The sequence below is a fragment of the Dipteris shenzhenensis genome, chromosome 13 (assembly GCF_047967505.1).
Source record: "Dipteris shenzhenensis isolate YYH24624 ecotype China chromosome 13, Dip_SZ_1.0, whole genome shotgun sequence".
NCBI lineage: Eukaryota > Viridiplantae > Streptophyta > Polypodiopsida > Gleicheniales > Dipteridaceae > Dipteris > Dipteris shenzhenensis.
In genome coordinates this window covers 29,600,342-29,672,430 of record NC_141608.1, presented here as the reverse complement: position 1 = coordinate 29,672,430, position 72,089 = coordinate 29,600,342, and the positions used below count along the sequence as shown (strand labels likewise).

The 72,089-nt window shown below is 42.1% G+C and overlaps 1 protein-coding gene and 1 long non-coding RNA gene across 2 annotated transcripts; one reads left to right on the top strand and one right to left on the bottom strand.

Moving 5' to 3' along the window:
* Positions 1-24,094: 24,094 nt before the first annotated feature.
* On the bottom strand, positions 24,095-43,128 carry PRH75 (DEAD box RNA helicase (PRH75)). Its single transcript, XM_087383487.1, has 15 exons — positions 42,437-43,128; positions 42,002-42,136; positions 41,781-41,921; positions 41,591-41,702; positions 36,326-36,396; positions 36,012-36,166; positions 35,774-35,888; positions 35,521-35,622; positions 35,379-35,439; positions 28,785-28,956; positions 27,908-28,004; positions 24,968-25,062; positions 24,723-24,856; positions 24,511-24,616; positions 24,095-24,428 (listed from the first exon to the last, which is right to left on the bottom strand). Exons 1-15 carry the CDS (start codon positions 42,893-42,895, stop codon positions 24,281-24,283), a joined length of 2,103 nt encoding a protein of 700 aa, XP_087239613.1. The 5' UTR covers positions 42,896-43,128; the 3' UTR covers positions 24,095-24,280.
* Positions 43,129-44,067: 939 nt separating this feature from the next.
* Positions 44,068-44,603, top strand: LOC147895268 (uncharacterized). The gene is made up of 3 exons (XR_015541959.1): positions 44,068-44,217; positions 44,300-44,334; positions 44,473-44,603. It is a non-coding gene; the product is annotated as an uncharacterized LOC147895268 (long non-coding RNA).
* Positions 44,604-72,089: the final 27,486 nt, after the last annotated feature.

Sequence of the window (72,089 nt, the reverse complement as noted above, 5' to 3'; positions counted from 1 at the left end):
TTAATTAGAGACAATGTTTGAGTCATAAACTCAAGTATTTTAATGAATGATCTAGGGACAATGTTGAGTCATAAACACAAGCATTTTCAGGAATGATTTTCAGAGTATTTATACTCCAAGATTATGAAGTAGTAAAAGGCTATTAGTGTTTCTTATCCATACAACCTAATTCATAAACATCTCTTTGAAGTTATATCTATGTAAGACCTTCAACCCATATTGACCTTTTTATCAAATCAACTTATAAAATTGAGGTGTCAAAACCTATTGTACCATAATTTGATCAAATATGCATCTTGATCCTAGTGATGAGCAGTCATTGCTCTATATATTAGAATGTCAAAAGCCAATTCGAAGATCCTATCAATATTTGCTTCTTTTTGGAATGATAATGCTTGAATTATCAAAAATTTCTTGGCTATCATCTAAGCAGTTGAATAAAGATTTGCTGCCATAGTTGAAATGTACGATGTATTTTCAATATGATCTACAAGATTTGTGTCACTGTCACCCTTGTCTATATTACCCATGGTTTTAATTTTATCGATGTATTGTCAACCATAATGGCATTTATCTTTGCTTTTCTGTTACTCTGCAATATGAAAAACAAATCCCTTGATGTGTTACATGAGCACCTGAATTGGAACACAAAAACTTTTCAATGTTGTTTTTTGAAAGTGAACTTTGGTTATTTCATATTAAGAAATAAGAACTTTGTGTTGAAATTTATTCTTTCACATTGGTTCTAATTTGTATTTTCTTATTACACATAATTGGCTAACTGTATAACAGTAACAAGAATGACCCACTAGCATTGGAGCCAGCTTCAAGATCTCTACATAGAATCACATGTCCAAGTGAATTCTACGAGACGTTTGGCTTTCTCCTCATTGGACCTACAAGAAAATTCCCAATGCAATGCTTCTTCCATCAATTCAGCCTTGAAATGTACAATTTTGCAGCATTAGTACCCGTGATTAACATATCATCAAGATAACCCCCTTCGATTACATACATATTTGACCCCTACCTTAAAACTCCCATATGCTCCATTTAAAAAAGTTGAGGAGATTTAGTTTATGATTTTCTTTCACCCTCTCCTTCACAAGTAAAGCAATTTAAGAGAATAGGTATTCCCTGTGTGTAGAAACCCACATGCGGGCACTTGAACGGGGAACAAGCATTTTCCGAGCGAAATCTTCCGAGCGAAGGAAAAAAAAAGCTTCCAACTATGCAAAAATATGACAAAAATGGATCAGAAGAAAACATAGTTTCACTTAGAAATATGAAAAGTATTATAGGAATGCCTATTTTATACACGAATATTTATGTGAATCTTTGGGAATGGTGAGAACATAATGGGATGGCTTTTGAAGAAACCCACATGTAGAGTAGACTTCTCTATGAAAATTCCCTTATGATCCTTCTTATAACTTTTTACTTAATAGGGGGTGACATTGAAAAACCTCTCTCACCCTATCTTCATGAAAGGGTTTCTCCAAAGAAAACTCATTGAAGCAAGCCATCAAGGTAGTTTCGCCAGCGAAACCCCTTTGAACAAGGTCTTTCAAGGTAGTTTCGCTGGCGAAACTACCTTGGACAGCACTTTTAAAAGTGACATAACTTTCACATCCAATGTCCAAATATAGTCATTCAGCCACTCAAATTGATTGGAAAACCCCATTTGAGCACATCTATGAGGTTATATTTTGGAAAACCTTGCATATATAGTATTAAATATTACATGTATTTTATGAGAGTGATATATAAGCCCAAGTTAATACTTATTTACAGTAATTTAAACTTCTGTAGAAACATGTCCATAAATATATTGTTATTAATACTATAAAAACACTTGAAAGATATTGCCATATGATATAAATGTGTTTAATAAGTAATTATTTATGTATAATATTATTATGTTGAGAGTGATTATGAGGGACGTTTCTTAAATAAATTATTTTTCAATACTTTTTTAAGGTAATAACAAGGGTACAAAGGGATGTCTATGCATAAGAAGATTTATGTTATGTAAAAATGAATGAGTGACTAGTTTGTATATTTTTATGATAAAGGGATCTAGTTCTAATGAAAATAAAAGTGTAAAAACCATGTTTCCTAAAGAAATACTATTTTTAAAATCTCTTGAAAAACACGCTCGTATAAACTTGCTCATAGGTTTTTGCTCGTAAAATTGACGCATCCCACTTGAACGTCATCATTGGTCTCAATTTACCTCTCAGCTTAGCCTTGTAGATCTTCTTCCTGGTCAAACCTTATAGATCTTCTACCTGGTCAAACCTTGGGCCCTAGTAGGCAAATCATCTCCAAAGTTTCTCCTCGAAATTTCTCGAATGGAATCATGTTGAAAGAAATGGTAAAAACAAAATGAACTATATCCTACTTTGTATGTATGTATGTATGTATGTATGTATGTATGTATATATGTATATGTATATGTATGTGTATATGTATATGTATATGTATATGTATATGTATGCGTATATGTATATGTATATGTACATGTATATGTATATGTATGTGTATGTGTATATGTATATGTATATGTATGTGTATATGTATATGTGTATATGTGTATGTACACATACACTTGCAAGATCACTTGTTTCTTTATATGTGTATGTGTATGTACACATACACTTGTATGTATGTGTATGTGTATATGTATATGTATATGTGTATATGTGTATGTATATGTATGTGTATGTGTATGTGTATATGTATATGTATATGTGTATGTGTATGTGTATGCATATGCATATGTATATGTATATGTATATGTATATGTATATGTATATGTATATGTATATGTATATGTATATGTATATGTATATGTATATGTATATGTATATGTATATGTGTATGTACACATACACTTGCAAGATCACTTGTTTCTTCTTGTATTATCTTCCCAGTGACTGTAAATAGCATAATAATTGCAATTTCTTATTCTTCTTTGAGTAGTATTTTCATAAATTCTTGTGCCAAAGTTATTGCTATCACTGTTTGTGTGTTGAAGTTACTATTGTAAGGAATATTATAAATTATACTATTCTAGACTATTCAGGAGAGGACTATAAAGGGCATAGGGACAACAAACCCTAACCCTAACCCTAAAGAGTGAAGCTATATATTCATTTTCTCTTGAATCATTATAATGTGTGTGCAACAGTGCTCCCTTCCATCTTCTCCAACATGGTATAAGAGCCCATAACTTAGCCATAGTTTTCCCACTTTGTAGCTTGAGAGGAGAGCTACACTTATAACTTTAATAAGATCTTGATCTAGCTAAAGCTATCGTCCTTGAATCATGCAACTTCTTGTGTTCACAAATTTGTATGTGTTCAATGTTTAATATTTGGTGCTTTCTCTTGATGACCATCCAAAGGTCACATCACTACCTTTAGGCTTGATATGATAAATTCCATTGGTACAACCACCTCCTAACTAAATGTTCTAGTTGGAAAGGTGTGTGCCTCAAGATAACATTGAATGCTATCCAATAAGCCCATAGCAATATTTGTAGCTTGTGATCCTAAACGTTGCAATTCTTGTTCTCAACCTTGTGAAGGATGTTCTTGAGCACCTTGGTTGTGGCCTCCTCTTAGCCATTTGTTTTTGGATAGTAAGTTCTATCCAAGGGATTCTTTAGTCAAGAACCCCTTGATTTGATAAGGTATATAAACTTATCCAATATTTTCATACAAAACTATTGATGCACTTCAAGGAGTGTTCTCCCTTATAGCCTTTTGTTCAATCTTCCCACTTGCTAGCATATACCACATCTTTTGCAATGCTTCCTTACACCTGTGACCAATATACTCCACCATAATCTAGCAGTTAGTATCTTCCTAATTGTGACTTTGATTGAGAAAGGACCTCTCACAACTCCTTGATGAGCTCCAACAACACTTTTGTTCTTTCATCTTCTCAAAGTTGTCTATTTGCCTGGTTACTAGCCATATTAACATCATCCACCTATTAGAAGCTTTGAAAATGACTATCTACTAGGAGCTTATTAAAGAGTGTTCTTTGCCATGTAGCATGCAGTGGAATTGATCCTTCAAAACTATTGGCAATAAGGTGCTACATTTAGCAAGTCCCCTATGCCAATCATGATGTTGATCTCTTCAATGTTGTTTGGGCCATCATGTTCTTTTGAGAGTCTTCTTCCAATCTACCTTTTCCACACCAATGCTATGCAATAACCATATGTGATCTCTACAACCGATCCTATTTGCTTCCACAATTGGCACTAGCCGCTCTCCAAGCCTAAGTATGTAGTTTCGCTACTGTTGCTAGGGCCTGCCTCAAAGCCTCCTCAACGCTGCCTTATGATTGATGTGGATATTTTTGCCAATGATTTCATTTATTACCTCTTGGCTCATGGCATTTAACTATGCTCAATATCTCAGTCAGCATGAGACCACAATGTAGGTTAAGATCCACTTCTCTGCATTCACTATTACTATGTGCTTTATCCATAGATTACATTCAATATATATGCACATGTCCCTCTTTGTCATAGAAAAAGAAGTTGACTTTAATTCCTTCTTTGTCCTTAGTTTTGGTGCTAATCACAATTCTAAGTATTTCTATGCCCATCTAGTCTATCATTCCTCAGTGGGTCTCTGTCATTGTCTATTGCATCCCTTGCGATCCTTTGGGAAACCTTTATCCTCTTACTTTTGTACCAGTATTCTTCATTTATTTGGCCCTATTTGACACAAGCATTGTAGTATTTAGCTGCTCAATAGATCTCAACCTGTCCAAACTTGGTACATTTTTAGAACCATTTCTTGTTGGGGCCTAACTCTTCTATAATGTTGAGTTTTGCAAGAACCTTTTAGTTACAATTATTGCCAAACCCAATCTATCTTGTTCAATGCATTCAATGCAATTGAAATATTTTTGCACTCTGCCAAGCTTTATCCATTTCTTGAGCTACAAAAAAGAGACCCACCTAATGCTATTGAATTTCATCCACAAAATAACATAACTTCTAAAAGCAAGGATTCTCCCTACATAGGTGGCCTTGTGCATGTTTTCTTACTAGATTATGTTAGGTAATCATCCTCATTGGGAGACATGTGGGTTATTAAGGTTTAGAAGGGGTCCCTTTACTCCAGTCCTATTGGTCATGATGAACAACATTGAGTGTTGTGATCGGTCCATCATGGTACCTGTGTGCTAATTAGTGATCTTATGCATGGATGGGCACGTGGCATTCATGCATGTGATTGTCTATGTGGAATATGATGGTGAAGAGCCACTTCTCTCCAATAGGATCTAGAGGCGATGATGAGGGTTGACTCCCGGGGTGGTTCAGATAGAAAGCCCTTCTCTCCTCATAATTAGAGACATGATCAAAGCATGCTAGCGACCATGAGAGGTGGTGTGTTGATGCTTTATCTCAGCTGAGTAGGTTGACTTTTGTTGTCATTTGTAGTCATGTGTTGTGTGTGCCTTTGTGGCTATCTATGATGGTTGTAATGAGCAACATGCCCAATAGGGATGTGCTCTTGTTGATAATAGATTGATGTGTCTCTTGTGAGAGTTATTGAGTCATTTATCATCTCGGTTCTTCTCAATTTATATGCTTTTGCTTTCATTCTAGTTATGATTAATTAGATAAGCATATTGAATGCAACAATGATTTGACGCATAAAGCCATTAGTGATATCAGAGCCAAGGGTGTCATCGTTCTTTTTTCCTGTGTGATAACACCTATTGTGGTAGATGCATGTCTAGGGTTAGTTCACTACAGTGGTCAAGCATTCTAGTCGCAAAGAAGCATCGAAAAGCAAACGAGGTCATAGAAGGAGTTCTCTAGACATGCTTGCAGAGGTGTGTTTTAGAATTCTTCTCAATCCACAAAGATTATGAATATGGACTCCTCCAAGAAAGATAAGCATGGGGCTATCTTAATAACTTTCAATGGGAAGAATTTCACTTCATGGTAGTTGGCAACATGACTTCTCTTCATGCAAATAGGACTGTGGATCATAGTCTCTGGTGCAAAGAAGAAACCAAAGGAGAGATCACATGATCCTGAGATAAGATACCAATATGGGAGCAAAAGGGCGAGAAGGCATTAGGATATCTGAGAAGAGCTCTAGGTCCAGAATATTTCCATCACCTGGATGGCAAGGCAATTGCAACTAAGAACTGGTAGACATTGGAAACGCTCTTTGGAGTATGAATGAAACATTCAAAGTCTAATCTCAACCACTACCTCTTCGACCTTCAGATGAATGAGTCAAAAACATTAGGACTCTGTCTAAATTGCATGCAAGCTCTTCTGAGACAATTGAGCAACCTAGGAGCACGTGTAGAAGACAAAGATAAGAAGGTTATCACGAGGTTATCTTGCTCAGGAGTCTACTAGTGGAGCAATATGGTGAGATAGTTTGCATTCTAAGACTTGACGATGATATGGATTTCTTGGACTATGTGGGGATGCTCCTGAGTAAAGAGAAGCACAGTAATTTCTTGTGGCTTTACAATAGGGTGTATGTAGCTAGTGATTAGAAGAAGAAACCAGCACAAGATTCAAGAAAATTAATTATTGTGGCAAGGAAGGCCATATTGAGAAGTACTGCTACACTAAACAACGTGATGAGATATTGAAGCAAGATAAGGGTAAGGATAAATCATTTGAAGTAGATAACAAGGAGGAAACTACAATGATGGTTGAAGTTGATCATCTCAATGATCAAGACTAGGCCTTCTAACATCTCTATAAATTCGGGAGGGTAGTGTTGACTACCAAGATTTGGGATCTTTGTGAGCAATTGTTGGTTGTGAGTTCTTCATGAACACAAGTAGTTGTAGATGTGTGCTCTTTGTGAGCTTCATTTGTTGTGAGTTGCTCTTTGTGAGCATGTTGTTGCAATTTCAAGGTTCTTTGTGAATGTGAGTATCAGTGGTTGAGATGTTTTTTGTTGGCATGATCTTTTAGTTTGATCTCCCCATTTCAATTGAGGGAGGGATTGTTAGGTAATCAACCTCATGGGGAGACCTGTGGGTTATTAAGGTTTAGAAGGGGTCCTTTTACTCCTCCAGTCATGTTGGTTGTGATGAACAACATTGACTGTTGTGATTGGTCCATCATGGTAACCGTGTGTTGATTAGTGAGCTTATGCATGGGTGGTCCAGTGGCATTCATGCATGTGATTCTCTACATAGAAGAGGATGGTGAAGAGCTGCCTTCTCTCTAGTAGCCTCCAGAGGCGGTGATAAGGGTCGACTCTAGTAGGTTCAGAGAGAGCACTTAACCTTTGGCCTCTCCTCATAGTTAGAGATAGGATCATAGCATGCTAGCAACCACCACGAGAGGCAGTATATTGATGCTTTATCTCGATTGAGCAGGTCAACCTTTGTTGTCAGTTGTAGTCATGTGTTGTATGTGCCTTTGTGGTGGCAAGCCTTTATGGCTATCTGTGTTGGTTGTAATGAGCAACAAGCCCAGTAAGGATGCGCTCTTGTTGATAATAGATTGATGCATCTCTTGTGAGAGTTATTGAGTCATTTATCATCTTAGTTCTTCTCAGTTTATATGCTTTTGCTTCCATTCCAGTTATGATTAATTCGATAAGTATATTGCATGCATCAGTGATTTGAGGCACAAAGCCATCAGAGTCCCCTCAAACTCTGAGCAAGGTTTTTTGAGTGAAGAATAAGCCTACAAAAATTAAATGTGTGCTTTGTGTGCACTTAGAAACAACATTGCTCAATTGCACACCGCTCTAGCATTACTATCCACATCCAAAACCACACATGCTTGCAACCCCAGAAGGATCCATACATGCAATGGACACAATTTTTGAGAATCAAAGAGGGTAACAAGAGTGTGCACTATGGTATACTATAGAAACAAATTCCATTTTGTAGCTTCACAACATGTAAGCTAAAATGCCACTCAAGGCCTGAAGCATGGCAAACAAGTTATCTCCTTACATAATCCTAACATAATGTTACAATAAGGAGGTACCTAGAGTGTACAATATTCTATACTATAGTATTATATAGAAGTTTGTGGTTTCACAATACATTCACCGAGAGCATGCCAAAAAAGTTCTCTCCTTACATAATCTTACAATAAGGAGGTGGTACCAAGAGTGTACACTACGCTATACTATAGTAATAGATGTAAGCCTATGGTTTCACAATACATATGCCAAAATGCCACTCCCTATAGCACGAAAAGAAGTTATCTCAAGAACATATTGCCACGCTCTCTATGTTGGCACATCGGCCCAAAATAATTAATTAGTTGTCCCAAGAAAAACATTAGCAGTTGTCTACTAATATTGTACCATTCTTAGATAGGTAAAGAAGACAAATCAATGCACAAAATTAACTTAAAAGATATTGCAATAATTGCAAGATGCTTTTCTTGAATTATTATTTGAGATGCCATCATGTGTAAATGGTCTATTGGCAATTGCATGAAATCCAACACTTTAATTGGTTGTTCTCTACGAACATCGTCTTGCTACTTTGACTTGAAATTTTGGCCTTCAACACATTCAAAGATTTTGATGACTGGTATCTTCAACTCACGTAAATGTTTGATAAATAGCTGTCATACAATAGTACCAATTATCTCTCCTTGTAAGTCGTCTTCTCATTTCACTCCTTTGATGATTTTTCATATATGTAAACCTATCCATCTGCTCTCATATAAACTATTAACAAAATCCAAACTCACTTGAATAAAGTATTTCAAGCCTAGCTTCTATTACATTGCCACCCATAAGAACTCAGCTCTAAGTGCATGGGTAACAACATCTCTTAGCCATATCCCATCATGAATGGGGTTTCCTTCATGGTTCCCTTTATTAGGAAATATGATGATGAAGAAGAAATTTACAAGAAAGTAGGATGAGGAGAAGAGAGAGTGTAACACAAGGATAAGAGCCAACACATAAGAACTCATACTATTCAATAGCCTTGTAAGGATAAGGCTCCCTAGAAACTCCACACATTACACCAAAGGTTGCACCTATTGAATAGGCACGGCAATGAGTTCAATACTCACTACAAGTACTTGGTGACTATTGATTCAATACAATATAGGTAGGTTTCGAAACATAGGAATCAACTCAATATTCACCAAAATCTATAGTACTTGGTGACTATCGATCCTATGCAATATAGGTAGGTTTCAAAAACAAGAACTTTTGAGCACAAGGGGTCAAAAAATCCTCTTCCTATCAATTGATATCACATTTGGCTAAGTGTATACAAGGCACTCATTTGGAGAACAAGAGGTAGCTCTCAAGAAAGAGAAAGTGAACATGAAGCTCTTGAGCATCGAGAGTTTAGACACTCTACAATGAGTCTAGTTGGTAATGCAAGAGAGGTCCTGGTGAAGCTACTCTTTGGCTAGCCTTAGGATACTGGCTCTTTAATTGGCACTCGATAGCTATTGGATGTTAGAGGTAGCTCTCAAGAACAAGAAAGTGAACACGAAACTCTTGAGCATCAAGAGTTTAGCCACTCCACAATGAGGCCAGTTGGTAATGCAAGTGAGATCCTAGTGAAGCTTTGCTCTTCGGTCAGCCTTAGGGTACTAGCTCTTTAATTGGCATCCCATAACTATCAAATGTTAGAATAATCATTTAGTTTTATGGTGACCATATCTGGCAATCACAACATTCATATACCCTTTACTGACCCATCTGGTGCACAAGTCACAAAGTGTTATATCCCCTACTCGGCTTAGTCCATTTTCCTACTCCTTCCCCCTGTCTCTCCTAATTGTTACTCTCTCTCCACTCATTCGAGTCCCCTTTAGCCAAAAGAATTCGCCTTATGTAAGTAGATTTTTATATGAATGTCTTTAGTCTAGCCCTTAGTATTTGCAAACAAAGGCGGCAATTACAACAATCATATACCCTTTACTGACCCATCTGGTGCACAAGTCACTGAGTATTATATCCCCTACTTGGCTCAGTCCATTTTCCTACTCCTTCCCCCTATCTCTCCTAATTGTTACTCTCTCTTAGCCAAAAGAATTCGCCTTATGTAAGTAGATTTTTCTATGAATGTCTTTAGTCTAGCCCTTAGTATTTGCAAATAAAGGAAAGTTTTTAGTGCAACAATGGCTAATGCATGAGATAGAGGGCTCATGCATGAGGGAGAGCTCTTAGAATACACAAAAATGATCCTTCAAGTAAGGTACAACTCTCTATTATTAGCATTCATTATGATGTATATCACCGTGGGTCATGTGTCATTTTATCGTACGTTCAAACTCACCCCAATGTAAAATTATTCCTTGTTATCATCTAAACAAAAGGTAATTGGACACCAATATCAATAATATATAGCAATGAGAACCCTTCCTAAAGATTCCACCATAAGGGAAGAGCCTTGCATATGAATCTTTGTGAAGATTAGCACACAACCTAGGAATATGATGACAAGGACAAATTCATATCTCCAACCTCAAGATCCATAAGTTGAGGTGCATTCTAACACCCTGTTTCAATAAAAGTAATGCCCCTCATGACCACCAGTTTTCTTGCATGGTCCCTTACCTTATTCAACTCAACTCCGACCCTTATTAGGTGCACACAACCTGAAAGCAAATTGTTCACTGCCTTTGTGTTGATCCCATCACAGTTTTGGACGTTGATACTCTCTAACATTGATGAACTCAATAGCCCTATCTGTCAATTTGTAGGACCTCCATAACTTCAATTTCTCACAACATGGAAGCATGGAGATGAGTTCCTTGTCAATAGGTTTTCATTATTTGAAGGATCAATATTCTTAAGTCTTTGAAAGATCAATATTCTTAAAGGCTTTGAAATTTTTGACCCAAATACAGACAGTGTTCCTGAATGCCGCATGACTGCTCTGGAGCTCACAAGAACTAAGTCTTTCGATTTTGTATTTAAGAGGGAAGCCATTGATTGCAAGCCCGTTCGTGTAGCCAATCAACATGCGAGCCTTTCAAAGAATGGCAGCTAGGAGTAATTTCCACCAAATCTTCATTACTCAAATAAGTCAAATCAAGAGCTTCTGGCATCTATGCAGGACATCATCTGTGTCTCCCGATCTGTCGATTTGTAGCATCTCCATAACTTCAATTGAAAGAGATTCTCACAAGATGCAAGCATGGAAATGAGCTCCTTGTCAAACAGATTTTCATTATTCTGAAATATCAATATTCTTAAGGCCTTGAAAATTTCAACCAATAGAGATAACATTCATGAATACGTTTGCACAAGAGTTAACTCCTCCAATTTTGCATTTATGAAGGAAGCCAATGATTGCAAGCCCATTCCTATAGCCAACCAGTAGCTGTGCAAATGCAAGCTTCTCAAACAATGCAGTTCTGAGTAATTTCCACCAAATCTTCATTGCTCAAATCAAGTGGAGGCCTCAAAATCAAGAGCTTCTAATGCTTGGCATCTATGCAGGACATGCCAAAGCCTATCATGTACTATTAGAGATTTTAAATCAGGACAATGCTCCGAAATTAAGAGTAAAGCACCTCCAGAAATACTTTGTCTCCTACGTATATGAGTTTCTCTCGTTGGTCAATGCTTTGAAATTAAGAGTAAAATCCCTACATAAATACTTTCTGCTCCTACGTATACGAATTTCTCAAATGCAAGCAAAACAATTTACAAAGGAGGACGTATCTATATCTCCCATACCTTCACAACTCAATAGCTCAAGTTTCCTAAGCTGACGGCAGCTGTACCAAAGCCACAGATAGAAGACCTTTATTCTGACTAAGAAAAGACTTTCTAATTGCAAAAAACCGTATACTATGCCCTATAAATCCGCTCCAAAAAAGTCCATCACCAGTCTTTAGCGATTCAACATATCCAATCAAGTACACTAGGATTAGCGAATGGGTTAGGGCTGAGCGTAACTATATTGAGATGACACTATGTGCAGCACACGATGAAGTAAGTGATTGTGGGTAGCTGAGCATATCATTGCCATGCTCCACAGCTCACCTACTTTGCATCCAAAGCACAACGCCTTGACTCCATCTAAAGGACTTCCAAGCAACACATCTCCTTGTCTTCTTAACATTTTAAGCCGCTTTTGCGAGACTTGAGACATCTACCTTGTCGTGGTTGAGAGTCTTGGTCTCTAGACATCTATAAAACCAATCAAACATTTCGAGTAGTGCATTGCTTCGCGTGATAGCACCCCCATGCCTTGTATTCTTGAAGTAGGTTGCCTTCACTCTAGAGTGCAATTTCTCCATGCCTTGAGTATTCCAAATGGATAGAGGCCCCCGTTGCTCCACAAACCACAAAGCATGTGAATAAAGAATATGTTGTAAAGAAAAACATCATAATAGTAACATAAACTAACTCAAGGTTATTGCACAAAATTGCAACCTAAGGAGGATTACCATGTAATGTGTAATATGTGACTCCCCCATGCTTCTACCATCAATTATATGAATTCTCCCAATGTTGTGTTGAATCTTTCAAACTAAATCTCATCCATTTGACCGTGTCTAAGCAAATTTATAAATGCATTAAGCTTTGTGCACACTTTTGCTCTCAAAATAGCAATTCGTGGATATGAATCTTGATCCGTAGTGCACTCGCACAAAGCTTTCTAGTACTCCCAACCTAGGGTGTTGTGAGCCAATGTATGTTTTTCTTTATTAGCATTGTGGTTGGACAAGGACCTCCTTGACTTTCCTCCACCCATGGACACTTTAGCAGGAAGATTTTGTGTCTTTTCTGACTATTTCTTGTCCTACATAAGCTTCATATTGCCTCCATGAAGACCCATCAGTGAGAGTAGTTCTTCAACTTTTGCAATGCATTGTGCAAAGAGTTGCTATGGCCTCAAATTCCAAGCATAAGCTAGATGGAGATAGAGTACCTTGTCAGTATGCATAGTTTAGCATGCAAAGTACACATGTGTACCTTCTCCAATGGAGTCAACAAAATGGGTCCCACTTAGGATCCTTTTTGTGACGATCAGAGGCTGCACTTTGGTTGCAAGAAAGGATACCATTTTCCCATTGTAGGCTTCCCTTTTGCATCCTCTGAGAGTGGGTGCAATACAAGAATGTCCATTTTACATTTGCATGTGTATCACAACCATACAAGAACTTGAGGGTCTTCAAATCTCCAACTAGATGCCATTCAACTTAAAACATTACATGCCTATCCACTGTCAATAGTTGCCCTGCCTCTGGTCTTTGAATGATCGATGGGATGCCAGTTCTCTCCAAAACCCACTTCAATGTCTCGTGGCACTCCTTTGGGCCTCAAATGCCGCAAGCCACCATATGTCTTTCTCAAATTGGACTAAGAAACCATGCTCATCTTCCTCGTCCCCTAGAGCAAAACACAAGGCGTCATTCATAACACAAATGCTCACCCTCTCTAGCTTGCACTCTTTCACAACTAAGCTTCATCCATTTTTATAACAAATACTAGCTTGCCATCTATACAATGAAAGAGAAATATAATATGGATATAGAAAATGAGAAGAAGTAAAGTTGAATGCGAACAGGGGATTTTTCTTACCTTCTTCCCTCATCCCATCCCATAGAATTTGACCATGGCCCTCTGTGGATTCTCTACATCCACATAATATTATTAAAAGCATTCATCTCGAACCTTTGGATGCCATATTTCTTTTTACTTTTCCAAGTCATTGTATCAATTACACGATGGTATCCTCCAAGCTTTTCTCTAGCACATTGGTTTGTTTCTTAACTTGCAAGTCTTATAGACCAGGGTGTTGGTGGCAATGGCATTGTAGATGTCTTATACTTTTCTTCCATAGCAGACTTGAAATTTTTTTAATTGGAGTTGTAAGATTCAAAACTTACACCCATAGCATCACAAGCTCCAAGCACCTCCTTTGCTTGCACAAGGCCCTTGAAGTCCTTCATCACCTCTCTAGCAACTTGTTCACATAGCCCTTTTTTTCTAGGGTCCTTCAGCACTTCAATGATGTCACTTGGCTTTATTAAGCTTCTCAAAACATATGAAGGGTCAATATCATCCATTTTCATTGTTCCCATCACATCCTCCATGAAATTCCTAGAGTAGAGTTACAAGTGAGTCTTAGTGGAAACAATGCAACACCATGAATATTTCGGAGTAAGAAATTTCATTGAACATTGGGAAACTAACCTTGCAGCCCATACTCTCCTCTTTCAAGCACCACTATTGGCCGCCAATGCATCCATAGATTGCAATTGTATTTTCCTCTCCTTCAATCCCAAAGGTGTTCGCCTCAACTTTTCTACTCATTCTATCGACTTCTCTCGCTCCTTTTCCATAGCACATAGAACTTGGCCATAGATAGACCTTTCCAACACTTGTTTGCTTTCAGTGAGCTCATGGATTGATTCTTCCAATTCCTGTCACTCCAAGTCCGGTGCATGGGCTTTGTCACTTAGTTCCTCGTTTTGCATTTGAAGATCCTGCATACTACTATGCATTGCCACAATAATAATATTTCCCAAATGTGCTACTTGTTTTGCTTGGGCTCTCTGCACCTCACTTGCTTGCAGTAAGCCATTGTCTGAGCGTGGTTCAATCGATTGCAATAACCAAGCAATAAAACATGTCTGTCGTCGCTAACAAATTGAAAAAGATCATGCACTGTATAAAAAGGAGGACTTTTTTGGGTGGCAGGGCCCAAAGGATACAAGGTTCCATTCACCCAAAGGTCAAGATGCTTCTTCCCTTGCAATCAAAGACTATGCAGCCCATTTTGAGGAGTTCCCCTATCCCAAACAGTGTGTGCTTGCATATTCAGCCTCCAATTGTAAGCTCACATGATACTTGTTGGACATATCCTCGAATGTTGCCATGAGTACTCAAAGAGAGATATCAGTGCTGCAGGCAGAAATGTAGGGGAGAGCTAGTAAAGGAGAAGCTAGCAAAGAGGGAGTAGTGAGAGGGGGGGAGTAGCAAGCAAGAGGGAAGAGGAGAAACACGTCAGGGCAAGAGGAAGAGGAGGAAGAGAGTAGGGCGGCTAGTGCAGAAAGGAGGGAAGGAGGTGCAACAAGAGGAAGGAGGAGGAGAGAGGAAGGAGGGAGGGGGAGCAAGGTGGCTGTAGGAGAGGAGAGGGAGCAGGCCCGCTAGAGAAGGAGGGGAGAGGGAGGAGGGAGGAGGAGCTAGAAGGAGCAGGGCAGTTGGAGGAGGAGGGGAGAGGGAGGAGGGAGGAGGAGGAGCAGGGCAGTTGGAGGAGGAGGGAGGGAGGAGGAGGAGGGAGGGAGGGAGAGGGAGGAGGGAGGGAGGAAGAGGGAGGGAGAGGAGGAGGGAGGGAGGTTGGGAGAGAGGAGGGAGGGGGAGGGAGAGGGAGATTCAAATTTTGAAATTTTGCATTTCCAAAAATGGCCCGCTCCCCTCATTGATGGGGGAAGGGGTGGGCTTAACCCACCTAGGTTGGGCTAGTTAGGCCTCCTTGGGACTCTTCAAGCCCTTTCATTAGCCCACTAAGCATTCCCAAATCCATTCCTTATGAGGCCCTTTTGAGACCCAATTCTCCCCTAATGATTTTTATGTGCTTGTGACTTTGCAAATCGTTCTACATGAGTTGAAGCTATGTACTATCTGTTGTGATGTGTTTGCCCAATGATGAAGGCCTTGAGCACGCCATTGTCACAATTTCTACAAGTTGTGTTGCTTCTATCCAGAGCAAGCTATGGTCATGCTGACTTCCTCTCTTTTGGAACTCTATCACAAAGAAGAAGTCCAACATCGGTCCTAGAATTGTATTGTCTTGGCATAGCAATGTTTTCAAGACTTTGAATTTGTGCACATAGTATTGAGCTATTGTGATTGGGTCCAACCTAATAATTTCACGAACATCATCAATACAACAACACCGCTTCTCGACTGCATAAAGTGTGATAAAGAATATGGGCGATGCCAACTGCCTAACCGTTGTGAAGACATTCCATTTCAATTGTTGCTTGTGGTCGGCTGACATCCGTAGGCAAGCGAAGTCATGATATCCAATTTTGTACTACATTAGCTTTTCAATGTTTCCCCTTGAAAGCAAACCGATGAAACTCTGACTATGCGCTTATCAACAATAGAACCGGCAAACTATTCGCGTTTGGAGCAAGCGTGTTGGTACAATTGCTCTACTAGGTCTAGCCCCATCAACTATGCCATCTATCACATGTGTATGGCGTGGCAACTCCAACTTCTCATTGTGAGTGCTTTTCTCATCTTTTGCTCCAAAAGTCGAGCTCATTGAAAAACATGATTAACGTTATAATGAGCAAGCTCTATGTAGTTTTAGTGAAGTGTTGCCTTGATCATACTTTCTTCCAATTTCTAATGTTACATATTCATTTTAATTCTCATAAAAAACAAATCATAATGCATTACCTTTGTATTATTCATGAACCACGAACGTTAAAGTGCTTTAAAAGATGACTCTCTCTCTCTCTCCAAAAATTTACTCTCTCATAAATACAATGTGAACATAACAAAGATGGTAGGGAACAAAAGATTGTAACAACCAATAAAAACACATTTTGCATCGTTGCATTGGAACAGAAGCAATTAACAAGTTGTTCTACAAATTCATAGGTTTGAAAGCGCTCTCTTCTTTTGTAATTGGTAGTTTAATATCTATACTTATCCTACACTTGAGCTTAACGTTGCAGCCTTTCTCATGTATCATTTTTCCACAACCGAAGAATCAATGTGAACCACAACGATAAGTTTTGGGAACATGAAACAAATATCAAAAACCTACACCAATAAATACAGTCTTACCTTCGACACAAGCTTGTTCTGCCAGCTGAATAAAAAGTATACTTCAAGGACTTCCTTGTGTTCTTCTTGATACCAGAATTCTTAAGAAGGGCCATATCTTTACTCAGTTCCCTCAATACCACTATCGATGCTAGGGTAGGGATAGATGTTTTTATCAACCAAGCACCTGAGGCGAACACAACGCCTTGCTATGCAAGCGCCCATGTTGCATTGGTCATTGGCGGGCTAAGTCCATGACAGTGTAGTAAGTACTACAAAAATAAACAAACAATAAAACATAATGAACTGACCACTTGAGATAGCTAATGGCATACCCTGCATGGGTGTTGGCCATTCAGTTTTGAGTCCAACGCTTAGGTCACACATTTTGATGACTCGCGCCTCTACGGCGACTTTTGCTATAACAATCCCAAAAAAAAGATTTCGATGATTACACAGCCCTGGGGCACCAACTCAATATGTAATATGTTACTACCCTCATCCAAAATCCAGGGTATGGAGGGATAGGGTCTAAATAATATGCATCGATTTCCTTTAAAAAATTCAAATGCGCAAGGGAAAAATATGAAAATTTCATGTCCCCCCTCCCACTAAATATAAGGTATATACCTTGAAAAATATGCAAGATTTTAAGATTTGTACACATTTTTCATAATATGTGAAGCCCAAGGGGGGGGTCTTTTGGATGAGGGGGGCTAAAACAAAAAATACACTAAAATATGAAAACCCATCCCCTTTCAAATGAATGTAACTTTTTCATGTGTTACCCAAATTTCAAGGTGTAAAGACATATTTGAAGCTCTTTTAGTGTAGAACACAACTATGTTAATTTGAATAATTTCTATGCATGGCATATTGTTAAATTCATCTCATACTCAAGATTTTGATAGGTTTTCTTACTAAAGTTGGTGCCCTAGGTACACGATATTTGTTTACGCACTTGGAAAACATAGAGCACAAATACTTTGTTGTCTGGCAACAGCAACATTCCAATATTATGATTAAGCACAAATAAAATTAAGCACAAATACTTTGTTTTCTGACAATAGCAACATTCCAATAGTAAGATTTCGCAATTAGTGTTCAAAGAAGTCGGACTAGGAATCACATCCACAATCTTTAGGCCATGCTTTTCTTCATACACAAGGTTGGGGTCCTCAATATTTGATTCGTGAACGACCTTAACAAAATAACAATGGCATCCCAAAACCATTTACACATGACGACAAACCAATCTCAACTTCGCAAAGAATGTAAGGTACATTACCATGAAGAGCCGCGAGAGCATCATCAGCACAAACCATTTTGGGCTCCGCCATACTCATGAGTTGTGCAGTTATAGGAGAACAACGTCATGATTGAACTAAGCAAATACAAGAAGAGAAGATAGGGAAGTGAATATGAGAATCATGACATGTACATATACAGTGAGGAAATGCAAGTACTTGAATGAAGAAATAGAAATGCGAACAAAAAGAACAAGATAACAGAGAGGACCTCTTTCAAAATTGTTACTACTCGTGTCCATAGAATCCCCCGAACCCTATGGTTCATCCTCAAAATTTGCCATAGGTCTGGTCACCATACATCGCAATGTTCGTATGTAATATGCAACACTCACACGACAGAATATGCAACTACAAGATCACAAACCACAAGCAAACTGTCCACACTTTTATAGATGGTAGGAGGATCCCCTATTTTTGGTGCATTATGGGCTACGATTGGCTAGTAATTTCATGCCCATGTGCATACACACATCTGCCCATCCTTTCCCTCCACAGCTTGGCCTACTCTTCCACCAACGCACGGCCTCGTCATGTTTCCACAATGGCAATGACTTTGTCATTACTTGTCCACAACACAGGAAAGTTGAATAACCACATCTACTTCATACGATGACTTTGCCGTACATATTGTTCTTCAAAACAAAGGAAAGAGTCATGCGTACAAGTCTTTCGTAGGCCATGCACGCAAGGAATGGTGATCTGTGTGTTTCAAAAAACCCATGCGCAGAGAAGGCCATGGTATGCATGCACAGTTGCATGTAGGAAGAAGCCCCTCGGCACATGTCACAAGGCCTGACTTCCACAAATGACCACAAACAAGAACGTGCCAATTGTGCACTCCACGGTCAACAACTCCAATAATAAATAAATCCAAAATATCGTTAAACCCGCTGTGAAATTTAAAACGAAAAAGAAAATATGTTGGCTTCTTGGGCAATCCCCTCAACTTAAGCCTCCCCAAGGCAGGCCAAAATAATTTTCCTATATGAGGATTTCTCGTTGCATTTCCCTCCTCCATCTTCTCTAAAAATAGGGGAAAAATTAGCTAAAAATCTGCCATTTCAATTAAGATTTCGCCTATATAAGGATTTCTTCTTGCATTTCCCTCCTCCATCCTTGCTTAAAAGGACAAATTTGCCATTTCAATGAAGGTTTTCCGCAGGCACTAGCCCTCATGGCAAATTTTAAAAGGTAGAAGAGGCCGTGCTGACTCGGTCTCTTCTATCTTTTAAAAAATTATCATTTCAATGAGGAATTCTCCTTGCATTCCCCTGATGCATTAGCCCTCCATCCTTACTTTAAAATTTTGCTTGAAAAAGTTAAATTTTTAGCTAGAATAGGCCACACCGTCGTAGCCTGTACTAGCTTTAAAAATTTGCCAAACAGGACATGAATGCTTTTTGAGCAAATTTGCCTACTCAATACAAGTTTGGCCCATAAATTTGATTACTTAATAAATTTTCCATGAATGCATTGTGAAGAATTTTCCGTGGATGCTTTGTTTCTAGTCCATGACTTCTTTGGCTATCCATTCAAATGAAATTTTATATAGCTCAAGATGTTTTATATATTTCATTTGCAAGAGTGCTTTGTCTTTTCCACGTTTCTAATGCATGAGTGCTTTCTGTGGGTTGACATACTTTCTTCTTAGTTAGAAAATTGGGCATTTTTTTATCGTAAAATGCTTAGTTGTAGAAGCATGGTTTTGTATATGCCTGAATTTGGGAGCATGTTTCTTATGTTCATGTCCTACATGCATCTCAACAAAGCATGCAATACAAGGTGCAAATAGACGTGGTAAATAGGGTAGGAAGAAGGGCCGTGAAAGAGGGTCTTTATTTGGAAACATCATCGAGGAGGTCCCCTCTATCTCTAATGTCAATACATTGGAGTGTTTTGCTATTCCAGGAGATGACAAATGGAGCTAAAGATACACTATCATTTTGTCTGGTTGGGTTGAGAGGAGAGGTTCTCCTAGATGTATTTTAGCAAAGAGCCCAATAACTGCTTGAGGATTTATCTGGAGGTCCCTAGAGGAGTAGTTGTTTCGACCAATCGCATGTTGTTTGATTACTAGGACAAGGTGAAGATAGAGTCCAAAAAGTGGTTCAAATGGTTGCCCAGAGGCTTGTGTTCAGTATGCAATCTTAATGACTCATCCCTCTCACAAGAATCTAGTATGTGCTTTGGCAAACATTGTTTAGGTTTGAACATTTCCATGGGCTGCATGTTTCCATGTAGGTTCTCTAGTTATTTGAGGGAAAAGGGTCATGCAACATCACTCCCTATGCTTCTTAGGTAATATGTAGTATCGGGCGATGAGAACACTTGCATGTATCCACCCAATATGTATATCCTCAGTAATTGGAGCTGAGAGACTTGCCCTTGGTGTATCGACATGGAGCCTGACCACATCCTTTAGAGGGAGACATAGTTTCATACGCACGCAATGGTAAGTGTGTAAAACATGGTCGAGTCTTATAAGCAAACAAAGATGGGTGCTCAATGCACGATACCTAGTAGTGCAAGAGTTCTTCAAGCTACAGGTTTGGCAATGCTACAATGTGATTACTATGGTGTTTGTTTTCCTTATTTGGTCTTTCATTTGTGAATTGGGAGCATGAACCTTCAAGTGGTGGCATGCACATCATTAATGAGGGCTCATCCACTTCAAATGAGCATATTGTAGAGGATTCTTTGGTAGTGCAAAGTGCACATACAAAAACTCATTGAGTCAAACTCAAGTTATGTTTTGAATTATTTTAAGTCAACTTTGTAAACTCTTTGCAGTGGTGAATGGCAAACAAGTGTTGAAAAGAGCCTCCCTTTGTATATGTGATAGAGCATATATATGTTGATGCTCCTGTTTTTGCAGGGCAGAAGTGTGTTGTGACTATTGTAGACTACATTGCCATTGGGTGGGATGAGAAGGAAATGGAGCGATTCATGCACATATGTTGGTAGCTATACCGGAGGGGCGGGAGTACATTAGAAAGGTGAGAGATGTCTCTTGAGCAACGGATTTAGTGTTCCGAGGATTATAGTATACCACCCATGCATCCACAGTGGGATATTCTTATGAGGATCACGCTCATTATGGAGTTTCGCTATCTGCATCAACTCTCTTAGATGTAGGATGGTTGCTTATTATGGCCTTGAGCGGAGGTACTTTTCATGATGAGCCTCAATGTTTCTTATGCATCTTAGCATACATTTTACTAACGATATTTTGGATGTAGTTAATGGGCTTGTGGAGAGTCAATTGGTTGGATGGAGCACTACTATTGTGTTTGTGAGTTCCATGGAGGTAGTGCAGTGCATAGTTGTAGTGCACCATGTCCCATATGGATTTCATGAGTCTACTGGCTTTGCTTTAAAGTATAGTTGGTCTGATGTTGGGTTGTATGGGTGAAGTGTTTCTGACACCCTTGATTGGTAGTAGGAAGGGGGGACATGAGGACATGATAATGGGGGACAAGAATGCAAGCAATAGCCCTTTCAATGATTAGTGAGTACCTTCAATCAAATAGGAAGGTGTTTCATTAGCTTTATGGACATCTATGTAAATGTTTTTGGATATTTAGGTGTGATATGGTAATTGATTATGAATGAATGTGTCTGTCTATGTTGCTTCACAAAATGGATGTAACTCAACGTTTTAGTGCTTTCATATGTGCTTTGTCTGAATTCATAATAGTCTGAATGTGGGTACTTCTTTTGCTTTGATTTTTATCGCGAAGTGTGTTGCCAATGTACGTGGAAGCAAGAGCAAGGGTCATGGTTGATGATCTATTGTACGCCGAGTCCCCCCAAGGCGTGGTTTGAGGCAAAACGTCTTCATTGATGATGAGTATGACTCTACTTGATTGGAGGTGGAGGCATGCACCTCCACCTCTTTTGTATTTAACTACTTGCATAGAATCAATTTTGGATAAGGTCTTATCCTATATATCTTTTCTTCAAAACTTGTGATTCAATCACTTTGTTTTTCCCCAAAGAAACTTGTGATTCAATCACTTACACATGAGGTTGGAATTCAATCGTTTGGAATTGAAGGACCAACCTCATTCCAAAAAACACCAACCTCATTCCAAAAAACATCACTTGTTTGCAATCCATAATGATATCTTGAAAAATATAATCATTGCAAAGGGACCGACATTATGCTAGGATTATGTGCATTTATAAGAGTGAAGAGAGTGAGCTATTGGATCTTTTTATCATGCTCTACAAGAGACCAACCATTTTCATCATAAGGATGTAATTGAAAAAACCCATTTACATCTTGTTGAGGTGATTAAAAAAGCTGCAAAAAACTAAAACACATGTGCGAAATTGTCCAGGGCACATCTTCAAGCACACCCTAAACATTCAAGAGGCTTCACATTCAATGATGGTGACGATGCATATGCATGCCTGTTTTGGTGGGTTTCACTCTATTTTTCCTTCACTCCGAGTTTGGGATTGGGCTCTTACTAACCCACAAACTCAAGGCCAAATCTTTGCAAATTGAGAAGATTGCTTAGACCAAATTTATAACCACCTATGTACTCATCTAATGCTAATTATGACAAAAGGAGAGACACTTGGTTGCTACCTGGTGACTTCATTAATTGGATAATCCTTCACTAGGAGAATTTGAGTAAAAATTGCTTTTATAATTTCACTTCATGCAAAAACACCATTTACACTCCAACTAAACATACTATCACACTTCTTTTGTTTTATTAGTCGAAAAAGGCCATTTTCCTTACATTGCCCTAATAACATGAGAAATAATAGGCAACAATGCCACACATTCGATTTCCCCCAAAAAAAAAATTTAAGCACAAGAAAGGCTTTGTAACCGACTAACGCAAACAAATGCAATGTTAACAATTCTCTCATTGGTAGTGCCAAAGACTACACATTAAAATAAGCCATGCATTGCATGAGTGCATGCGTGTTCAATTCCCAACCATTCCCTGTGCCTATTTGTCAAGGGCTGTTTGACCCTCGATAGAGGGTTGAGTGAAAGTGCGGTTTAAAAGGATATCTTTCTTTCTTTTTTCAACTCAAGATCAAGACCCAAATCACATTAAAAGAGGGAGTCCACTAAGACTCCTCCCCAAATCACATTATAGAGGGAGTCCACTCTAAGTACAAGAGGGCTATGAATGACTTAATGGTTGAATAAGGGGTGAGAAGCAACAAACTCGCTTGTCAATAAAATCAAGGACAACCAATCACCTCCTCATTTCAAATTCCAATTATGCCCCCACTCCACTTGCTCTATTCAACTTACATGGGGACTTCGTTATATCTACTTTCCAAATATTCAATTAGAGTGTTAATATCCTAAGCATGACTAATCCACCTTTACACGTGGAGAAAAATCATCACTTTTCTACAAGATTTAATTAATTGAAAGATGAGCACTCAATATAGAGCTTAAAGCTTCTTAATAATACAAATAATTATTGGGATTAATCAACCAAGCTATATAATAGATTCAGCCAGCTATAGAATGATTGAGACATTCTAGGATTCACCCATGATCCCTAAACAAAATACCCCTTTTAGCCTTGGATCAGAAGTTCAATGACCTCTAAAAATACTATGAACTAAGAAGAAAATGGGCTTTGAAACTCCCCACTTTGTACATTGATTTATCTTCAAGGATTATGAACATACACCAAGCAAAAAACAAAGACATAATGATAACAACATAAGACATACTATCCTTGCTTTTCTTACTTTGGAGAACTAAATTTCTAAATTGAGAGTTAAAGCTCTTTCTAGGAGCTTCTTCCTTGCTCCTCTTACTTTTGGAGAACTAAATTACTAAATTGAGAGATAAGGCGGGCGCTCTCTCTCTCCCTCCCTCCCTCTCCACCCCCCTCCCTAGTAAGAGAAAAATATATCAAATTAATTTGAAGGTTGTGACTTTACACAAAATTATGAGAGAATGAGAAAAAAGTAAGTTAAGCAAACCTACTGTCATGTTCTTATCAGTACCCAATCATAAGCTGCCATTTGGGTGTAGGAAAAGAAATACATATATATTATAAAATATTGACACATGTATGAAGGGAACTCATGTATAATATACAAGCATCCGACTTCCAAGCAGGCCAAAAAAAGCCCACCATGGGAAGATATTATTGATCTTACAGCACAAAAAATCAGACAGACATGATTGTGTGCTGGATATAATATCTGGAGAAGATCACAATTTTACTTGTGCTGCATCCTTCCTCCCCCCCTATGACCTCTGAAAGCACCTCTCTTGAAATTGCTCTGCCCCTCTCTGCTGGCAGCTCCAAAGCCACCACCACGTCCCGGTCTACCATGAGTGCCGTGTCCTCGTGCACCATAACCACTCCTGCAGGAAAAATTAATTATCTAGCATATTCAAGATTTTCAAAGACAATAGATATGTAGATCACTAAAGTCAAAAGTAATACCCTCTTCCAAAATTGCTACGCTCAGGACGCGATTGTAGCTCTGGAAGGCTCTCAGGTACAGTAATATTAAGGTTGTCTGTAGCTCCAAAGGTATTCGAATGATTTCCTTGAGCAAATCAACACAGAGAGACGAGTATTAACAGTCTCAGATGACCCCCAAGAGTTGAAAATCACTATCCAGACAAGCATATTTTCCTAGCAATAGAGCATACCTGAGAGGAACTCTTTCACAAACCTAGTTGGGATATCAAACACAGCACCCATTCCATCAACAGTGAGCGACATCCCTTTAACCCCTCCTAGTGACTCCTCCGGTAAAGCTCTTCTTAGGCAATTAAATGCATACCTACAATAACAAGCCAGTTATGTGATGTGAATAACATACGCGAATAACATACGCTAACTCTTGCCAATCCAAAGTTTCATTATTTTGTAACGGAAGCTAAAACAAACATACGTTGGTGTATAGATTGATTTTCCAGTCTGTAGCATCAACGTGACATGATCATCATGACTTGTCAACAACGACCGTTTCTTCATGTCTGTATGGCCCTGTTAAAGTTCCGCACAAATTTAGAGCTCTCTCTCTATATGTGTGTGTGTGTGTGTGTGTGTGTGTGTGTGTGTGTACTTGTGTGTGTACTTGTGTGTGAACAGAAAAATCAGCAACGGGTGGAGGAACAAAGGCTCAAAGCACCATCACAGATAAGGTTTCATCCCAAGCACTTGAGGGTGGACAATCTGGTCACCATAAGAGCAGCAACGGAGGGAGCAAAGAACAGAAAAGCGGCCATCTATTCTGCTTTGTAGACTTAAAGAAAGCTTGGAGTCCCTAAGCTACATATGTACTTTACAAGAAGGAATAGCTCAGTTGGCACAGCCACTTGCAATGGTTGCAGTTCCAAGGAAAAGGTCATCATAAGCAAGGATGTAGGGGTCAAGCAAGGATGTCCCTTATCATCAACTTTAGTTTGTCTGTCATAGATGAACTGGAAGATTGGATGACAACAAACAGCAAAGGAGTCCAGGTCGCTGGTTATGCATTACTAAGTGATATGCAAGCACACTCGGATGCTTTCAGTAAGTCTGCCAATATCAAAAATGAAGGTCAACATATCCGAATCCAAAGCCATGGTGATTGGGTCATGAAACAAACAGATAAATTGATTGCACACTCGAAGAATAGACTTTGGAAACAGTCACTTCGTACAAATATCTAGGACTAGATTTTACAAAGAATTACAAATGGAATGCATTTGTGAAACCAAGAGCTTTAGGAGGCTTAAAAGCACTACACAGCTTCCAAAGTAATGCAGAAAGGCACATTTTTGGAACTGGGGGATGAAAATTTTGGTATATATTATGCTTGTGCAAACAATGGTTCTCTATCGATGCCCAGCCTGGGCACCCGCGCTCTCCAGCGCATATTGGAAGAGAATAGATGAGTCCAAGAACATGCCCAAATTGGTCCTCTTAAAATCTCATGATAGTCACTCATATAAGGTTGAAAACCATAAACTCCATCACGGAAAGCAAGGACTAGCTACTATGACATCCCCACTGACATCATCAGCGCCCAACAATGGGTGTAGACCATATACCTAGATGAATCCAGGAACATTCCCAAACTCATCCTCTAAAAATACAACATAGTGCAGTTTCAATCTCACGATAGTCACTCATAAGATTGAAAACCATAAACTCCATCACGCATAGCAGAGACTAGCTACTATGATATCCCCACTGACATCATCAGCACCCAACAGTGGGTGTAGACCGTAGTATAAAAATATGCTCTCACACATACAAATCCAAAGACCCACACATACCTAAGCATCCATTAATACAAAGTCTTCGTACTGAGTTTCTGTCGGCACTCCAGAGGTGAAGGGCAGACTCAGCCATGACGAAGGCTAGCACTGAAGGAGAAGGCTAATCAAAAAGTAGTCCATTCAAGCTACAACTGCTTGTGAAGTCTAAACAATTTCATTTTAGTCTCTCCCAAGCGAGCATCTAAATCTATAGTCTAAACATAAGCTCACACATACATATCCACACACCCACACATACTTGAGCATCCATTTATACAAAGTCTTCAAACTGAGTTTCTATCAGCACTCCGGAGGTGAAGGGCAGAACTCAGCCATGACGAAGGCTAGAGCACTAAAGGAGAAGGCTAATCAAAAAGTAGTCCAAAATCTTCATTGCAGCTACAACTACTTGTGAAGACTAAGCGATTTCATTTGTCTCTCCCAGACGAGCATCTAAATCTAGCAGAAAGGGCAACACAACACTTAAGATGGAAAGAGTTATTGCAATACTAGCAGGCCGCAACATGGACGAAGGTGAAATTTGCATAAGAACAGTACACAAACACTTTATCATAGGAGAGCTGGGGGTAAAGGCACAGATACCATACCCATCTTACTAACTGAAACAGATATGATCACACTAGACGGAGAAGCACTCTGCCAAGACCTGGGATACATCAACAAGATTAAGCAGATGCTCCACAGTGAACCACACGATGCAATGGAGGCCACTAAGACCGCCGGCTGGTACACAGATAAAAGCTGCTGAAATACAAACTAGTAGAGTAATATATGGAGAGCTGGGGAATAAAGGCTGCTGAAATACCCCTACAGGAGAAAAAGGAGATGAGCAGCATGTGCTCTTGAAATGCTGAGCAAATGTGCACATCAGGGAGAGACATGGAGATAGTAGCAATAATCTGAAGAGTCAATTGGAACAGCCAGTCCACAAGAATGGAAGCTACATAAAAGAAATCTTAGAACGGCATGGCAAAGTTCTTGGATTAGCACTCGATTAGCACACAAACAGCTCAGCAAATACTCATAACAGGGAAAGATCTGTGAGAACTGTCTATCACTAGATGTAACTGACTAATATTTTTAATAGTGGTATAGATCTTGTAGGGTCTCAAGAGGACATCACATCACATCATCTCTCTCTCTCTCTCTCTCTCTCTCTCTCTCTCTCTCTCCCCCCTGCGCCCACAGGCAGCCAGCAGCATTCTATCTCTGGTTTCATGCTCCCGCTCCTCATCCTTGATCCAGGGGAGAAAGAGGGGACCACAGACTTACACTTGAGCATATTTCACTTTGGTATTCAGATGACAGATGATTTGATAATGAGAATGATAGTGATGATGTGGAGGATTATTCTGACATGACTATGTAGCATTCAGTGTTATGCTTTTTGCTTTTGCATGGGTTTTGATGCTCAGTTAGTAGCGCCACCCTTTCAGCTTGCTTGTATCAGTTTTTTCATAGTCTCATAGACCCATCAGTCTTCCGAAGACTTTAATAAACTCTCTCTCTCTCTCTCTCTCTCTCTCTCTCTCTCTCTCACACACACACACAAAGGACACACTTACTGCAATTCTTGCCAGAGCTTTGGCCAGAAGATCAGCAGGGTCAAGTCCACTATTTTGCAACAGCTCATCTGCTGCTGGTCTGAAAATGGCAAGGACACTGCACCATTCCAAATAATAGGAAAAAAGTTTTAATAAAGGATCACAAACAAGAGTAAGAAACCTGACATTACATACAGTGAATGATTTTGATAAATTACAATTTTTAGCCAATCACAAAAATCATCAACATGAAAATTATTTTCCTGTTTTCTACATGCACGTTATAAAGAAAGAATAGCCACGATGAGGCTTCTCAAGTTATTATAATTGAAAATTATGACAGCAGGCTTCGCATATCCTCAAGTAATAAGAAGGATAACCCTTCAAACAGCAATAAGGCCTCAAAAATCAGCATGTACTCTAGCCTTGAATGACTAGCTTATTTAGTGATAATAAATATTAGCTGCCGACAATCTCAGATAAACCCATTCCTTGGTACTCAACATGGAGAAACCTGCAATAATAACACATATTGCCAAACAAATGTGTACATACAAATAGGCCAGCGGGTAATGTGAATTGAACTCTTTTTTTTAAGAAAGTTGTACTATATTCTGAATGGTGTGCCTTGAAGAAATAGAAGGAAATAAATAAGTCTCAAAATAAAGATGTTAGCATCATGTGTGCTTGCATTTCAAAAATATATATATATGCACCCATACAACGCCTGTTCAATCTATAATTATATGGATCCAGGAACATGCCCAAATTCATTCTCTAAAAAGACAACAGATAATGCGGTTCAATCGCATAACAGTCACTCGCAAGGTTAAAACCATAAACTCCACCACGCATAGTAGGGACTAGCTCTTGCACAACACATGCAATCTATAATTACCTGTCCGAGACCTCAATTATCTTCTCTTGGGCACTTGTACAAGCTGATCTTGCAATATCTGCTGGCTGTGGTGCAGGAATCCTCTCAAATTTGAATCCAGCCTTTCGTTCAATATTCGGTATCATATATTCCCGCTTTCTGTCATTAAACATCACGGAGATTCCAGTCTTACCTACAGAAAACAAAAAGTCTAGATTCAAACATCAACACTCACAGATGAAGGCAAACCCAAACATGTAGTTAGAATGATTACAGTCCTAGACCTTAATTTGCAAATTCCAAGAGCAAGCTGGCCCCAAAAATCATTACCTTGTCATAAGGAAGCGCATTTAATAGATAAAGTTACGTGTTGAAACATGAGCTACCGTGGATGGTCACTTCAGAAATCATTACCTTGCTATAAGGAAGCGTACACAATAAGATAAGGTTACGTGTTAGAACATGAACAACCACAGCTGGTCACTTTCTAGAATGTTATGATCATAGATAGCAATGCAGTTAGGCACAAGCGGATATCTTTTATGCCACAAGCAGGTCTTTGGGGCTAACAGTATCATGTGATACCTCCAAACACTCTCAGCAATGCAACATTTGCAAAAGGCTAGGACAGCCAATGATCCAACATCGGATGCCAATTCCCATCCAGTAACAAGCTCTTGGATTACTTGTTTCAAAAAGTGACCATCCAAATGGGCCTTCTGACAACATACAAGGTAGCCAGCAAAGTAACCCATTCAAACTTGTTTATGGAATAGAGCCATCGTCATGATGGATTACTTCTTTCAAAAAGTGACCATTCAAATGGGCCTTCTGACAACATACAAGGTAGCCAACAAAGTAACTCCATTCAAATTTGTTTATTGAATAGAGCCAGCGTCCTGATGGCGTTCTTGGTACTGAGCCCCCGCATAGTCGTGTCCGAAAGATTAAGACCACACATGAAGGGGGCTTGACTCCAACCACCTTCCAAAACTTCTGAGAGATCATTTCCACCCCTTTCCACCCGGCCTGCTAAGAGATCTTCGACACGAGCTCCCTTCCTCAATTCTTGAGCAAGGGGTGGATTTGTCTAATCTCGAAAGAGGGAAATGGATCAGACATTCAGCAGTGGAGACTGACCACCTTGCTTGATACTGTATAAAAGGTCGTCGCCAAGGTCTTGAGTTTGCGATTATAGCCTCATCTCACCGACATCATCCATGACACACAAACCTGGTTTGTTCAAGAGCACAACATCCTGAAAGTAGATTGAGCCAAGGAGGAGTTACCTCCTTTGGTCGTCCTTCTCTTGACTTTGAAAAGGCTTACGACACGGTGGAGAGATCTTTCTTAGAGGGTACTATGCATAGGTTTGGTTTCTCAGACAGATGGATTAGAGGAGTTTCTATGCTTTATGCGGGGAGCTCTAGTCAGATGCTTGTCGGTGGACACACGAGCGAGACCTTTCGTCTCTTTGCCATGGCTGTCCCCCTCACTCCCTCTCTCTTCTTGTTTGTGATAGACACTTTGGGCTACTACTTGAGACCACAAGTGGTGGGTCTCACAAGGTTGAGGCTCCCAATCAAACAAGGAGGAGCTGCTAGACTAAGTTTGCAGATGACATAGCCTTGTGCGTAGAGGACACCACAGTGAGCTTGGAGAGAGTCAAGGGAGCCCTAGCTATCTACTATGAGGCCGCCAGTGCACGGATCAACCGAAAAAAATTCATCGATTTCTTCACAGGCTCTGAGAAGACACAGGAGATTCGAGAGTGGGGGAGTGACTTTGGCTTCCCCTAGATACCACGCGACAAGACAGCAAGATACCTCGGATGCCACATGGGTAATTGTATTACAATAGAGCCTGGTGCTCGAGGGTATTCGACACAAGCTTCTCTACTGGAGCTCAGCCAAACTCTCCCTAGCGGGCTGTGCCTTAGTGGCAAACCAGGTCCTTATTACCACAGCCTGGTATATCGCCTCGTGTTGGTGCGTTCACCGAGGGTGCATTGCGCAGCTCCAACATTTGGGTCGAAATTTCCTTTGGGCAAGGATCGGATTGCACGAGGAATATCAAAGACAAGATCTCTTGGCAAACAGTGATCATGCCGCAAGCATTGGGAGACTTGGGTATCATTGATCCGGAGATGCAGAGCAGAGCCCTCTTGGGCAAGTTGGTTGTGCACGGCCTCACCCCGGGCGCAGAGCCTTGGAAGCTCCTCTTACATCAAGGGCTTCTCAAGAAAAAAAGCCGCACTAGAAGGCAATGGGAGCATTCACACAAATGGATCTTCTTAGAGGCCCCCGTTACAAGAAAGGGTTCCCCCTTGATTAGGAGCGTCCATAGGGTCTAGCAGAGACTAGCAAGGGGTCTCATCCGTGCTTAGCCTCGGTGCAGAGGGAAGTTGGACAGTCAGCCCCTCATTTGGCACCAGGTGATCAAGGATCAAGATGGATGTATGCTGGGGTAGCACACTCACATTGGTTGGGCATAGTGAGATAGTCCCCGGGTTGCTTCTTTGGCAAATGGAGCAAATTACCCATGGAAGCAAAGGTGAGGCTTGGAGCCTTACCACATATGAGAGGGGCAGGGCAGCGGATGAGGAAGATTGACCTAGCCATCTCTGAGTCTTGATGGGTGAGACTTTTAGTGTGGATGGACAACAAATGGTTGGGTCAATTTTCTTGCACTAGAATAATGATGAAACGAGGTAGCACGCAACCTGGTTTTTTTCGTGTGGGACCTCAAGGCCTACTTCAAGCACTCGCTAAGAGAGACCCAAAAACGGATGGGAGTCTGGATGGGATTCATTGGCAAATGATCACAATGGTGGGCTGATTGGGGAAGGAGTGGCACACTGATCCTCCCAACATCCCAAAGCAAGATGCCCCCAGATGGTGCCTCCGGCTTTAGGAGGATAGGCCCTTGAGGGAGGTCCCGTAGGATCAGAGTACACCACAGGGATTGGCAAGAGTCTTCAGATGGACTCTTTGATTTGAACCCCTTTGAGGGAGAGGCATTGGGTGGCCCAGAGAGTGCCCCAGAGGTCCGTTCAAGTTTTAGATGCGTCTATGGTCCAGTTTGCGGCCGAGGAAGATATCCTGCTTCTTCTAGTTGGCCGTCCGCGGAGGCTTGCCCATTGGCGATTCTATCCTGGTGGTGGTTGATCGTCTAACCAAGATGGCTCACTTCATTCCGACTAGAGAGTCTGTTAGTGCCCCGCAAGTGGCGGATCTGTTCATTAGACATATATTTCGTCTGCATGGATTGCCTAGATCCATAGTGTCAGACAGAGATGTCAGATTTACCGGTCATTTTTGGACAGCGGTATTTGAGACACTAAGGACTGAGTTGGGAATGAGTAGTGGGGATCATCCTGAGATGGATGGTCAGACGGAGAGAGTCAACCAGACTTTGGAGGACATGCTGAGGACATATGTGTCGTTGAGGCAACATACATGGGACAAGTGGTTGCCATTGTTGGAGTTTGCCTACAATGATAGGAAACATTCCTCTACCGGGTTCAGTCCGTTTGAACTGAACTATGGTTATAGACCAGCCAATCCGACTATAGTTGGAGTACCTCAGAAAGTGCTTAGTGCCGCGAACTTTGTAGTTCAGATGCGGGAGATGCTAGCACTTGCGAGAGCTAATATCCGCCAGGCTATGGATAGAGCCAAGGTGTATGCGGATGAAAGAGCAGATGCGGGTGGAGGAGCAATGTCACTGTTGCTCTACCGAATTTCTGAAGACAATCCCTCACTGCCTGTGGAGCACCTGTAGCGCAGTGAGGATTTGGATGGGAGCCGTTAGGATTATGACCCGCAAACAAAGCCTTCGAAGGGACTACACTTCGCGGATGGTGGCTTGGTTGACTAAGAAAGGTCGCGCGTTCTAGATTAATTAGGTCTCTCCAACTTATAGGATACAGCGTCAGAGCATTCAGAGGATAGAGCTCAATGAGGCTATCCTGATATCTTGGATCCTCAACCCCCTCCGGAGGATAGCGTGTGGGAGGTAGCAACTAGCATCACGGCATGGAGCTTTGGGTTGCTCGCTGTAATCTCGTGATGGATGAGCATCCGGTTCCACCCTAGTTGCCATCTGGCAGGATATCATCTACACCCTATGCTCCACCTAGGAGCGTGGGACCCCGGGCTCGAGGGCGATTGTCGCGAGGTGGCCAACAGGAGTTTTTCACGTTTTAACTCCGCGAGGGATTCGTTGATTGTATAAGCCAACGGAGTTATCTAAACTTGAACGATTCTGAATCCCCCCACCTAGCTGTTAACCGTTGTACCAAAGACTCCCTCGGCAATGAGCTGGATTTCTTTGGAGCAGCCCTGGTTTTTTTTCTTTCAACCTTGATCGGTTTTCCATACTTAACACCCTTGAGGCTGCTGTTTGTTATGAAGTTTTTTGAAGCATAAGAAGGTTCTTTTCTTTGCCCCAAAAAAAAAAGGATAGCTTCTTTGACTATATCAATTCAAATGCCATGAAGCTCATGGAGATACTTCACAATTGCTACACATTCATCAATATCTCACCCATACAAGGGGCATGCACATATATGAAGGATGATACATAAAGCTAACCATTTGAACCCACTGCAATTCTTCCACAAACCAAGTAGAGAAGCACCGTATCACCTATTAAAACATTGGATATCTTGACCTTGACTTACCCTTATAGTCTACATTCTTCGCAATCTTTTGGTAACTTGGCCAAACATATGTTGCTCCTATGGATTAGCTATAACCTCTCTCAAAAGCACGTCTAGCACTACTCACATAAAAGAAACTTGTATCAGGGATGGAGACAACTGACTCTGATTTACAAGATCGAGAATAGCTAAATTTACTCAAAAGGAAAATACAAGCACATTCTATTCATGCATGGGCATCGAAAAGAATAGGGTAAGGTCTTAATCAACCACCGAGCAGCTCTTAGTCATTGTCGTATAAGGCGGTGGCGAGAAGCGCGTGGCAAGTTCGAGAAGCTTGTTTCCAGAATCTTCATGGCTAACTATATAAAGGGGAGGCAAGGGATGTGGCTGAGCAGTGGAGAGGGCGAAAGAGCGGAGAGCGAGAGAGGGGAGGGAGGGAGGGAGAGGCAAAGAGAGAGTGATCGAGGGAGGGAGAGGCTGAGAGAGAGCCAAAGCGGTGAGGCTGATAAAAAGCTTGAGCGTTGAGGGAGAGGCAAATCGGCACGATTAGTAGTAGAAGACAACTAAGTAGATGTAAGAGGCTGAGAGAAAGCCAGAGCAGTGAGGGAGAGGCAGAGAAGCACAAATAAATTAGATTAATCTACATTAAGTAATGAACATCTCTTCCGTCTCTGCCTCCCCCTCTCTTTCCTGCTCAACCCACCCATCCTCTGCCTCTCTCCCTCCCCATCTCTCGCTCCACATCTCTCGACCCACTCGGAATTTTCTACAAGAAATTAGGAATTCTTTGTAGTTGATTCGGGTTGAGAATCGCTAGTAGATTGCTAGCTATAATTTTTTGAAGACGGGCGACCCATTATTAGAGGAGAATGTTCATTGGACAACAATACCCATTACTTGGGTAAGCTCGATAATGAATGCAATTTCCCCTTCAAGATGCGCGCCTTCCCTTGTCATTTCGGTTTTGAAAAATCTCTTGGATAAACCTAGTGCCTCCTAGGTTTTGAAATCCAAAATCAAACAATAAAAACTTCGAGAGCAAGAAGAAAACGAAATGCGAGAGCAAGAATATGAGAGAGAGAGAGAGAGAGAGAGGGAATTTTGGGTAAGTAACAAAAATAGAACAAACACTTATAAACACTAAAACAAGCACATATAAACCATGTGCACATAAGAAAACAAATGAAACATCGATAAATACAAGAAAGATAATTATTAACCATTTTCACATAAGAAATAAAAAACAGCAATAAATATAAGAAAGATAATTATTATGATTATTTTTTAATTAGTTATTATATATTTACTTATTTCAAAGTTGAAAATATTAAAATAAGCAAATGGGAAAAAACCAAAACTAAGTATGTAAGAGAAGATGACCTCCAAAATTAGAACCAAGAAGAAAATGGGCTTTGAGGCTCCTCACTTTGGATGTGATTTCTATCTTCAAATCCTAAAAATATCCAAAGCTAAAATTCCAAAGATACAACAACTAGAGTTTCTTCATTACTTCTTGTATTAAAGTCATGGGATTAAATTACTAAATTGAGAGATAGAGCCACTTCTACTTGCGCAAAGACTAGAGAACCTATAGAATTGGGAAATTATCACTACTTTTTTAATACTTTATCTTAAATTTAAAAATAATGAGGAATAAGGTGATCGGGAAAAGACACGCATATGACCTCCGCAAATAGAACAAATACATAATCAGCAATACTTATTATTTAGATTTGTTCTCACAATTGTGTTTAGCTTCATGACTTAATTTGGTTACGATAATAATATCATTATTTTTTTTATTAGTCAGTAATTTATTCGTTTTGAATTTAAAAATAATAGGGATGGGGAAAAAACCCAAACTACAAAGGATATGCCCTCATAATCAGCAACGTTTCTTATCTAGACAATTCTCTTTAGCTTCATGATCAGGGGCAAGGAAATAGTACCAGCTCTTCCTGTTCGTCCAGAGCGATGTATATACGTCTCAACATCCCTGGGAGGCTCACACTAAAGACAGAAAAAGTGTTAACACCTACACGAGTAATGAGGTTTGAAATTCTGTTGTTGATAACAATGCAGAAGATTCACCTGAATGATGAGTTGAACATCGTTTATATCAAGACCTCGGGCAGCTACATCAGTTGCTACAAGCACTGAGAACTTGCCTGATCGGAAACCAGCCAGAGTGACCTGAAATGAGAAGTTAATCGCTGGTTACATAAGGAATGCATTGCATAAATGGCAGAAATCAAACAGAATTAGCTCTGATTTGCAAATGGATGTCTACCAAGCAACAGTTATTGAGAAATATTGATTTCATGGCGGGGTAAATGGGGTGTACCTCACGTTGATTCTGTGGTATGTCTCCATGCAAAGCACGAGCAGTGCCAGGTAATAAGCCGGCTAGCTCAGATGCATCATTTTTTGTCTCAGTAAATATGATTGTGCGACCACCACTGCAAATATGCTCCAAATAAAAATTCCCAGACATTAGGGAAATACTGATGATACAACACTTACATTAAACATTTATACAATATGTGAGAATATAACCTTCCAACCAGTTGTCTAGAGAGAACCTGCTGTAGCAGCTTATCACATCTGGAACAAGCTGAGACCGAGCAGACCTCACACACGGAAGGAGGAGGTGTTTGACAGTCGAACATGCCTTCATTTTCTCATCGCCCACCAGATCAACAGTTTCTTTGGTCTCTTTCGAAAATCGTGAAGCAATCTAAACAATAACAATTGCACAATGATCACAAAAAAACTGTGTGTGTCTCAACTGATCTAAACAATTAGCTACCTCCAGTTAACAAACCTGCAAAACATGATAAGCAAAAATACAAAATAATTCAACATTCATCAATCAAAGTGTGACGAGTTAACTTACCTGTTTGACCCACTCGGGCATTGTAGCACTGAATAAAAGAGTTTGCACCAAAGAAGCATCCTCCACATGGCCTGTAAATGATGTCAAAAGTAAATTACGAACAATTACAATAGCCTAAACAGCACCCTGTGTGAATTAAAATCCACTGCAGAAGACAACAACTGGCAAATTGCTAATGACTTCTCAATTGTACAAAGTCAGAATCCGACCACCACAAAAACAACACTGAAGTTTAAACCAGTTCGATGTGCATTGAGTCCCTACCACAACGGAGCACAGGTCATTATTAAGAGCCAAACTAATAATGTGTCTTCAAGACACCTGATACTCCCTCTTTGAAAGACACTTCCTGCCATAGGCGGCAGCGAAAATTTTTGCTAAGGTCTTTGGTTAAGGACTCCGAAAAGGAGCCAAGCTATTACCAAGTGCATATAATCAGGAATTGCCTCTGGTTTTAGCTGAGAGTCACAAGCTTTCGAGGCAATCAATGTGGCACCATGGATGACATTTGGAAGAATATGAAGGGCTTCCATGTTTGTAGTACCCCTAAACAAGCAGACCATACAGCTCAATTGAGGTTGCCAGTATTCGCCATCTTATATAGCAATTCCAAGCTTCTGCAACCCTCCTCCAAAACACACACACATGTATAAAATGGCCAGGCTGCTCAAACAGCCAACAATCTTCAACAAGCCACAAGCAATAAGAGATAGGCAGCCTACACAGATTCGTCCTTTACGAAAAATCATAGAGCCATCGTGTCAGCACCTGGCCTGAGACAAGACATGCATCATTCCCTCATCATTCACATTGCATTGTGGAAAAGTTCCACAGCTAGTATTCAGGTTCAAGTGCTTTCAACTCTCCACTGGGTTAAACAGTAGGGAAACCGCCTGTAGCCTGTAAGTACGATCTATAGTTCCAAGCTTCTAAAGCACCATCAAGGTGCCATTCTCTGTTCCAGACATGCAAGAAGAGAAATTGGAACTATATTGGGCGTCCTTGGAGTAAGGTTCGTTATTTTATCGACCTAGAGGTGGAAAACAGGTGTCACATGCATCCACTCCACGGATTGCACAGCATGCTAAGCGAAAGAATGTGGGTTACATGGTCTGTCCCAAAGAGTAATTGCAGCGACGCTGCTCCCCAAGGCGATGGAATATGTAACCCAAGAGATCGGAGACAAGGTGTCATCAACGAAATCGAGTCGATATACGACGTTAACGCAGGAATCTACAGCACAAGAAGCCGCTCCACGGCGTAAGGTCGGCACCCTGCCAGGGTCGCCTGAACCACGTCGAAACGTGCACAGCAAGTAAAGCAAGACAGACGTACAGTGACAAATGTAGAAGTCCACCACGTATTTCTAGAAATGTACTACTGCCCTACTCATAGAACTTCGCCAGTACGCTTAAAAGGAGCATTTCAAAGACAAGCATGTCAATAGAAGCAGCAGCTAGCAGCCAAGTCATGGCAGGCAGCCATACAGGCCAGTAAAGACAGCACCAAATAGCAGCAGCACTCAAGACTCAGGATGCCAGATACCTCAGGGCCATGACTTGCACATCACCAAGTAGCAGCAGCAGTCAGGACTCAGGATACCAGAGACCTCAAGGCCTTGACTTTCCCTAAGAATGTGGGTTACATGGTCTGTCCCAAAGAGTAATTGCAGCGACGCTGCTCCCCAAGGCGATGGAATATGTAACCCAAGAGATCGGAGACAAGGTGTCGTCAACGAAATCGGGTCGATATACGACGTTAATGCAGGAATCTACGGCACAAGAAGCCGCTCCACGGCGTAAGGTCGACGCCCTGCCAGGGTCGCCGGAACCACGTCGAAACATGCACAGCAAGTAAAGCGAGACGGGACGTAAAGTGACAAATGTATAATTCCACGTATTTCTAGAAATGTACTACTGCCCTACTCATAGAACTTTGCCAGTACGCTTGAAACGAGCATTTCAAAGACAAGCACGTTAATAGAAGCAGCAGCTACAGCCAAGTCATGGCAGGCAGCCATACAGGCCAGTAAAGACAGCACCAAATAGCAACAACACTCGAGACTCAGGAAGGGCCCTGACTTGCACATCACTAAGAAGCAGCAGCAATCAAGACTTAGGATGCCAGAGACCTCAAGGCCTTGACTTGCCCTAAGAATGTGGGTTACATGGTCTGTCCCAAAGAGTAATTGCAGCGATGCTGCTCCCCAAGGCGATGGAATATGTACCCCAAGAGATCAGAGACAAGGTGTCGTCAACGAAATCGAGTTGATATCCAACATTAACGCAGGAATCTACGGCACAAGAAGTTGCTCCACAACATAAGGTCAGACCCCGGACAAGGTCGCCACAACCACGTAAAATAGATCGCAAAAGCATGAAAAACTCAATACAACAAAGTCTAGAGTAAACCTTGAGTCAAAACAAAAGAGCAAGAACAATAAAACAGACCTAGAGTAACTTTAAAAATAGAAGGAATGTGTGTGAGTGCATATAATTAAGAAAAAAGTAGGGACATTATATTTTGCATAAAAAGGAATAAACAAAGAAGAAATCCACAAGAAAAGCTAGCAAGAGAGAATGCACAATGGTCAAACAACATTCTTCGTGTTCAGATCACATCCTTGAATTGTGAAATCATGTGAAACACAAATGTGAGCCAAAGGCCAAAGCAAGGAATCATTGGGCACGAATCCATGCACGAAAATATGGCAAAAGCCAATGTATGGGGCATCATGAAGAGAGAGGTTAGACAAGGAATCCAATCTCTAATTCAACCCCAATCTCCAATGTGACTAACACATGAGTACACAAACAACACCCATTGCAATGTTATTCTACTTCAAGGTACTTTGCAAAGTTATGGAAGGGTTAATGAGCCTTGCAAAATTGAAGCAAGGTTACAATAAGAAGGCAAAATTGCATTTCACAAGTTTGCACAAATGGGCACCATCCATTGTCAACTCTAGGTCTCATATTAATCCCAAAAGATTGTCCATGCCTTCATTGCGATTGTAGCTGTATGGATTAGTAGAATCACGCTAGCTACTATTGTCATCCTAATGATCTCCTATCATCATCCTAATGATCCTCCAATCAATCATCGTCATAGTTGAGAATCTCCTTTTTCAAATTCATGGAAGTGGAGCCTCGAGGCTTCTCCTAGTCAATCACCACCTAGCTATGCGTTGAGTCTTTACTTGAACTTCCACAAAAGATGTAAGTGCTTGCCATATGTAGGTGGATTTGTAGTCTCCAAACCACTTTATGATCAATGAAGTTATGAGTAGACCTTCAATCAAGAAGGACAAATACTTCATGACCTAAATTGTTCCTTTCATGTGAATTATATGTTTAGGTCTAAACAAAACTGACAAAGCTTACAATCGCAACATTGGAAAGATTCTAAAAGGTAATTTTGAGTGTGTGACGTCGATCAATGGGACGGTGTTACTAACCTTCATGAGACAATCTTTGATAAATTGAGATCATAGCAAACATTATTGACTCGACTATAACTTCCATCATTTGGACAGTCTTATTAATCTTCATGGGACAGTCTTTGCTCAAATGAACTTGCTTTGCATTAGGACAATTAGGAAATCTCCATTGTGGAAGAGGTCTGTAAAGCGTATAGTAAGGTTGAGCAATGTTTGTAGATAATGGATGATTGTCGTAAAGATGGGCTAAGCCCACGAGTAGCCCCACATCCATGGTAGTCGATGTGGGCCACCCATGAATGGTATTTCAACCTAATCCAAGAAGGCTAGATGTGATATTACATGTGTGGCAATCTCCTTTCTCCAATATCCAATAATCTAGGCAAGTCACTCCCCTATGTCCTCATGTTGAGGCTCACACGTGGGCAACTGACCCAACGTTCCAACATCCCTCTTAATGACCCACCACCATGAGCAAGGTGTTACAATGTTACAAGAAGGCTTCCCCACACTCCCTTAATGTAAGCAACTCCTTTTACGAGCGTTTCCATCCCATACAAGGTATTTGTCTCGCAGCAACATCACATCACATTGCGAACACACATCATGATAGGGTAAAGGTTGGGATGTTATAGACGTCATGAGCTGGAGAGTGAGAGAGAGACTTGTTTATATCTTCAACCCGTTCTCGTTACTAGAAGCACCTAGGCTCTTCCCCTATCTTGTCCCAATTTATATTTTGTACTCAATCTCATAGACCACTTTAGTCTCTCGAAACGTCAAAACCACCTCTCTTGCACACCCATTTTTCAAATTTGAGACTTGTAAATACTTTTAATCAAAATTGGGTATGCTTGAAATAACCAAAGACCATTCTCCAAGAATGTTCACTAGTGTTGGGACAGCTCCACCCCCAAAATATGTTCATCCTCAAGCACGACACTGTCATGTTAGCCTTCCAATCGTGTGTTCTATGTGGACGTGTTTATTTTCACACATTACCCTTCCTATCCACCCACAAGATCACCAATACTACTTCAAACTTCATCATTTAAGCTTGAAATATCGAATAAAATCCTCCATACCCAGTTCCACTAAGGACCCAATGCTAGTCGTGGGAGGCTCATTTGTAGAAGGCTAACTTTCTAAACAACGGAGGTGTAGCTTTAAACTCAATCTACATAAATAGACATAATACCATTGGTTTTCTATTGTAAAGTTCCACCCAAAAAAAAAGTTACATTGTTATTGTAAAGTTATCATGCACCATAGTTGCAAATGGATGAGCTACAATAGCATGATGGACAATCATAGCTCTTAAGGTATTCTATAATACTAATGGTGTTTTTAATGTTACATATGCATAATAAAACATAAATTTTATTCCAATTACTATGTACTCATATTACTTGCATATATGGATTATTATTTCTAGAAAAAACTATATGGCATGAATAATTCGAGATTTAAACTTACATTTTCAAACACAATGTTTCATCAATTACAACATAGCAATAATTCTTGGTAAAACAAAGAGTGCAAGTACTACTCTTCAAATGAGCATACTCATACTCAACAATCAAAAACAAGGAGAATTAATTAAATGGGCATGTCCTGTGGAAAAAGAGGGCAGAAACCTGAGTGAGAGAGAGAATACGAGGATAGTGTGGAGGACTCGAGTGAAACTGGAGATGTTGTGAGGAAAGTATGAACGACTGGAGTGAAACTGGCGTAGATTCTTAAGCCCAATTTCATTACTAAGACCTATCCTTCCAGGACAGGCCAACAAGTTTAAATCTACAGCTTTCATATTAGGCACAACTTACCAAGTATGGACTCAACGTCATCGACAAAGCCCATGTTTAGCATCTCATCAGCCTCATCAAGAACGCGAAATTTCAAAGTCTTCAAGTTCAAGGTCCCCCTTTCCAGATGATCCTAGTACAGAAATAGTATTAGATCATGTAATCTTCAAAATAGTAACATTGTCCAGTTAGAAGAGCAACTAAAATCTACCTTGATCCGGCCAGGGGTTCCCACCACAACGTCTACTCCTCTGCGCAATGCATTTTCCTGGGGACCATATTGCGCTCCTCCGTAGATACAAACTGTACTGAGTCCCAGGGCACCACCATAAAACTCAAAGTCTGCGTGAACCTGGTAGACAAATTACCACATCAGATCCATTTTGCATCTCAGATATCAACGTCCCAATCAGAGTTCAGCCAAGTTTTGACCTGTTTTGCAAGCTCACGAGTCGGAGTGAGGACAAGAACACTAGGGGCTCTTCCATGCAGTCGCTTTTGCTCCCTAAAAGCCTTTGATACTCCAAGTGACTCCAAAATGGGAAGTACAAATGCAAGAGTTTTACCCTGCACATGGTGTCAATTCGAATGACACCTTGCCTCCAGGGGAACCCATTGAAACAGGGAAATATTCAAATTTGCACGAAGAAGAAGAGTACAAACATCCCTCCTAAAAGCATACCAGTGTAATATTCAATCGGTTTCCTGAAAAAGTAGCTCTAAGGAGAAATATCGCGACGAGGAGAACGTAAGTTTCTGAAGCAAATAGCTTTCCAGACCCAAATGCGAAAGCGCAGTTGCAAGCATGAGAATAAGCAAGCTCTTATCTGTTAGCTTAATCAATTATTGAGAGGGTAGGAGACCAACCTGGCCAGTGCGCGCACGTCCCACAAGGTCATTTCCTTCAAAAATTGAATTAAACGTCAGTGCTTGAATTGCGAAAAGAGACTCTATCCCTTTCGATTTCAGCTTCTGTCTCACAGGTTCCGATATCCTGAAATTAGTCACTGAGTGGGGGTTCGTGACTTCGCTACTTTGTTCGCTTTCAGCGCTCTCTCTGCTTTCAACTTTTGCAAGTTTAGACTCGCGCCCCGCGACTGGCGAATCGGAAGATTTCCTCTTACGGGACTTATCTTTCTTCCTTTTCGTGGGCTCATCGGTCTGGAGAGCAGGCTCGGGCAAATCCGGAGCGACCTTAGGACTTTTTCGACTCTTATCCTTGGTCTTCTTTTTGCGGTCCTGGGACGAAATATCAACGTCGGGGGAGCGAGGGGAATCGATGAGCCCCTTTGATGTAGTCATGCGCGGGATGTCTGGACCTGGCATTGAGAGGGAAGGAAAAGGAGGGTCACCGATGAGGGCAGGAGCGAAGGAGCGAGGAAGGCGACAGAAGAAGTTCCGAGAAGGAAGGACAAAGGGGTTAGGGAAGGAGGCGGGGAAGAAGAGGATGTCGGAGAAAATTCTACAAGGATTGTGGAGAAGAATCGTGGCTGGCGATGAGGAGAGGAAGGCGGGTGAACGAAGAAGATGACGCTCTCTTCGCAAACCCTAAACCCTAACTCTTCATTTTCCTTCATCATTTCATTTCTCTCCTTCACCCGTCCTTCGGAGAAGTCCACCTCCACATTGACTTTGGTCCCTATTAATTAATTAGTTAGTTTTGTTTTTGGGCTCGATTCAGGCTAAGGCTTTCGGGGGATGGGTCGATTAACTTAAGACAATAGCGGGGGCGGGGGGGGCACGATTTGTAGCTTCTTCGAGAAGCCTCCCCCATTGAGAAGCTTCTCTTCCATTGAGAAGGTCCTCTCTTGAGTATATAAAGAGGGGGGTGGATGTAGCCAGGAAGGGGGGCTGTGAAAGCCTCCCAAAGATAAGCAGGAAGGTAGGGGGAAGGGAGAGGAGGGAGGGAGCAAGGGAGAGGCAAATGAAGGTGGAGGGAGAGAGGGGAAGGCTCAGTGGAGGGAGACCGGCGGCAATGAAGAGGGGTAGGGGAGGGGCAGCGCGATGGAGAGGAGTAGGGAGAGTGCGATGGAGGGGAGGCGGCAAGGGAGAGGAGGTGTAGAGAGCAGGTCGCAGAGGCGCGGAGAGTAGGGAGCAAGGCTGAGAGGCGTCAACAGAGGAGGAGTAGGAACGGAGCAAACTTAGGTTAATCAGCCATTAATCGAAAATTGAGGGGCGCAAACTTAGGTTAATGCATGAACATAAAACAAGCTTGAAATTTTAATTAATTGATAAGTGCATAGGAGCGAATAGGAATGATAGCAAATAGGAACCCCCCCATTTGGTATAAGAGTGGGGATTGGGAAAGGGGGGCGGGGGGGGAGAGTGGTGCAAAAAGAAGGGATCCTAGGTAGCTCCACCACTTGGAGGTTGCTATCTGACACATCTGTGGTGAAGCGTATTGATGTTTATGGATTATTAACATTACTACATGATGACGGCGAGCGGACGCGATGCGCAGGAGAGATGTTTTGGCCATTGTAAAGCTATGTTTCACGAAGATGGAGGTCGACGAGCTCGATGATGAGGGGGAAGAGGATCGCCAGAGTTCGGGCTGTGCTGAATGGAAGCGCTGAGGGCAAGGAGGATGCGGATGTTCATGATGTAGAGCGTGTTGGAAGTCCTGTGGTGGCGAAGCAGATTGTGGAGTACTGGCTGTTGCATACGTTTCTTTTAGTTCGTGCCTTTTGCTTGCATGCAGTTCCTGATTGTGTTGGGCTGGGTTTGCAGGACAAAAAAGAGAAGAGGAAGGCCTTCAAAAGATGGTAAGAAAGGTGAAGGGCCTAAGGTTATGGAGCTCAGTATTACTGTAGGAGTTGGCAGTTCCAATGTCAATGCAGATGGTCTTCTTCCAAGGATTGAAACATTTATGGAAGAAGCATGCATGTCCAATTTTTGTGCAGTTGAGGGAGGTGGTGCGTTGTACCATCTTCAATTCCAGATGGTCGTTCATATTACAGAGCGTGAATGCAAAGGTATTTCGGCAGGATGTACAGCGACCTTTGGGCGGGTTGGTAATGTGTCGAGAGCTTAAGCACCGAAATTTGCATATAGTACATATCAAGGTATGTTGGGGTACTGCATGAAGAATTTGGGCCAACCTCATTTCAAGAGTGTTTGCAAGGACGTCAGTGTGGCTGACTTGCAGGCTGGGATTGAGTTGTATTTACGTTATGGGACAGATGAAATGAAAACTTGCAACTTTATATGTATTTTGTTAAGCGTTCTGCCCAAATGGCTTACAAAAACATATATTAAAAAGTGATTGCACTCAAAAACTATGCCCAAATGGCTTACAAGTACTTGTGCAACAAAAACTGCTAGTACGGGATGCATTCACAAGCGAAAGAAAGTATGAAATTCTCACTACTGTCCAGCTCGTAGATTTGCTTGCCTCAGAACTCACAATCGGTTCTTTTCCACAAACACTGAGCTTCACTGCTATCCATACCTTTGCCTTGAAATGGAATTACCCAGGAAGCGAACGGATAATAGCTTCCACTTTGAAGAATTCTCAGCAAACACTTTCTTAACGTCACAGTATATCTACATTTCAACTTGAACTTCTAAAACATAAACGACCGATCAAAAATGTTAGTACAATGTTTAATTCTTCATGCTTGCGGTACAATGTTTAATTCTTCATGCTTGCATAATGCTTAATTCTTCCTGCTTGCATCTCTTTTGAAAATGCATGATGATTTAAGGCGTAAAATTAGCGGCCTGTTGCAACAAATACGATGCAAATCGGAAGCGCCAATTAGTAGATATAGAATTTAATAATAAACGAGACCCATTAGTAATCCTCATCTTGAAACAGGGGCACCACGATGTTGGAAAAATACAATTAGCATTAGTTTGTGTGGGCGAGGAGTGTTGGTACTTCGATTAACCAAAGTTTTGAGAAGATCGTAAATTAATATAAGCATGAAGATATGAATCGAGAAGGTTCGCTTCTGTCTCCCTCTAGAAGCCTATGTCATTGCCTTGCTATTGTTATATCTCCCCTTCCTCTCTTCACCTCTCCAGGTTGCCTACTCCCTCTCTCTCTCTCTCTCTCTCTCTCTCTCTCTCTCTCTGTGTGTTAACCCTGTGGCAACAAGGGCCAAAAGTGCAGTCGAGGACAATAACTATGAGAGCATTGTGTGTGTAGAGTAGTGGCGGCAAAACTCCGCTTGTAATATCTTGAGCCTAAAAGATGGTATGATAAATCTTAAAGGATGAGGATAGCCAAAATCCTCTCCCAGGATCTAGAGAGAGAAATACTAAATCTAGAGAGAGAATGACTAAAAGCCTACACTTTCGGAGGTCCCTCCACTTTGTGTAGAGACCCAACAAGTCCCTGCACTTTGTGTAGAGACCCAAAAGGTCCCCCCACTTTGTGTAGAGACCCAAAAGGTCCCCCCCAAAAGTGGACGGACTCCTGTCCAAAAGGTCTCCTACAAAAGAGGTCCCACCAGGAAGGTACCTACGGATTGTGTAGAGACCAACATGTATAAATATCTCTCAATGGAATGAAGCTCCCACTCTTTGGGGTTTAGTGTTCATTGCGTTCATGCTCTCTTACACTATCGTGTTCTAGCATGCCCTTACCCTTGCACTCTCTACCCTTATACTCCCTCCTCCTCCTTCTCCTTCCTCCTCCTCCCCCTCCCTCCTCTTCCTTTCTGCTCCTTTCTCCCTCCTCCTCCTCCCCCTCCCTCCTCCTTCCTCCTCCTCCTCCTCCTCCCTCCCTCCTCCTCCTCCACTCTCTCCTCTCTTCCTCCTCCTTCCTTGTCCCTCCTCCTCAACCCTTACCCCCTGAATCTGCAAAGGAGACTAGCTCTCCACTCCTAAACCTTGGACTCCCCTGCAACCCCCTCTGAACCATGGATCTCCTAGTTAACTCTCTCAACCCTGTCCCCCTTTCTAACCCTGAAATCCCCTTCTAAACCCTTGAACTCCTGTGGAGGCGAAAGCCTCCATCAATCGTTATAATCGATCCCTCTTTCTCATTCACATGCGCATTAAATATACTTTCCACACTTTAGCCTACACCTCTCACCGGAACACGACCTGAGGACCTATGCTACAACGAGCAACGACACGACTATAGGTGACCAACACCCTTGAAACCTGCACTTGGGTAAAACAGTGACAACATTTGGCGCCACTGCTGGGGAGGTTAGCGCCTGAAGCGAAAGAGGAGCACGTGCTTATACGTGTGAAAAAGAACCCCCTTTGAAAAACCATTTAAGATACATCCCTCAAGGCAAAGGAGTGAAAAAATGCTTCCAAATAATGCAAAAGGATACTGTTGACTTACAAAATCACATTAATACACTAAACACCCAAAATTAACCCTTAATCCCCCCACATCCTATAAAAGCAACACCAACCCCCCTCATTTCTTTCCCCGCACTTTTGATAGCCACTCCCTTCTCAAAATTACGTTAAGCCTTCATAATTTTCGTCTATCTCTATTTTTCGTCCTCCAACTTCCGTCCACCATTTCCACAACCACCACTTTTTAAATCATCCCCCCCTCCACCACCACTTTTTCCGTCAACCCCCCCCCCTTCCATCTCCATCTCCACCTCCCATCATCTTCCTCCCCACCACCTCCACTTTTTACGTCCATCCCCCATCTCCCCTACTCAAGGTAACCATCCTTTTCCCCTCCACCATCTCTCTACCTCTCTCTACACCCCATATCTGCTTTTCCCCCTCCCCCTCCCCCTCCACCTCCCATCTCCTCCACCACCACCCATCTCCTCCAACCCCCATCTCCATCACCCTCCACTCCACCCTCTCTCTACCTCTCTCTATCCCCCACTCCCTCCACTCCACCATCTCTCTATCTCTCTTTATCCCATCTCCTCTACCCCCCCCATCTCCTCCACCCTCCACTCCACCATCTCTCTACCTCTCTCTACACCCCATCTCTCCTTCCCCCCTCCACCTCCACCACCACTCCTCCTTTTCCTCTCCCCACCACCCCCCATCTTTTCCCCCCCTCCACCTCCAAACCCCCCCTCTCCCACCCCCACCATCTCTCTACCTCTCTCTAAAAACCCCCATCACCCTCTACTCCACCATCTCTCTACACCCCCAGCTCCCCTTTTCTCCCTCCATCTCCCCTTTCCCCCACCTCCACCCCACCTCCACACCCCCCCTCCTCCCCCCATCTCCACCCTTCCCCCCCCTCCTCCCCCCACCCTCTCCACCCCACCTCCCCCTACCTCCACCCCCACCCCCCCCCTCTCCCACCCCCACCATCTTTCTTCTCTCTCTTTCCCCCCTCTTCTCTCTCTCTCTTCTCTCTTTCTCTCTCTTCCCCCCTTCTCTTTCTCTCCCCCCTCTCCCCCCTTCTCTTTCTCTCCCCCCTCTCCCATCCCCACCATCTCTCTTCTCTCTCTTTCCCCCCCTCTTCTCTCTCTCTCTCTCTCTTCCCTCCTTCTCTCTCTCTCTCTATTTCTCCCACTCTCTCTCTTCTTTCTTTCTCTGTCTTCCCCCCTTCTCTCTCACACTCCCTCTCTCTCTCTCTCTCTCTCTCTCTCTCTCTCTCTCTCTCTCTCTCTCTCTCTCCCCCCCCTCGCCGACCGCTCCTCTCTAGTCTAAGGGCCTAAAGCCCTCCTATCTACTAAGAGCTAAGGGCTAAGCCCTGGCCTTAGGCAAGGCAACGCACCCATAGCGGCGCCCGCCAATGCAGCGCATCGCTAACCACGGCAACGCTCGCCTACGTTAGCGACGACGATGCTCGCCCGCAGCCAGTGGTGCTTGCGCCTGCCTGCAATGATGGCACCCGCCCGACTAGCACCTCACGATGTCCTCCCTCAGACCCATAAGGCCTCCTACTAAGAACCCCCCGCCTCCTACATCTCCAAAAACACCCCCCCCCTCCTCCTCCACCTCCGCCACTGCTCGCTAATGCCCCCCCCTCAAGAAAAAAAAGGGGTTAAACTAACCCTAAAAACTAACCGGAGTTAGGTTAGTTGAACTTAGGCTAGGCTAATTAACCACCGGTTAGGTTAGTTGCCCAAAGGTTAGGTTAACTGACCATAGGGTTATATTAAGTTAACTATGTATCAGTTAGTAATTAACTTTAGTTAGTTGGGCTAACTACAATCACACTAATTGATATAGTTAGATAACTAGGTTAGGTTAAGACCCAATTACACTAACTAAGTCTCAACTAGCTAGCAGTTAGTTCACAACCTTAGTTAGGTCAAAGGTCTAGGACCATTCACACTTGGACCTAAAGACAAAAGGCCCCCTAAAATCCCCTAATCCATATCTTGCCCGTTTGGGACTCGAATTGGACCCAGATTGAACCACAACTTCACACACGGAACCATTGAGCTACAAGAACTTTTTCCAACCAATCCCACACCATTTAGACATCCATAAAACATGTTAATTTGTGCCCCCGTGTGGGTGCCTTTTTCACACTAATTCGCTCATAAGATTCCACCGAGACCTCCGATTGACAATCTGTCTACACCGACATATTTTCCCACTCACATGGAACAATCCTAGGCACGTTTTTAACACGACGGTCCTTATGACACTAACGCATCTCTAACCCCCTAACAATTTTGACTCCTTTTTTGGGAGCCCGTAACTCGGCCGTTTAAAGACCAAATTGCACCCAGATTGAACCCAGATTTCATGCATGTAAAGATCTATTGTAAATGAAGTTTTTCGAAGTGTTTAACCATCAATTTCGGGCTCTGGTAGTCGCCTCACGTAGGCATTGATTTTGACCAGTCGCTTGCTTATTTTTTACCATTTTTTGGTCCATGAAGGTCGAAATCATAATCGGACTTCGCAGTCATATGCACCTGAAAGTCATAAATAGGACTTGTTTATGCACTTGAGATCAGGAAAAAGACTAGAACCTGCCTACTTCCGAGAGCTTTCTTCGACCCTCACCGCTCTTCAACAATTCAACCTCTCACCACATCGACAAGTAGCATCGAGAACATCACAATTGAAGAAGCAATAAGTAGTGACGATCAAAGTCCTTCAGAACACCTTAAAGAACAACGCAACCGCAACAAAAACAACAATGGTAGGCGACACTTTGGTAAATTGGAAATGCCAAAATACAATGGACGAGGGGACCCTGCCAGGTTCCTTCAACTCTTCGACCAGCATGTTGTGCTGGAGGCGACCAATCAAATGAAACCGAAGCCGCTTGGTTCCCGATGGCCCTAACTGATGAGGCTTCAAAATGGTACCTCGACCTTCTCATAGAGGAGAGAGCCACATGGACACTGCTATCTAACCAGTTCAGAAGAAGATTCCAAATAGAAAGGCTGCAAGATGACCCCGCATTACAACTCGGCAATATAGATATGCGCAAGAAAGAAAAGGTCAGAACATACCTGGGAAGAATGAAAATATTAATAGCAAAATGTGATCTCTGTCTAGACGACAAGTACCTCATAGCATGGTTCATCTCTGGCCTGAAAAAATCCATTCGCAAGGACATGAAAAAAGTCAGTAGTTATGCACATTTCAGCGATGCTCATGAAGTTGTAATTGACATTGAGGACGGCATGACCGATTTTGATAGCGACAGTGATGAATATAAATCAAGTCATCGCGACAAGAAATCTTCAAAGAAGGGAAGCACTTCCCACAAAGATCGCACCACCGTAAGACAGAGTGGAAGCCATGGCTCTAAGAGTAAAAGAAGAAATGATGCAAGCCATCGAGCAAAAGCTGTGTGTCTCTCAGCCACCACAATACCGATGTAAAGAAAATGTTTGGTGCCCACATTGTATGGCCAACCATACAGCCAATGAATGCCCGATCTTGAGGAACAGACTCAACCCACCAGAAGTGGCTCAGCCCTCACGGTTATGGTGTCCCATTTGTAATGCTGTAGGGCATAATGTAAATACTTGTTTCTACAATATGAGGGTAGCACAACCCCGGCCCCAACAATGCCAACAGCCACAAATCCCAGTATACAGACAACCAGCACTGGCACCTAATGCACAAGTGCCACGTCTCAACCCACTCCCAGTGAGAACACAAGTGCCTCAACTAATGAGGAATCCCAATCCTCTGCAATATCCACGGGATCCCAATCTTGCTCCAGTAATTTCGGTGCAAGAACTCCAAACTGAAGAGCTGGAACCTCACTATGAGTATGAAACATAATACCCTATGTACTACATGGATGGTGCCGAAGGACTAATCCCAGTGTATGCTAATCAAGTAAGGCCCACCACATATTGGACACCCATCAAGTGTTTTGGTTGTGGAGAAAACCACGCCATAGCAGAATGCCCACACAAGGGTAACCCCATTTCATTCCAGCCTGTGTGCAGGGAATGCAGAGTTGGGCATGCTTGCATGGATTGCCCACTAAGAACAAAGCCTCAGCCAACCACGAAAGTAAAACCTGAAGTACCCCTAGGGATGATAAGTGTGGAAAATCACAGTGTGGCATCACATCCAATCTTGATCTCATAACAAGACAATAGAAAGAAGCGGCACGGCAAAAACTCCTTTCCACTCAAAAAGCAAAGAACCCTCTGGCAAAACAAGCCATGCCAATCCCACAACACAGTGAGACCATGCCTAGCACATCCATGGAAAGTGCCACCCAAGGAGCCAAGGAAGCATACCCCAATGCTGAAACTAAAAAGACGCATTACCAAGCCTTGAAGCAATGGGTTCAACAAGAACAAGAAAAATTTGAGGTACCATCAGCACCTAGCATTAACATAGTGATTGATCCCAACAACTTCCAAGAGGTAATAGAGCAACATGCAAAACATCCCCAATTAGATGGCACCGCACTAGCAAGCTTGATAAGCTGCCTAGTCACGATGCCAATTGGGACCTTACTAAGAAATTGCCCTATAATGTGGGAAAGTTTCAAGGGATGGATCGAATCTTCACAATACTTCCCCCACTTGAAGAAGAGGAAAATATAATTTCGGTAAAATTCGGTGCTCGGGATGACAAAAAATGTAACCATCCCACTGGAGCATAAAGCCTTTTGTACATTAACATGACCAATGCGTTTATGCCAGATATCAATATCTGCAACTACACCAGTCCCATGTGCAAACATTGCTGCACTCAATTCAGGCATGTCCGCATTCAACGTAAACATCTTGCGCTTCTTCTTCCCTTTTGCTATCAAGCGACCTTTATTTTTCATATCCTCAACAAAGCATCCATGAGGATTAAATCTGACCTGCAAGCCCTGCTCAACCATTTGACCAATAGAAACCAGGTTCTTGGTGATATTCGGGACATGAAATACATCAGACAGGTATTTTTTTTTCCCATCTTGCACAGACAAAGGAATTTTACCAATCTGCACAATAGGATGTGCAGTATCATCACCAGTCTCCACAAATCCTGGTCTTTCCATTTTCCTTGCATCCTGCATCCATTTTGCATGACTTGTCATGTGGTTTGATGCACCTGAGTCAACATACCACACATCATTGCTTTCTTCTACACTTGTCACAGAATTGGTCATGTGCTGCACCATAAACAAATGCTCATTTCTGTCATCACCCTGTCTACTAGAGGATGCATAATTGCCTTGTTGCAATTTTCCATTCATAATGTCATTCTGCTTTTTATAGTAGTCTTTAGCCATATGACCCATTTTACCACAGTAGTAGCATTCAACATTACTGTTTGCATTTTGGCCTCTCTGCCATCCACCACGACCTCTTTGGCTCCCCCTGCCTCTAAGGTTACCATGTCCTCCTCCATAGAACTGGTTTTCTTAAATTTGCTGCATATTCAGATTTATGCCATGGCCTCCAGATCGGCCTGCTTTACCTCTGCCTCTACCTCTTCCAGCATTTGAGTAGAAGACAGTTTCTTTTGAAGTTCCTCTTGAAGAAGATGCACTACCATTTCTCTGCTCTTTAGAAATTAGAAGAGCAATCAACTCCTCAAAATCAAGAAATTTTTCATGGACGGCAATGGATGTCCAAAACTATGCATAATCCTTTCCTAGACCATTTAAGGTCACAGAAACTAAATCATCATCTTCCACAGGCGACCCAATGGAAGCAAGTGCATCTGCAATCTTCTTCACCTTCATGTGGTAGTCATTTATGCTCATATTTTCTCTCTGCACATTTGCAACTCCTGCTTGAGTTGCATTTTCGTGGCTTGCATATTTGTGCTGTACATTTTTGTCAAAGCATCCCATGCCTCCTTCGGCGTGCTTGCATCTTGAATATGCACAATCATAGAATCTGAAATACTGATAGACAGCCAGTACATAACTTTTCTGGCTCTCTAATGCCATCCTTTAAATGCTTGTAACTCCTATTGATTGGGAACATTAGGAATAACTGGTTCTTGTTCAGCTCCAGTAATGAACTCCCAATAGCCTTTTCCCTTAAGGAAATTCGTCATTCTAAACTTCCATGCTTGGAAGTTGTTCTTGTCAAGCTTTTCAGTGACTATTTGTGAAAGAGCATCAGACACCATTACAGAACACTGCAAAAATATTATGTCACTGCAAAAAACACAACTTTTGCCTCACAAGGGCAAATCTGCAAAACTGACGAAAGTGGTATTTGACCACACAGTCACTTCCTAGTGACGATTTTGCATCAATAGGCAATAAGAATGATTTTGTCACTCCCAATATCTCTGTGCACAAGCATACGATGCAATTTCTATGACAACTTTTCACCAACCTGTGGAACAATGGTCGCACAGCAAAAATAGGGCACTTTTCTAAGTGCCTGTGAAAAACTTCCGCCACCAAAACGGGCCCCGATATGGCCTCGAATCAGCAAAATAATGTGACCGAGGGCCTCGCCCACACTCGCAGCATATACTACCCTCTCGCCACACCGCAAAGGGCATCCCAATATGAGACAATGCACTCTTGCACTTTTCGGCTATGCTACCTGTAGAGATTTGCTCCCAAACTCGAAAAAGGAAAGCAACACTGATCCTCTTACCAAGACATTGCAAACTTGGTTTGTTTCCTTGAGCTCCTTACCATGAACCGAGCTCTGATACCATGTGAAGAGAGTGAGAGAGAAGTAAGGAGTCTCACTTGCAACTTTCTCACATACACAATGGGGGAATACACACAAAGGTGGAGGCTGAAAACAGTTTTCATCTTCTTAGTTGTGAAAGCTAAAAGAACTCTCTCTTAGTACAAAAGGAATAGATGAACCCTATATGTGGGTCTCAAACCAAACTCAGCTAACCTAGGTGGCATACTAACTGAGCCACTAACTAGAGTACATAAAGATAGCTGTCATCCAGCTATTATTCATAGGCGGTGTACCAACCACATCACAAGTCGGTGACATTAATGCACAATGGTCACCTTGGCATATCACGAGTGGAGCTTGATATCTCAACATACCCCAGTTTATGAAGGACCAGCCAAGACAAGGAAACTGAATCTTGCCTTGGACGGTGAAGAAGAAAAGCCTGTGTACATCGATGAATAGCTCACTCTAGAAGAAGAAAATGAATTGAAAGCATTACTAATGGAATATAGAGATTGCATGGCTTGGTCCTACAAAGAAATAAAAGAGATTTCCCCAGAAGTTGTAGTACATACCATACCAATAAGGAAAGGATCCAAACCAAAGGTATGTGGACCTTATCGGACAAATCCCAAGTATGGCACCCATGTCTATGAAGAACTAGAAAAACTACTGGAGACAGGTTTCATTTATGAGATCGAGCATACCGATTGGGTGTCACCAATTGTGATTGTTCCTAAGAAAAACAAGAAGCTCAGAATATGTGTGAATCTCAAGAACGTCAATGCAGCAACAATCAGAGATCATTATCCCCTACCATTGACTGAAACGGTTTTAGAAAGGGTAGCATGATTTGAAGTGTATAGCTGCTTGGATGGGTTCAGCGGGTACAACCAAGTACAAAATGCACCTCAAGATCAGGCAAAGATAGCATTTGCCATAGAATGGGGCATTTTCGCTAAATGCCAAGGGAATTCAAGTCTTATGAGACATGCTGGATACTATAGAAGATTCATACTGAGGTATGCCATGATTGCAAGGCCCCTATACAAGCTCCTAGTCAACTTCATTTGGACAGACAAATGCGAACAATCATTCAAAACCCTCAAGTGGAGATTGATCACAGCCCCTGTTCTAATGGCACCAAATTGGGACATAGACTTTCATGGACATACTGATGGTTCCAATTATGCAGTAGTAGGGAGTGTGTTATGTCAACTTGGCAAACACAACAAAGACTACCCAATATACTTTGCACCAAGCATACAGCTAAATGATGCGAAAGTGAACTACACCACAACAGAAAGAGAAGCCTTGGCAATGATCTGTAGCATGAAGAAATTTTGACACTATCGCTACTGACTTGATCTTCTACACAGATCATTAAGCCTTATTATATCTTGTGAATTGGCCATGTATCACAGGCCGGATCACTCGATGGCTTCTATTGCTACAAGAATTCAATTTCAAAATTGTGGTGAGAAAAGGAGCTCAACATTTCATTATTGATCACATGTCACGATTGAGGATAGGAGAAGAGCCAGAAAGAATAGAAGATGACCTACCAGATGCTGCATTGTTTCAAATAGACGCTGTGCCTGATTGCTGTGCAGACATCATTGGGTATTTAATGGCAAGAAGACCACCTCCTGAAATGAAAGCAGTGGATGCTAGGAAACTAATTCTAAAGCTGCACCCTATCAACTCATTGCAGGAAAACTATACAAGATGGGCAAGGACTAGGTTTTAAGGAGATGTGTGATGCCACAAGAGATCATGCCAATCCTCAGTGAAGCACATGAAGGCATTGCAAGTGGACATTTCCAAGGGGAAGAAATAGCAAGAAAGTCCTCGCAGGATACTGGTAGCCAACACTTTGGTCAGATGCCTATGAATATGTCAAAAGCTGTGATGTATGCCAAACAAACTTCTAAACTACAACACAAAGACTTCAATCCCCTAACAATAATCGTTGCACAAAAATCCTTTGAAAAATGGGGGATTGATTTTGTGGGTCCCATCCATCCAGCAGCAAAAGGAACACAGGCACGCTACATCATTGTGGCCATAGATTACTTTACTAAGTGGGCTGAAGCTAAAGCCATTAGAAAGGCAGATGCCAAAAGCACAACAAGGTACTTGTACGAGAATGTGATCACCCGATTTGGATGTCCCATTGAAATTGTGTCAGATAGAGGCACACATTTTGTCAATGAGGTCATCCAAGAACTCTTGTCTGGCTTTATGGTGATCCATAGAAAGAGCACACCTTACTACCCCCAAGGGAATGGACAAGCTGAATCCACCAACAAAATTCTATGTATTTTCCTCACCAAGATAGTAGAACCAAAGCGTTCTGATTGGGTAGAGAAACTAAATGCAGCCTTATGGGCATATAGAACCACACAGGTCAGTACAGGAAATACACCTTTTCAATTGGTGTACGGTCTTGAAGCTGTGGTCCCACAGGAATTTGTAATACCTAGTCTATGCATAGCAGTACAAGAACGTATGGAAGATCATGCATCGCTGAAAGAAAGACTCTATCAATTAGAGAAGCATACAGAGACCAAATTAGTTGCCTACTAGCCATGACAACAGAAAAACGAAGAAGGAAGGCATGGTTTGATAGAAACCTCAAAGACAAAGACATCAAGGAAGGTGACCTAGTTCTACTGTACAATACCAAAGTCCATAAGGGCAAGCTCAAATTTCTAGGTCAAGGACCCTATAGAGTCAAAAAAATGAATCCCATCGGAGCTATGCTACTAGAAACACTAGATGGAGTCCAGTTCACAACAACAATAAATGGGAGCCGACTGAAGTGCTACTACATCAACATGCAAGCCATCCTTGACAATAATGAAGATTTGGGGGTCCCAAGTCTTCCATAGTTAGGACTAGATTGTTTCACGAGCACTCACTAGCATATGTATGCCTTCGTGCATATAGGTAGTTTCAATCGATTTCAACCTAGGGCTCAGAGGCGATGACTGAGTCTTAGCTGCCCTATGATTCCCTTAGCAAATTAAGCATATAGGAGGAATGCCTACCTCACTAGTCATGCGTAGTGCACCCACACGTCTCGAGCACCACGAATAAATTGCACAAATAAAAGCCCCAAGAGATACTTGCTTTAAATCCACACACACGGCAACCTCATCACAAAAAGAGTAAAATGCATTAGCCACTCACAAAAGAAACATGCACTCTTAGCACATGGCACTATATTGGCACTATCAAATTGGGACCTGATTCATGTGTGCAATGCCAAGGTGAAGACAGTCCAATAAGATGAAAAAGGTCTACAACGCCATCAGCAAAGTGACATCATGCCAAATGGCCTAAGCCTCAACCTCAACAGCCCTCCTCAAATCACCAACTTGAACGATACAATGCAAAATCACCTACCTAGAGGTCAGCACCAAAATGACCACGGCTAGTGGTTCTAGACAGTGATATTGATGAGCAAATAAATGCAACATGCCAAGAAGAAATGCCACATAACCAAGGGATACTAGAGGCAGGAGAAATTGAGCCAGAGCAATTGACTATCCAGGATGCAGGTGCAGAACACCTTGAGGACAAGACCAACAAAGAGCTAGCAACAGATGGAACAATGCAGCTTGTATGGCCATGAGTCTCAACGTTTGCCATGTCACCCAATGCTTACAACTTCTTGCAGTCAAAGGGTCTAGGTAGTATTTTTGAGAAGCTAAAATCCTTCTCACCAACACCTGCTATGACAGAATACATTTGTCAATTCATAACATCATATAAAAGCAGAGAGTTGGAGAAAGATAAGTATGGAACAGTAACATATAAAGAAAAAACCTTACAGATCTACCTCAGTAGATCCACTATGCAGGAGGCTTTCTCATTTCCAGATGCACAAGAAGAATATCCAAAGAAACATTTGGATGCAAGATTCTTTTAAATTCAGGATTTATTCCCACCTAACACAAAGTCACAAAGCGGGGGAATATGCCATGATATGATTTTGGACCCCATATGCAAAGAGGCAGCTAAGTTTTTGGATGACATTTTCAATCATTCAGGAGAGAAAAAACTATATGTCAGTAAAAACTCTTACACTCCTTGGTAGAGCAAAACTACAAGATTGGGCTCAACACATATTCTTGCTACTAACCAATTATGTATCCACTACCCATAATGGCAAAAGCTACATTGCCCATCTATTGGCCATAATAATTGGGTTTGCAATAGAGCAAGAGGATGACTCTACACCCCTCTCAACACAAGATATAGAGGACTTTGAAGCATCGATATTATCGCCACTAGAATGGGAATTAGACCCTCCACCTACTCTCAATGAGGATAGCATGGAAGGGCAACAATCCGAATAGACTCCAGAGAATGACAATGTGGAACTCTACCAAAGAATATTGTAACTCAGTTCAGCCTTGCTCCCGCAACAGAAGGACTTGAGCATGGAAATCCAAGAGGATACCATTCCACATAATGACTTTGCAAGAGAGCCAAATAACATACCTCTCCAAGAATCACAAGTCACCAATGTTGACAACTCCACGACTCTAGAGTCACAATCCCCAAATGTCTCTAGTGGTGGCACCATACAACAGACTGCTGTTCAAGACATATCAAAATTCCACAAGGGCACATGGGAATCAACTGTATGTCCAATACAAGCAAGGCCATAGCACATTCTAGATCATACAACATCATAACCAACAGTTACAACAATGGTCTCAATTATTTGCTACCATGGTGTCAGATGAGTAGGAAAGAGAAATGGAAAGACAGATGCTCCCATCACTCCAATCCAAGTTGCAAAGTGTGACAAAACATGCGTGCCTCAGGATCTATGGAGCGCTCTAAGGTGGATGGAACCTATGTGGAAACATGATGAAGAGAGTGCTCATGACATGTATCTCAAGTCAATTAGGTTCCAAGATAGATTAGCTTGGACTCATAAAGAGAATCTTGAGATAGTGCAAAGTGCTTGATTGATATTACTTCAAATGAACCTCCCTTTTATAGGTGAGGGTACTTACATCCATTTTGCTTGCTCACATGTGGGATATCTCCTCCATGCCATGTGGCAGCTTACCCTTTGCTCATACCTTTGCTCTACATGTGCTCATGGCACCACAACTCTCAACACCTCCCCTTGGTGCCATAATCCTTTGGCTACTGCAAGGTGGTCAGATGTGAGTTACAAATCCATCACCTCCCCTTAGTGCATGCATTGCTACTTAAGGTGGTAAAGTGTGGTTTACATGTTAATACCTCCCCTGGGTGCTTTCATAGCTACTCTCAAGTGGTCAGGTTTGATTACAAACATATAGGCAAGGTTGGCAAGGTTTTTTGCTTTTCAATACATTCCATTGATGTCACCTTTTGGCTTATGGCTTGATGACGATCTTGTTGTCTTCTTCGCTTGATGCATGATGCTTTGTTCTTCCATGTGCCTTAATGCTTTATGTGTGGATGCCATGCTTCCTGCTATGGTCATCTCATGCACTTGTGCTTTTGGCATGCTTTGTGCATTCATGCTTTGCTTTTCCATTTGTTGCAAAGGTCTTACCAATTGATTTCTTTCAATATTGGCAGTGTCTAATTGCATACAATGATTCTGATCTGACAGGCACGTAGAGCTTGAAAAGACGATCACTTTTCCTTTTTGGAGCGTGTGCAAATTCTTCTTGGATTGCAAGTTATGGCTTGTTGAAGCTTTTGTGAAGAAGAGGGGCCTTTGATGATGTGGCACAGGGATTCACATGCTGAATTCCATACTGTGCTTAGCAAGAGGCTGTGTGCTTAGATGGCACTTGGTGATGTGGCAGTTAACCAATCTTGAACCTAAACTTAACCATGGTTTAGTGTGGTGAGTTAAATTAATCATGGTTACTTTTGATCTGCCACGTGGTAAAAAGCTGACCAAGACCTTACCTGACCTTACCTCTATGGGTTCAATTGACTAACCCTACCTCCACTGACTTGACTAACTATGGTCTTATCTTTGCCACGTGTCTTGTCAAGGGAAACCTTAGCTTGACTTTGTGAAAAAGGATTCTGACCAAAGAAATGGTGATGGCGTTGTGTCGTCGCTGCTGCAGCTTGTGGTAGGTGGATTCATCGATGGCAGTGGAGCTCCGTGTGTACTCATTGTGGCGGAGGTCGTTGAGGAGGTATGGAGCCAAAGCGCTAACCGTGCAGGAGCAACGATGTGGGAACTAATAGCAGCCGTTCGGGAGGGCGTTGCACTAGCTAGTAGAGCAAGCTAAAGGCAAGAGAACGTCGCTGGAGCAGCAGATGGAGCATCCCGATTGAAGTCCCATTGGGAAGGCTGAGCGATGGCACTCGAAATCCTTGGAGCTGGCCGATTGTGACTGTTAGCCAATCGTGATAGTGTAGCCGGTCATTTGTCATGAGCCATAGGAGTTTCATTTGCAGAAGGCATTCGTAGGCTTGCTATGGGCATGTTGTAGGGTTGCACAGAGCTGTTTCGCAGTCAATTGCTTGAAGAGCGTTGAGGCGTATGGAGTTGGAACAGCCCGTAGCTAAGTGCAGTCCGTTGGTGGAAGAAGCTTGCTAGCTGCGCTGAAGGAGGTTTGTCGTCGATGGAGGCAGAAGAAGAAGGAACCACCTATGCGCTAGAGGCTGTAGTTGTGTTGCTGAAGATGCAGGTGTAGAGCAGCCGCTTGCTACTGTTGGAGAGAGCCGCCATGAGCGGTGGAACGTCACCTCCCATCCTGTCTTGCAACAAAGACTCGAGCTTGGAGGCTTGTTGATAGAGTCGGCAGCCACTTCCAGAGAAGGGAGAGCCAAGCTCTCTGATAACTCACAATACTCACAACAGAATGCTCACGAACCACTCACATTCTCTCATACTCCACCAAAATTAAACAAGGATAATCTCTCTCTCTCCCTCAAACACCCAATGGACGGAATTATTTCACAAGAAGAATGAATCTAGATCTCTCTCACAACTCAAGAAACACTCTAAAGAACTCTCTAGATCTAAAACTAATCTAACATTCTGAAACTAATCTAGGAATGGGAGCAATCCTAGTGAATTACTAATGAGCTAAACTAGGAGAGCTAAACCTATGCTCTGATACCATGACAAAACATGTGTGCCTCAGGATCTATGGAGCGCTCTAAGGTGGATGGAACCTATGTGGAAACATGATGAAGAGAGTGCTCATGACATGTATCTCAAGTCAATTAGGTTCCAAGATAGATTAGCTTGGACTCATAAAGAGAATCTTGAGATAGTGCAAAGTGCTTGATTGATATTACTTCAAATGAACCTCCCTTTTATAGGTGAGGGTACTTACATCCATTTTGCTTGCTCACATGTGGGATATCTCCTCCATGCCATGTGGCAGCTTACCCTTTGCTCATACCTTTGCTCTACATGTGCTCATGGCACCACAACTCTCAACAAAGTGTCGAGACTAAAATTATGAAGCTCAAGGAAAGCATGGCAGAACAAATGCAAACACAACTCCTTGCACACAATGCTCTAGCAGAGTGTAGAAAGGATGCCCTACAAGCCACGGTTTCTCTCCACGATAAACACTTACAACTATCTGATGCCTTAAACCAAAAGAAAAAGGTCGAGCTATCCCTCTCCCATATGCAAGCCACTTGTGATGATATCAAGAAGGAATTGGTGCAATCAAATGAAAGATTACTACTTAAAGAGGATCAGCTCCATGCCACATTAGACACAAACAATGAGTTGCAAAACAGCCTCAAAGAGGGTGAACGTCAAATTCAAGCACTAGAGAAGGAAGGCATGGCATCAAGGGAGATACTTGTGCACACCAAAGCAGAACTGGACACTCAAGAACAAGAGATACTCCAACTCCGCGTAGCTCAACAATTCAATAGTCTAAAGCTTGCATACACCTCTACATTGGGTAAGTATAAAGATGAGTGCATGGAGTGGCAAAATCAAAAAGCTATAATTGAGAAAGACTAAATCTAGAGAGATAAAGACTAAAAGACTACACTTTTGGAGGTCCCGCCACTTTGTGTAGAGACCCAAAAGGTCCCTCCACTTTGTGTAGAGACCCAAAAAGTCCCCCCACTTTGTGTAGAGACCCAAAAAGTCCCCCCACTTTGTGTAGAGACCCAAAAAGTCCCCCCACTTTGTGTAGAGACCCAAAAGGTCCCCCCCAAAAGTGGAGGGACTCCTGTCCAAAAGGTCTCCTACAAAAGAGGTCCCACCACGGAGGTACCTCCACTTTGTGTAGAGACCCAAAAAGTCCCCCCACTTTGTGTAGAGACCCAAAAGGTCCCCCCCAAAAGTGGAGGGACTCCTGTCCAAAAGGTCTCCTACAAAAGAGGTCCCACCACGGAGGTACCTACGGATTGTGTAGAGACCAACATGTATAATTATCTCTCAATGGAATGAAGCTCCCACTCTTTGGGGTTCAGTGTTCAAGCTCAGTATTGTGTTCATGCGATTGATCTTCATTGCATCCATGCTCTCTTACACTATCGTGTTCTAGCATGCCCTTACCCTTGCACTCTCTACCGTTGTACTCCCTCCTCCTCCTCCTTCCTTCTCCTCCTCCCATCTCTTCTCCTTCCTCCTCCTTTCTCCCTCCTCCTCCTTCTCCTTCCTCCTCCTTTCTCCCTGCTCCTCCTCCCCCTCCCTCCTCTTCCTTCCTCCTCCCTCCTCCTCCCTCCTCCTCCTCCTCCTCCCTCCCTCCTCCTCCACTCTCTCCTCTCTTCCTCCTCCTTCCTTGTCCCTCCTCCTCAACCCTTACCCCTTGAATTTGCGAAGGAGACTAGCTCTCCACTCCTAAACCTTGGACTCCCTTGCAACCCCCTTTGAACCCTGGATCTCCTAGTTAACTCTCTCAACCCTGTCCCCCTTTCTAACCCTGAAATCCCCTTCTAAACCCTTGAACTCCCATGGAGGCGAAAGCCTCCATCAATCGTTATAATCAATCCCTCTTTCTCATTCACGTGCACATGAGATCTGCTTTCCATGCTTTAGCCTACACTTCTCATCTAAACACGACCCGAGGACCTATGCTACACTTGTGAATACCTATGCTACAATGAGCAACGACACGACTATAGGTGACCAACACCCTTGGAACCTGCACTTGGGTAAAACAGTGACAACACACACACACTCTCTCTCTCTCATATTGGATTTTGCAGCTTTCACGAACTTGCACCGATTGTTTTGGGAAAAGCTCCTAAGTTCCCTTAGTTCCAAATTCTTATGCTCCAAGAGCCAAAATGGTGATGCACATTACGCATTGTAGGAGGGATCTTACTTGCAGCTACTCAAACTGGCTCTTCTCATTGCTGGGGGAGTCTGAACTCGTCGGGAAGCTACAGTTGAGATGGGCAAACAAATTGGGCGATATGATGACTGAGGGAGCTAGGAGCTGCGACGAACGTTAAGTGGTGTAGCAAAAGCTCTAGCAGAGCAGAAAATTCCTAAAGGTTAAAGATGGAGCAAAACGCAACTGGATCCAATGCCACTACTTAGGGAGCAAAGGGAGCTGGAAGCAGTTGCGGATGAGTGGGGTGTATAAGCATGGGGAAAGAGGCCGGGGGATGGGGAGCAAGTCTGGTGAGGGAATGGGTGAAGTGAAGAGGATATGTATGGAGAAAACATAGCTACACTTAGAAAGCTCTAAGAAGTTGGAGCCTAGCTGGCAGTATGAAAAATTAAGCTTAATCAAGAATGTAAACAATGAATACGCATGTCCCTGTCTCACTGCTATTGTTCAAGATGCATCAGCCACTCGAATCCAATAGTTGTGAATTTTCTTTACAAAATTACGATCAATCTGCGATTGAACAAATGCAGTAGCCACTCTGAGAGTGCTCTCAACGGAAGCAAGAACGGAAGAGGGAGAGAGAGCGAGAGAGAGAGACAGAGAGCCACACAAGTTTTGGTGGGTGCAGAACCACCCTAATCTTCTTTTTCATTCATTTATATATATGTTTGAGTATTGTACATAACTGGGGTTAAGGCACAGTGACCTTTAACCCCCACAACCTCCCACTTAAAGGACAATGTGCCTTTAAGGGAGAACAACCAGTGAGCATACTATCCAATGCCCATCAATACACGACAATACTCAAACCGCTGACTAGGTAGACTCTTCGTCAGCATATCTGCAGGGTTATCATCTGTATGAACCTTAACAAGCTCTATGCACTTGTCCTCAAGTACCTCCCTGATGAAATGATACCTGACCTCAATGTGTTTGGTCTTTGCATGAAAGACCGGATTCCGTGCTAGCTGAATAGCACTCATGGAATCACTATGCAATGTCGGTACACCTGTATGAATCCCCAAATCTCCCACTAGCCGATCAAGCCATATAGCCTCCTTGCAACCCTCTGTGGCTGCAACATACTCAGCCTCTGTGGTAGACAAAGCAATGCACTTCTATGCACGAGACATCCACGACACTGCACCACCTGCAAAGGTGAACACATAACCAGAAGTGGATCTCCTACTATCCACATGCCCTGCATAGTCTGAATCTGTGTACCCAAGTACACGCATGTCTCCTTTACCAAAGCAAATGCACATCTCCTTGGTACCCTTCATGTACCTCATGATGCACTTAACTGCCTCCCAATGCCTCTTTCCTGGATTAGCCATATACCGGCTAACAACTCCCACTGCAAATGCAATGTCTGGTCTAGTAGCTATCATAGCATACATAAGACTCCCAACTGCTGATGCATAAGGAACCTTGGCCATCATGGCCCTCTCCTCATCTGATTTGGGACTATCTGTATGACTCAGTTTCACATATGGAGGCAATGGAGTACTCACTGCCTTCCCCCCCTCCATATTGAAACGCTGTAATACTTTTGTAACATACTCTTTTTGTGAAAGCCAAAGGAGTTTCCTACTCCGATCACACGTGATGTGCATACCAAGAATATGACCTGCAAATCCCAAATCCTTCATATCAAACGCCTCATGCAACTTGGCCTTTAATGCATCTAGCTCATAAGTATTCTTGCTAGCCAATAGCATATCATCCATATATAGTGCCAGGATTATCAGGCTACTATCCTTAGCCCTTTTAGTATAGAGGCAGTGATCAATTTCACTCCTTCTAAAACCCTGGGACCGAATGAAAGCATCAAACTTCTGATACCATTCTCTAGGTGCTTGCTTAAGACCATAGGGACTCTTCTTTAGCTTGCAAACTAAATGCTCTTTGCCCTTTTCTTCAAAGCCTTCCGGCTGCACCATGTAAATTTCCTCATGCAAATCCCCATGCAAGAAAGCTGTCTTGACATCCATTTGCATAAGCTCCATATCCTCTACTGCCACTAGTCCAAGGATGCATCTAAGTGTGGTCATCTTCACAACCGGAGAGAATATCTCATCAAAGTCCACACCCTTCTCTTGCTTGAACCCTTTAGCAACCAAACGGGCCTTGTACCTAGGCACATCATCACCTGTGACCTTCATTTTGTAGACCCATTTACATGGCAATGCTTTCTTTCCATGTGGCAAAGAAACCAAGTCCCAAGTCTTATTCTTCATAAGTGAGCTCATCTCTGATTGCATAGCATACTCCCACTTGCGTTGATCCTCACGCATCATAGCCTCTTTGTAGCAAGAAGGCTCCCCGCAATCAGTAAGCATCACATAGTCTACCCCTGGAACAAACCTATCAGGTGGTCTAGATACTCTAGATGATCTTCTCAAGGGCATTTCAGCTTGCTGTCCCACTTGCATATCAGCCACATTTGGCTCATCATTTCCACCAATAGATGATCCATCATCTACCCTTGATTGTATACCCGTGGGAGTACTTGGTGGTACCATTTCTTGCACATTTGGTGCATGGACAGCTTGCTGTCTATCAACATATGCAGGTGGATTCACATCCTGGAAAGTGATTCTCCTCATTTCCACATCCCTCATGGGTGCCTTATGCATCTTCTTCTCATTGAAGACCACATCATGGCTGCGTATGATCTTCTTTGCTTCTGGATCCCAAAGACGATAGCCCATCTCTCCACTTTCACCATAACCTAGAAAGATGCATTTCCTAGACTTAGGATCTAGCTTCTTTCGAAGCTCTTTTGGCACATGTGCATATGCCTCACACCCAAATATATGCAAATGAGAGTAAGAGGGCTTCTTGCCACTCCATGCCTCTTCAGGAATACCACCATCCAAACTCTTACTAGGTGATCTATTGATCACATGCACTGCAGTCTTCATTGCCTCAGCCCAAAAACCACCAGAAAGACTTGCATTGGAAAGCATGCATTGCAACCTTTCTTGAATGGTACGGTTCATCTTTTCAGCAACTGGATTTTGCTCTGGAGTACGAGGGGATGTAAGCTCCCTCTTAATCCCACGAGTATCACAGAAATGCTGAAAGTCATGAGAGAGATACTCTCCACCATTGTCAGTCCGTAGGCATTTAAGCATTCTACCTGACTGATTCTCAACCAAGGCCAGCCATTTCTGAAATACCTGGAATACATCACTCTTCCGAGCTATAGCATAAGCCCACACTTTCCTAGTTGCATCATCAATGAATGTCACATAGTATTCAGCCCCACCTAATGACCGTGTAGGCATGGGACCACATACGTCTGAATGCACCAAATCAAGCATTTCAAACTCTTTCTTTCCCCTTCTTTTATGGGCTGATTTAGTCTGCTTCCCATAGAGACAGTGCTCACAAAATTCAAAATCAGAGAAACTCAAATGCGGTACATAACCCAAACGGCATAAGAGTTTCATTCCATTCTCGCTCATGTGCCCCAACCTGCAATGCCACAAAGAAGTGCTTGGCTGCTCGGTTATTGCAACAACATGATCAAATACCCCTGATACATGTAAGGGATACAAAGTCCCACACTTGGCACCCCTGGCCAAAAGCATAGAGCCCTTCTGAATTTTCCAACTCTGAAAGCCAAAAGTGGTGTGAAAACCAGCATCATCTAGCTGACCCACTGAAATAAGACTCTTGGTCAGCTTAGGCACATGTCTCACATGTTTCAAAACAAATGCAGACCCATTTGCAAAAGAAAACTTTATGTCACCTGCTCCCACTATGTCACATGCATAGTCATTTCCAAGATGCACACAACCTGTCTTTCCACTATCATAAGTGGAGAACCATTCCCTATGGGGAGTAACATGGAATGAAGCACCAGAATCCAAAATCCAATCCTGGGAATATGCATCATCTGAAGTGGTAAGCAACTCTGCAGATAAAGTAGACATGAAGAGAACATCATTGTCACTATCATGTGTGACTGAATTGATCTCCTCGATCTTCACTTTTCCTTTGTCCTCCCTTGGACTCTCTTCCTTTTGATTTGCACCCCAATTTGCATTCTTTTTCTTATCCTTTTGCTCTCTTTTCAGCTTGTAGCAATCCTTTTTCATATGGCCCTTCTTGCCACAATGGTAACACTCAATGTTCTGTGCCCTGGATTTGCTACGAGACTTCCCTCTTTCTTGGGACTTCCCCCTGAACTGTGATCTGCCCCTTTGCACATTTAAGGCTGCATCCTGCTTGTTGCCATCCATAGACTTCCGTCTAATCTCCTCGGCCAACAAGCTACCCACAACATCATCAAATTTCAGTACTCCACCAGGTGCAGAGTTACTGACAGCTGTACGGAAGGTATCCCATGAGGATGGCAATGAACATAAGAGAAATATTGCCTTAGTCTCCGCATCAAAATTCATTTTCTGAGCCTGAAGCTGGCTGAAAATAATATTAAATTCATTTAAATGAGAAGCAATGGAGACCCCTTCCTTCATCTGCAGCTCAAACAACCTCTTCATGAGGTAAACTTTATTAGAGGCAGTTTCCTTCTCATAAGTGGCACACAGTTTCTTCCACAAATCTTCTGTAGTCTGCTCATTTACTACTGTGAAATAGACTAACTCTACAAGATGAAGTCTAATAGTAGACTTTGCTAATGCATCCAACTCATTCCAATCATCCTCAGACATATCCGCAGGCTTAGCTTCAATAGCTGCCAAGGGTTTAATCTGCTTCTTTTGAATAAGCACATCCCTTATTTGTTCTTTCCACAAAGAAAAGTTTGTCCCATCAAACTTTCTAATGCTGAAAAACTCCTTTTCAGACGTGGAAGAGGATGCCATGATGCAAATAAAGCAAAATCCCAAATGCTAGTGCCTGCAAGAGAGAATCACACCAAATACTAGGTGCACCCAAATGTGTATGCCACAATAGACTAAAATATCACCAAAGCTCAAAGCTCAAAGCATCAAAAGATGCATCTGACTCATGTGCATATACTATGCATCCATATGAGCAAATCTAGCCCAAAAGAAAATGCCAATAAGTGCCAAATGACTCAAGCATAAACACTGTCCACTGGCATATGCATCAATAATGTCTCATCCAAGAGAGCATAGCACTATCAGTGCATCACCTGCAATGTTTCAAAGCTGTCCCTCAGCATAAAATAGCATCCATGTGCAAAGCGTCCATAAAAAATAGCATCCCACAAGGCAATTTGGGCCTATCAGCGCATCCAACAAGGACCGCAATGCATCCAAATGGCCTATAAATCATCCACTGCAACCCAATGCATACCACAAATGAGCGCACACTGCTCAAACTGCAACCAGAGTGATCTGCATAAGGTATGCTCAAGAAATCATAGTCCCACGATAATGAGCGCTACTGAAAATAGAACCTGAGATGCTTCAAAACATGGGCGCCATTGCATAATCGGACTCAGCAAGAAAATCTGCAAATATCTCTCTTCTGCCAGAACTCCAAAATCCCAACCGATGAGTGAGAAATGGGAGTCAACACTTATCCACTGCCATGTGGCATAAATCTAAGGTTTCAAAACCTTAGTATGAAAAATGCATAACAGAGAGACGAAATCGAATACACAGAGATTTATAACTCTGAAAATCCTCCACCGAATCACGCAAGAACTGATAGGTAGGGGTTTTTGGGCATCCAGAACGCAATGGGACAGACGGTTTTGGAAACCGTGGCCTCAATCACTGGGTTCAACACACGGACTGAAAAACGTTTTTGGAAACAGAGCTATCTGTAAACTCCACCGGAGTGCGAATGATGAGCAACATAAAAGTTTTAGGACCTCCTGAGTCCACCGGAACTGACAGATCTGCAAATGGTTGCTCCAAACTTGAGTTCCAACACCCGGGCAAAAAACGCAGGAACTGACACAGTGAGTCAGAAATCCAATGAAATGATCCCAGATTCAAGAATGAAGGTGTTTCCAAGCTCCTGAAGTAATGTGGACACCAAAAGCAAGCAATAGTTGCCTCTACAAGTCAATACGGAGTCTTTGTCATCGAACGGGACAGGGAAAAGCTCAAAAAACGACTTTTTCTTTGAAAGCTCTTAACAGGCTCTCAAAACCACTTCGTAAAGCCAAAGTGACTTTTCCAAAGGTTCCTCCAAGGTCTCTGCACACTCGGATGCAAGTAAAGTCACCCACAAAGCTTCCCACAGAGCTTCTCCTTCCTCCCACAGAGCTGCTGAGCTTCCAAGCATTCACGCACGCTCAGCTAGATCACTCGGGCTCTGATACCAGTTGAGAGTGCTCTCAACGGAAGCAAGAACGGAAGAGGGAGAGAGAGCGAGAGAGAGAGACAGAGAGCCACACAAGTTTTGGTGGGTGCAGAACCACCCTAATCTTCTTTTTCATTCATTTATATATATGTTTGAGTATTGTACATAACTGGGGTTAAGGCACAGTGACCTTTAACCCCCACATACTCAAATATGGTATTTGTGAATTTTCTTTACAGAATTATGATCATTCTGCAATTGATTTGAGTTCAAAAGCACTATCGGTTTGGTAGTTACAATTTTTTGAAGATGGAGGAGCAATTAGGGAGAGGCAAGGGATGATGCGAGCGATTATTAATGTATAGAGGTAATAGTTGTAACATAATGATAGAATGCAACTATTAATTTATTAGCTCGTGCCGTGGAGCACAAATTAACCTAAGGCCTGGTGTAGCTCAAGGAAAAATGAAGGGAGATAGAAGCCTGCAAAAGTCTCTCGAAGGCTCTCAAGGCAGAAAAACTATTGATTAATGTAACCAAATAGGGGCCCCCATCAATAGAATGTAGCTATTAATTAATTAGCTCGTGTCACGAAGCACAAATTGACCTAAGGCCTGATGCAGCTCAAGGAAAAATTAAGGGAGAAAGAAGCCTACAGAAGTCTCTCGAAGGCTCTCGAGGTGGAACAATCTAGAAGCCCGAGGCTAGGGTCTATAAAATTATAGGACAGCCAGGCAAAATAGGTCAGAGGTAGCAAGAGGAGCATTGCTTCCTAAAGAGACGAAGGCGAAGAGGGAGTAGGGGAGAAGAGAGAGGTTGGAGAGGAGTGAGGATAGGATGAGCAATTAATGTAGAAGCAACAACGACTAGCTTAGGTTAATGCATGAATAAGAGCAATAAAAACAAGAGGAGCGACTAATTAACTAATTGTGAATAGGAGCCGATGTGATTACGAAGATTTCCTACTTCTTCTGGTTGGTCACCCACACAGGTTCACACATGGGCCCTTCATTGCAGTAGATTTGAGTGGATGGGCAACGCCATTGCTACATGGATGGAGTTTTGCCATAGCACTCTGAGGATCTCCCTACGGCTTCTAACTCGGACGCATAGTAGTTAGCGAGATTTCACAACAGAGCATCCACTAGATTGAGGTACATGAGGCGAGACTCTAGGGCTGCTTGCCTACCCGATTACCTTCACGACTCCTCGTGGGAATGTGTCTGAAACTTTTTGGTCGGTGGCCCTCGTTCGATTCCCAAGGGGAGTAAGATAGGGTAGGTACCCTTAGATAGCCTCAAATCAGGTGTGAGTGGGTGGGTCTATTTTTATTTAAAAACAAAGAGTCTTTGCCTAGGGCCAAGAGCATTAGCTAAAATGTGTCGGTGCATATGTGCCAATCTTGAGTGGGGCAGCTCTAGGCTTCATCTTGATCACCTTGTATCGGGATGCTCTTGACACTTATCCCCCCCAAAAAAAAGTCCTAGCCTGAAAAAAAACAGTCTTGGCCTAGTAGCCTTTCAGTTGCATTCAGCTAGGTTCAAATCTTGGAGGGTGGGGACCGGTGTCCTAGCATGTGGTCATGTATGTGTGTATGTGTGTGTGTGTGTGTGTGTGTGTGTGTGTGTGTGTGTGTGTGTGAGGGTGTGTGTGTGGTGTGAGTGAGTTCACCAAGGCTGTGCCCACTGGCGAATGTGCCCCTGGATAGGATCCTGGTGATAACCAACCAATGTTGGGTTCAAATCTTGGAGGGTGGGGGCTATTGTCCTAGCATGTGGTCAAGTGTGTGTGTGTGTGTGGTATGCATAAGTTGGCCATGGTTTTGCCCAAGGCAGATGTGCCCCTTGATAGGACCCTAGTGGTTAAGCGGGGGGGTGTTTGACAGTGCTTCATAGAACACAAAATGCATCCCACCAACTATGCTTGACCGTTGTGATACAATCATCACCACTTCAAATTATTGGAGTCAATAGTGTATGCCTATGTCAATTGATACCAAGTCACAAAATGTGTGCTTATGAGGCACATTAATGAAAGCAAAGCCTATAGGCTATGGGCATGCTAAAAGAGACTTGATTAGTCTTTTGATGTCATTGATGAAAATACCAATTAGTATGGTAAGCCAACATTCGTCGAAGTGCCAATTGTCCCACCAACGAACAAAGCCATCTCATTAGGTTACATTTCCTAGACCAACAAGCAACGAGCAATCACAATGACAACTCGAGCACCAACTAAAGTGCTAGTAGATACAACAAAAAGTAAGAAAAGGCAGAGCTACGATACATTTTATTAAAGTAAATATGGACTACACAAAATTCTCTTCAGCATTACTCAAGAGATCAACCATGCAAAGAAAGTTCTATAGTTTGTGGACTTGCACTGCACTCATGCCAAATGCCAAGGAGATCAACGAGCCTATGCATACTAATAAGTTCCACTTACATGTAGACTATCGTAGTATTAGATGCAAGTGTGTTCATAGACTTCAACTCGAATTTTAATGGTCAAATTGACAAATACAAAGCTAGGCTTGTGAAGGGTGTGCAAATGACACATATACTTCAATGGCAAAGATGATGACTATCGCTCACTACCATCTTCTCATACATTGATCTGAATTCATTGATAAATTGAACTACACTGGGTCAACTTGAAATGTTATGTCATCCCAAGATGAGAGCATTGATATGTGGACTTTGGAAATGCCTTTGCAAGTTAAATCAAGCACCAAGACATTGGAATAACCAAATTGATGTATTTTAGCACCAACTCACTCTCCAAACTTCATCAGCAAATCCAACTCAGTACATCCTCAAATCAAAATGAAGTATTGTTGTAATTCTTCTTTATGTGGACTAGTCGTTTCTACAAACTATTGTGATGAACTAATTGACAACATTAAGGGCAAACTTGTAGCTATATTTTGACGATTTCTTAGAATTGGAATTTGGATGCCAAATCCATGAACCC

Excerpts from the sequence above, each read along its gene's own strand:
- PRH75 (XM_087383487.1), bottom strand. The coding sequence starts at position 42,895 with ATGCCAGGTCCAGACATCCCGCGCATGACTACATCAAAGGGGCTCATC. Across the intron at positions 35,440-35,520 it reads ATGTTCAACTCATCATTCAG|TGTGAGCCTCCCAGGGATGT; the intron begins GTGAATCTTCTG and ends TTCTGTCTTTAG. Across the intron at positions 24,857-24,967 it reads AAATCAATCTATACACCAAC|GTATGCATTTAATTGCCTAA; the intron begins GTATGTTTGTTT and ends TTGTTATTGTAG.